This window comes from Vigna unguiculata, chromosome 4 (assembly GCF_037176805.1).
Source record: "Vigna unguiculata cultivar grain cowpea cultivar isolate G323 ecotype 2 chromosome 4, ASM3717680v1, whole genome shotgun sequence".
In the NCBI taxonomy this organism is placed as follows: domain Eukaryota; kingdom Viridiplantae; phylum Streptophyta; class Magnoliopsida; order Fabales; family Fabaceae; genus Vigna; species Vigna unguiculata.
In genome coordinates, this window is record NC_140795.1 from 2226974 (window position 1) to 2284926 (window position 57953).

Consider the following 57953-nt stretch of genomic DNA (forward strand, 5'->3'; position numbering starts at 1 on the left):
TAAACGATGAGATTTATGGTATGGATTCAGCACCGTCGCAAACTCCAACGCCAATGCCAACACCAATACCAACACCATCACCACCTTCAACGCCAATGTCAACACCATCACCACCACCACCTTCAACGCCAATGCCAACACCAACACCATCACCACCTCCTGCTTCTTCTCCGTCAAACACCCCAGGTAAATCTTATGATGCTACTAGTATGTGCTCATCTCTCATGTGATTTAAATTAGTTTAACTAAAGTATTACTCTTTTCATTGCATTTTCATTGAGAATAACATTTTTCAATAAGATTATTAACAATGTTCTTATGCCCTCCTCTCCTTGGTTACAGGCAATAAGTGGAACAAAGAAAGGAAACTCATTATAGGTAATAAACACAATATCTTTTTATTTCCCCTTTCACTAGTTCTTTAATATTCAAAACATGTTTTATTCCACATGCTTAATGTTTAATAGTCAAGTTGATGCCTTTCTCTCTTTCTTTTATGAGTCTGAAATGAATACTTAGGGTTTAGGGTTTTCTCTAATTTTGAAATGAATACTTTTAATTTGCCACATTATAGGACACTATAATTTAGAAGTAGAAAAAAAAATGTAGGTGCTTTGTGGGTGTTCTCCAATCAAAATTAGAACTTAACCTTAAGAAATGCAAAACATGATCATTAATTAAGACATCAAAATTTTCATTCTAACTAATTTTTCTCTAACTTAATGTTGTTGGTATCTATGCCTAGGAGTTGGCAAATTAAGAAATGATTTTAATGTTTCAAAGATTATCAGTGTTGGTGATGTTTGTTTACAAACCAACATGAAAGTGCACTTATGACTTAGAGGAGTCAAACATTTCTAGATGTTCGCTTTAATATGATATTAATGCATTTGCTTAATGATAGTTGTTATGATAATCACTTTGATCCTAAAAATTGGAAACTCGTTAAAGGTAACTTGGTTATGGATAAAGGGGAGAAAAACTCTAAATTGTAACTAATGCTTTGGTTGCTAAAGACAATGTGACTGCTATACGTATATGGATGTATCTTTGTGGCACCGAAAGCTTGGCCATATAAGTGAGAAATGACTTAATTGCTTAGCTAAAAAATGTATAGTTGGAGAAATGTTCTCATTATATTGTGATTTACTATTTCTATTTATTGTTGTTGCTCCTTATAAATTCTCAATTTAAGGGAAATTATATCCGTTCCATTATTTGATATGTTGGTGTTGTTGTTCTCAAAGAAACGTTCAAAGTGGTATACCTTTGTCCCATAAATAACTATGAGCAATATACATCACTAAAACATGTATAATTGTCTAATATAGTAGCTACCCAATAAAATAGTTACATCCATACATAAAAAATACATATATATGAAAAAATAATTGTCTCTAACTTAATATATTTTTTTCTTATTTCGAGGCTTAGTTTCATTGTACTGGCCTATCAGAAATAATATATCAAATGTTCATTTATGCTCATACTGCATGAATCTGCCAACAGGTGCTACAGGTGCAGCGATTGTTGGATTGTTGATATGTTTAGCCATTTTGTGCTTAATATACAAGCTATCATTGTGGCAAGGACATTTTGGGTTGACTACAAAAAGTAACCAAAACATTGAAGCATTCCTTAAAAACCATGCCGCTCTAACTATACAAAGGTATAGGTTATCAGAAGTCAAGAAAATGACAACCAACTTCAAAGTTAAACTAGGACAAGGTGGTTTTGGTACCGTGTATCAAGGCAAGCTATCCAATGGTATTCTTGTAGCTATAAAGATGTTGAACGAAACAAAAAAGAATGATGAAGAATTTATCAACGAGGTTGCCAGCATAAGTAGAACTTCTCATGTTAATATTGTCACTCTTCTTGGATTCTGTTTGGAAGGCCGCAAGAGAGTCCTCATTTACGAATTCATGTCCAATGGCTCCCTTGAGAAGTTCATTTTTAGAAAAGGCCCCGAAAGCATTGCACCCTTGAGTTGGGATATTGTTTATCAAATTTCAATGGGTGTAGCTCAAGGGTTAGAATACTTGCACAAAGGATGCAAAACTCGAATTTTACATTTTGACATAAAACCTCATAACATCCTTTTGGATGAAAAGTTTTGTCCTAAGATATCTGATTTTGGGTTAGCAAAACTTTGTCCTAGAAATGAAAGCATCATTTCTATGTCCGAAGCTAGAGGAACAATGGGGTATGCAGCTCCAGAAGTGTTGAACACACATTTTGCAGGAGTTTCACACAAGTCTGATGTTTATAGTTATGGAATGATGTTGTTAGAAATGGTAGGAGGAAGGAAGAACACTAATGGTGAAGCCAGCCACACTAGTGAGATATATTTTCCGAATTGGATACATAAGAGACTTCAGATGTGCACTGATTTAAGACAATATGAAGGGATAGTCCCTGAAGAGAATGAAATAGCAAAGAGATTGACCATAGTTGGTCTATGGTGCATTCAAACCTTTCCATATGACAGACCTACAATGAGAAGAGTAATTGACATGTTGGAAAGCAGCATAAATTCCCTGGAAATGCCACCAAAACCTTTGTTTTCATCTCCTACCAGATCAGTATCAGGATCTTCTTGCTCTTAATGAAATTAACTTCATTCGATATCTGATAAATCTTATGATTATTTTCATACTGTTGAACGGATCAGCCTTTACTTTTGTACTTTCGAAAATCTTGAGAATCATGTTGATTTCATGAGACAAATGTTAATAATTGAATGCAAAATAAAAGCAAGACACCGGAACCAGTTAATTTAGTGTACTTTATATTATGCATACTGTGTACAATGATGGTGGAAGTATGATTAAGTTTGATTAAATATTTCCAACTCGGAACAAGTAGAGCATGTGGGTTAAAACAATGAAAAGGGGTGCTAAATAAATGATGCTTCTATGGCTTCACAGATGAAATAGTATATCATGAATATATGAATCAAAGATAAAATAGTACAAAGAACACAAGTAATAAAAAAAGTTAAAATAGAAAATAATTTAACGTTAGTTGCTCCTTTTCTTATTTCATATATGAAGACGAGATATTATTTTTTGAACAATGATATTATAATTTTTGTTTTCACATTCTTTAATTTTCGAGGTGATTGAGTGTAGATCGTTGATTAATGTATTATTATCTTTCTATTTAAAAGAATCAATGACTCACACTAAGCCATATCATCAGGAAATAAAGGATGAGAGTAAAAAAATTGAATCATAGTAAAATTTTTCTTATTTTTTTAAATAATCTTCAAAAAATGATTTTATGAAACAATTTCTTTTATTCAAAACAGAGAAAATAATTTTCAAAAAATAAGAGTACTGTTAGTCAACAGATTCTCTTTCTTGAGATATAAATTTAATGAAATAAACACGTAATGAAGGAAGGATGAGAAAATAATGAAAGAAGATATAATCCATATTGACATAAGAAAAATAATAAATGACAAATTAATATATTAAAATGTCAATGAATACTTATGCATAAAACCTGTGGATTTGACCTAGTGGATGAAGATTATGTAAATAACAATTGTTGTGGTTTATATAAATACTTACCTCACTTTTAAGTTATGTCGCATATTTAAACTTTGTAGATGAAGAAAAATCGTGGCCAAAATTGATACTTGCATCATTTTCCACAGACAATATTGTCTTCTTCACTGAGAAATTCAATCCCGCTATACAAATTCTTTCTATTGGTTTATTTAATATGCATGAAAAACATTGAGAAAAAATGATGCATTTTCTTTTTTACTTACTTATAGAAAAAAAAATGTAAAAGAAGGAGATTAAAGTCTACAAAAATAAACAAATAAAATCACTTTTTTTAAGTTAAAATTTTAGTAGTAAATAATATAAATTCATAGTCTAGTATAATAATCATTATTATAATTATACAAGTATTTTTTTAAGTTAAAAATTTACTGTTTTTATGTCATTTATTTAAGACAAAAAATATTATTTTTATTAAAAAAATTAATTTAGCATAAATTAGCAATCCTAAAAAATCTGACTGAATTAATTGGGCTAATTCAAAAAATTAAAATGTCAAATATAAATTTTAAAATATTGGATTATACTGTTAAAATTGGATTTGAATTGGATCAGACCTACCAATGTTCACCCCATAAAATGCATCTGAATTCATGCAGCTGGTTAAAAATTTACAAGCTTTACCCTACGAAAGAGAGCACTATTTTCATGTCAGATCAAAAGAGAGAACAGTAGGTATCTTTAAATTTTAAGTTGTTAAAATAATATTACTAGGTTAATGATCGCATAGGAAGCATTATCTATTTAGTTTAGATTAAATATATTTTTAATATTCTCACATACATTTAAAATTAAAAATAGTTCCATGGCCAATTTAATATTTTACTTTATGTGAATTTAATTTTTTTAACCAAATTTTATTAAATTAATTTAACATTTTAATTATATTTTATGATAATATTAAATTTGTTTACCTTTTAATATATTTTCGTTTTAACATTAATTTAAATATTATTATGAAATACATTTAAGACTTTAAATAAATTTAATAAAATTTGATTAAAAAAATTAATTTCATCTTATTTAAATTGAATTAAAATTTCAGACTAATTCCGACTTTTATAAAAATCGATAAATAAACATATTTAATCCTCTTAAATTTAATAAGAATTATCGGATATATGCTATAAAACTCCAAAATGTGTGAAATAAACCTCCAAAACCTTATCATTCTTCTCGCAACAGTTCAAGTAATTTTCTTTACATTTTGGGTTGATGTTCTATAACTTCAGTGCAATGAATCCTTCAACATGGTTGTACGCAATGATAGTTTTTAGGGGTGATCATGGATTGAATTTTTAGTGATTAAATTCACATATATTTTGGATCCAAATAATTGGATCAAATTTTTGATCCAAATTTTTTTTTAAAAAAAAGTAGATTGAATTTTTTAAAAATCCAGATCCAAATATTTAGATCAAGTTTAAAATCAGATATAAATATTTGGATCAAGTTCAAAATCCAAAATTAATTTTTCATAAAATAAATTCAAATTAAATTTAATTTTTTAAAACTTGTGTCATATGGCTGACACCATAGAATTTGGCAGATTTTTTGTCGGGGCCAACGAGGCCAAATTTCAGCATGGGATGAACTTGGATGACTTACGAACGAATTTCGATCGAGGACGACATGACCAAATTTGGACCAAGGTCGACTTGACAAAATTTTAGTCGAGATCGACTTGAATGGATTCGACTGAATTTCGGCCAGAGCCGATTTTGCCTAATACGACCAAATTTTGGCCAGAGCCGACTTGGCCAAATATGACCACATTTAGGCCAGGGCCTGATTAGTCAAATTTCGGTCAGGTTTGACTCCATTAAATTCGTCGACCGGGACCGACTTGACTGAACATGGCCAATTTTCAATCACAGCCGACTAAGTTGAATATAGTCAAATTTCGTTCAGGACTTAGTCGACCGAATACGGCTAAATTTGGGCTAGTGCTGACTCGACCAAATTTTGGTCATGACCAACTCGACTGAATTTGGCCAAATTTAGGTCAGGACCGACTCGCCTAAATATGACCAAATTTCGGTCACGATCGACTCTACCGAATACGACCAAATTCAGGTCAGGACCAACTCGGTTAAATTTTGGTCGAGGCCAACACTACCGAATTTTGACCGGAGCCGACTCGACTGAATTCGGCCGAATTTCGGTCGTGGTCGACTCAGTTGAATATGGCCAAATTTCGATCGTGACTGACTCATTTGAATACGGCTAAATTTCATCATAGGCCGTCTCAGCCGAATACGACCAAATTTGGGCCAGGGCCGACTTGGCCAAATCTCAATCGGAGCCAACTCGATTGAATTCAACCGAATTTTGACTGGAGCCAACTAAGCTAAATACAACCAAATTTTGGTCACGGTTGTCTCGGCCGAATATGGTCAAATTTTTTCTAGGTCGACTCAGCCCAATGCAGTCAAATTTGGGTCGAGGTGAACTCAATCGAAAACTTCCAAATTTTGTCCAGGATTAGCTTGGCCAAATTTTAATCGGGACCGACTTGACAGAATTTGGCCTAATTCAGCCAAATTTTGTATAGGGTCACGCCAACTCATTCAAATACGACTAAATTTGGGCTCCTAACCTAACCAAAATTATAAACTGAAAATTTGGATTGGATATTTTGGATTATCCATTTTGAAAATCTAGATTTAGAGTATGAATATACAATCCATAAAATATATAAAATGTAAATCAGATTGATATCTAGATCCAATAAAATGGATTGGATTTATAATAAAATGAATATTAAATGGATTAGATCATAGCAAAAATGGATTGGATCATGAAAATTAGATTTTTTGCCCATCCTTAGTTTAACTTTTCAGATCATCCTCTGCTTCCTTCCGCTCATTTAAGAGTTCAATAAATATAAATTATTGTTGTTATCCTCATAATTTTTATTTTTATGTGTTAAATAAATATTAATTATTACTTTTACTCTCATATTTTTATTCTTTCAATTTTATATATATTTAATATCTTATTATTAATACATTTTTTTACAAGAGTGTAATTTAAATTTGTTAGTACAAATTTATGCATACATTAACAATCCTTTTATTAAACTTCTAAAATTTTCAATTAAATTGTAAGCTTTAAAGTTTATGAATATAAATGTCAAGGTTTAGTGTTTACGGACATCACACGTCACACGTCTCTCACGTCTCACGTCTCTCACGTCTCTCACGTTTCACGTCTCACGTCTCTCACGTTTCACGTCTCACGTCTCTCACGTTTCACGTCCCACGTCTCACGTCCCGCGTCCCACGTCCCATGTCTCACGTCTCACGTTTCACGTAGCAAGTCCCACGTCCCTCGTCCCTCGTCCCACGTCCCATGTCCCACGTCTTACTTCTCACGTCACACGTCCAATGTCCACGTCACACGTCCAATGTCCACGGCCCACGTCCCACGTCTCACGTCACACGTCCCACGTCCTACGTCCTACGTCCCACGTCCCACGTCTCACGTCCCACGTTCCACGTCCCACGTCCCACGTCCCACGTCCCACGTCCCACGTCCCACGTCCCACGTCCCTCGTCCCACATCCCATGTCTCACGTCTCACATCTTATTTCTCACGTCTCACGTCTCACATCTCACGTCTCATGTTGTCTCACGTCTCACGTCCCACCTCCCACGTCGTCTTACGTCCCACGTGTCACGTGTCACGTCTCATGTTCCACGTCCCACGTTTCACGTCTCATGTTCCACATCCCACGTCCCATGTCCACATCCCACGTCTCACGTCTCACATCTCACGTCTCACATCTCACGTCTCACGTACCATGTCCAACGTTCCACGTCCCACGTCCCAAGTTCAACGTTCCACGTCTCACGTCACACGTTACACGTCCCACGTCTCACGTCTCATGTTTCACATTTCATTTCTCACGTCCCACGTCGTCCCACGTCTTACATCTAACGTCCTACGTCTCACGTCCTACCTCCTATGTCACTCGTCTCACGTCTCATGTCTCATGTCCCACATCCCACGTATCATGCCTACGTCTCACCTTCCACGTAGCACGTCCCACATCCCACGTAGCACGTCCCACATCCCACGTCGCACGTCTTACATTATTGCACTGAAATACTTGATTCTTTCATAAAATAATGGTGCTTTGGTTTACTGGTTGCAATATAGCTAAGGTTTTTTTTTTGTTGTTTATCCTTCTTCAAGATTCTTATTGATCGAAAGAAGAGAAAAGACATTATTTTACCGGAAATAGGAAAGCTAACCTTATGCAACAACAATAATTTGAAGCTTTTGTAGATGTTTGTTATCATTACATGGATGATTTTAGAAAAGTGTTTAGATGTTGGCGGACAATATTTTTTTATTGATTTTCTGTTTTGACATTCAATATGCAAAGAGATGTGTCACAAAATTCTAATCAAAGGTGGGCAAAAAATCCATTTTTTATAATCCAATCTATTTTATCCATTTAATATCTATTTTATTAAAAATTCAATCCATTTAAAATCCATTTTATTGGATATGGATATCAATCTGATATATATTTTAGGCTTAGATAGTCATTTGGTCCTAGTTTTGGTCGACTTTTTTCACTTTGGTCCTACTTTTTAAATTGTTTTCAATTTGGTCCTATTTTTCGTTATATTTTTTCAATCAACTCCTTTCCGTTAACTTCGTCTAAATCATTAATGGATGTGAACAGTAACTGCCACGTGTCATTTTGTGATTTTTTTTAATTTTTTTAATTTTTTAAATTTTTTTTTAAATTTTTTTAAAATTTTTTAAATTTTTTTTAAATTTTTTATTTAAAAAAAATGTACACGTGTCAAGCTCATATTATGCCACGTGTCATTTTTTTTTATTTTTTTATTTTTTAATTAAAAAAATCCACATGTCAAGCTAATATCATACCACGTGTCAGAATTATATTTTTATATTCAATTTGGTCATATTATTCGTTATCTGTTTTCATTTTGGTCCTAGTTTTTTTTTTTAATTTAGTATTTTTGTTCCTCTCCAAAGACAAAATACAATTTGTATATAAATGTTATATGAATATTCTTATTAAAATACATATTTTTATTAAATATTTTTAATTTAAAATTAGAGTTGGTTTAAAATTAAATATTTTTAACCTCTTAAAATTTTAAATTAATGGTGTTATTACTTTTTTTCGTTTTAATTTTAAACTAAATTTAATTCTAAATTAAAATATTTAACAAAAATATGCATTTTAATATATACAAATAAATTTTGTCTCAATTTGGAGAGGAACAAAAATGTTAAATTTTTTTAAAAAAAATAGGACCAAATTGAAAACAGATAACGAATAATAGGACCAAATTGAATATAAAAATCTAATTCTGACATGTGGTATGATATTAGCTTGACACGTATATTTTTTTTAATTAAAAAAAAAATTAAAAAATCAAAATAAAAAAAATGACACGTGGCATAATATGAGCTTGACACGTGTACATTTTTTTTAAATAAAATAATTTAAAAAAATTAAAAAAAAAATTAAAAAAAAATTAAAAAAAATTAAAAAAAATTAAAAAAATTAAAAAAAAATTAAAAAAATTAAAAAAAAATCACAAAATGACACGTGGCAGTTACTGTTCACATCCGTTAATGATTTAGACGGAGTTAACGGAACGGAGTTGATTGAAAAAATATAACGAAAAATAGGACCAAATTGAAAACAATTTAAAAAGTAGGACCAAAGTGAAAAAAGTCGACCAAAACTAGGACCAAATGACTATTTAAGCCTATATTTTATGAATTGGATATCCATTCTCTAAATCTAGATTTTCAAAATGGATAATCCAAGATATCCAATCCAAATTTTCAATTTATATTTTTAGTTAGGTTAGGTTAAAAGTTGAGACCGACTAGTCCAAATTTAGTCTTATTTGATTGAGTTGGCGTGACCCTATACAAAATTTGGCCGAATTCTGTAAAGTCGGTCTCGATCAAAATTTGGCCCAGCTGGTCCTGGACAAAATTTGGAAGTATTCAGTTGAGTTCACCCTTACCCAAATTTGACTGCATTTGGCTGAGTCGACCTAGACAAAATTTGACCGTATTCGGACGAGACAATCGCGACCAAAATTTGGTTCTATTCAGCCTAGTTGGCTCCAGTCAAAATTTGGTCTAATTCAATCGAGTTGGCCCCGATTGAGATTTGATCGAGTCGGCTCTGACCCAAATTTGGTCGTATTTGGCTGAGACGGCCTATGATGAAATTTGGCCTTATTCAAATGAGTCAGTCACGATCGAAATTTGGTCGTATTCAACTGGGTCGACCACGATCAAAATTTGGCCGAATTCAGTCGAGTTGGCTCCGGTCAAAATTCGGTCGTGTTGGCCTCAACCAAAATTTGACCGAGTTGGTCTTGGCCTGAATTTGGTCGTATTCGGCAGAGTCGATCGCGACCGAAATTTAGTCATATTTAGGCGAGTCGGTCCTAACCTAAGTTTGGCCAAATTTAGTCGAGTTGGTCATGACCAAAATTTGGTCAAGTTGGCACTTGCCCAAATTTAGTCGTATTCGGTCGACTAAGTTCCGAACAAAAATTGACTATATTCAACTTAGTCGGCTGTGATCGAAAATTGGCCATATTTAGTCAAGTCGGTCCCGGCCGATGAATTTAGTGGAGTCAACCCTAACCAAAATTTGACTGATCAGGACCTGACCCAAATGTGGCCATATTTGGCCAAGTCGGCTCTAGCCAAAATTTGGTCGTATTAGACAAAATTGGCCATGACCGAAATTCAGTCGAATCCAATCAAGTCGATCTCGATTGAAATTTTGTCAAGTCGACCTTAGCCCAAATTTGGTCATGTCGTTCCCGACCGAAATTCATTCGAAAGTCATCCAAGTTCATTCCATGCTGAAATTTGGCCTCGTTGGCCTCGACAAAAAATCTACCAAATTCTATGGTATCAGTCCTATCGAAAATCTAGTCCACATCCATTTTGGATCCAAATAATGGATGTGGATCCAAATTTGTGTCCATAGGGCTGACACCAAAGAATTTGACAGATTTGGCCGAATACTTCCAAATTTTGTCAAGGACCAACTGGGTCAAATCTTGATCGGAACCGACTTGACAGAATTTGGCCTAATTTGGCCAAATTTTGTACAGGGTCATGCCAACTCAATCAGATACGACTAAATTTGGGCTAATCCGTCTCAACCTTTAGCCTAACCTAATAAAAAATATAAAGTGAAAATTTGGATTGAATATTTTAGATTATCCATTTTGAAAATCTAGATTTCGAGAATGGATATCCAATCCATAAAATATATAAAATGTAGATTAGATTGATATCCAGATCCAATAAAATTGATTTTAAATGGATTGGATTTTTATTAGAATGGATATTAAATGGATTGGATTTTTAATAAAATGGATATTAAATGGATTGGATCATAGAAAAAATGAATTGGATCATAAAAATTAAATTTTTTGCCAGGTTTTATTTAGTATTTCAATTTGCTTTAGTTTTTAAGAAAATTGTTAGTATTTGGTTCATTGATAATGAATAACAAAATAATTTTTTTTCAAAGTTAAAACAACAATTATAATACAAATGTAAGAAATATAAAACTGTTTTGAATTATCAGTGTATGTTTCTTTATTTGTAACCCAAATTGATTTACACAACACAACTCTTCGATGTTTAAGTGACTATTACACAGTTGTTGATCATAGCTTGCATACTTTCAGAGTATTTGTGTAGTTTTCTAGTATCAAGAGAGCTTCCTTCCTCGTTGCTTCACTTTGATTATAATGTACATCAGTTTACTTATTTATTTATTTCAATTGATGATTGAACGAATAAAAGAGTTTATTGTTCCAATTTTTATACAATTTAGTTAATTTTAAATAGAAATAACGGTTGATATTAATCTATTTTATAAATTCAAATAATTGATATATGAATGTATAAAAGTAAAATATGTTGTCAAAATGTCACAATTGATTATGTGTAAATTGCAACAACAACTTATTGGTTAAATTATTAAAAGAAATGGATTTATTTCTTTGAAAAGAATATAAGAAAATAAGAAAAGGAAAAGTAAATGTTAAATTTAAAAATACAGAAGAAGAATATAAATCCAGAAGAAATAAGAGACAAACTACAGGGGTTTTCTATTTCGTATTTTGGGGTTCTTTCTCGCGTGAATCGCCATGGCTGCTCTGCAATACTTGGAATCGTTGCGCAATTCGCAACCTGAGCTCGCCGATTGGTACAATTCGCTCGCGGATCTGTATCAGAAGAAGCTTTGGCATCAGCTCACCCTCAAACTCGAGCAGTTTGTCGCCCTCGCTGTTTTTCAGGTTCCACTCCTCTTCTTTGCACTCAAGATGGACTGTTTTAGGTTTGTTTTGTTTCGGAAATTGTTGGTTTAGGGTTTTAATTTGTTTATTTTTTGTGTCATTGTTGGTGTGAGTTCGATTTGGGAGTTAGGGGGGATGTGGTCTCGAGAGAGTGATTGTGCTTCTGTTAGGGTTTTGTTTTGGGGAGTTTGTTTATGTTTTGGAACGGTGGGAAAGATGGGGACTTTTTTTCACTATGATAGCGTTTGGTTTTCGTTTGGGATCCGAAGACTTTGGGTGGGAAATGCGGATGGGGTTGTTAATAGATTGTATTTAGGCTTTTGCTTGAAAGTACATATTTGGGCTCCTGATTTGGAGTTGGGTTTTACAGTTTGAATTGTTTGGATTTGGAGGGGAGTGATGAGTGAAGATTTTTAGCGACCTGGTATATTATTATATAACGTTTGGAACATGTGTGATACGGTTACTAATAGATGCCAAGATACTATGAACTAAAGAGCTCAAAGAATCTCAAATTGAAGGAAGTTCTATAATAGAAAGAACCTCGAGACTTTCTTGATATAGAGAAAAACAGAGAAGAAGAATTACAGTTTTCTATCAAAAGCAAGAGAGCTTTCACTTATGTTCACACTAACTATATATAGAGTTACTTAACTAGTAGTTAGCTGTCATCAACTAACTAATTTGGCTATAACTACTCAACTAACTACTAAAAATACAGACTCTAACAATGTACCCCCCTTAAGAAAATCCTTCTCAAGGATTACAAAAATGTGGAAATTTTCTTGGAAGATCAGAGTAATATTTCCAAGTTGCGTCTTCAGGACACTGATTTTTCCTCTGCACCAGTACTTTTGTCACTGCCTGTCCTCTCTTTTTGACAAAGGTTCCGTCAAGTATGGCTTCTGGTTCCTTTGCATACGAAATATCAGTAATATGGCTAGACAAAACTGAGGAATTTGTAGCATCACCAATGTATTTCTTTGACTGATAAGCATGGTATACACTGTGCATTTGGAAAGTGCTTGGTAATTGTAACTTGTAAGCACTGCCCTGACGTTATCAATCACAGGAAAAGGACCATAGTACTTAGGAGCCAATTTTTCATCAATTCTAGTTGCTGCTGAGCCTTGCCTACAGGAATGAAGTTTCTAATAAATTTAATCTCCTACTTGAAACTGTCTGTCAACATTATGTGTATTGGCCAATTGCTTCATTCTGTCTTGAGGTCCTGAAATGAAACTTATGAACTCTTAGCATCTCTTCCCTTTTTGTAAGATTTCCGTCTAATTGCGTGGGGGGTTTTGTGACAAATCTTTGGGTCATTAATCTGTCCAACTTTGAGCGGGGATTCTTGCCTTTTATTCATAGTACGGAGGTTGCTAACTGATTGATGTTGATATTGGTGGGGGGATAGTGAACAATCTGCCTTACAAACATGGTAGATGTCTTCGCGGGGTATGGTGGAAGCATGGATATGGTTGAAGAAAAATATAGTATATTCATATTGGTAAAGATAAGAAATAAAAAAAATGTAGAAATTAAACAGAGGTTGTAGGGTAGTCACCAGAGATGGCAGTCAGTCTCTGGTTGGTAGTTGGAGATGGCTGTGAGAGTTGCTGGGGTGGTTCCGTATTGTACAACTCTGGTGCTGTGGTGGTCCATCTCTGGTGTGGTCGTGGTTGCCATAAATGGATGTAATTAGTTGCTGGGTGCAAGGGTATTGTGGTGCTGATCCATCTCAGGTGCAGTGGTTGCTGGAGATGCATGTGAGTGGCTTGGATGGTTGTCAAGCTTCGTGCAATTTTGCAACATAGTCCAGACGCCTTTCTTTTCTTTTGGTTTAAGGTTTTCGAACTAGTGGGCTGTTTCACTAATTGTTTGGGCGGTGGCTTGGGTTAGGTTGTGGGCCTTATCTTTTAAAAAATAGTTTTTGGGTGGGTCATGCAGTCCACCTGTATTCTATACATTTACAAGGTTTTCAATCTCTTTTAGGAATGGTTTGGGTTGGGTTGCACGGACCAGGCCATTCTTTTATTGTTTTAGAGTTTCAGATTGTTTTTGGGCTGGGTGTCATGACCCAACTCATTCATCTCTTTATTCTTGACAGGCATTTTGCCATGCCATTTCAGATGCCATGTCTGCCTTGCGTTTTGTGGCTGCCACAACTCACCATAAAAACCATCCACCCCATTGCCATTTCCTGGTGCCTGAGTGATTTCCGCATAGCGCTTCCATGGCCACTATTTAACAACATTGGTTGTTGGATATCCCAAAGTAGAACTTCCCTGACCACTTTATTGTCCAGTAATGCCTCTACTTAACTATTGCATATGATATTATGTTTGATTCCATTATGTTAGTCATGTCACTCATTCTTCTATTCAACTATTAACTATTATGTTTGATTTCGTTTTATTATTTATTATGTTGTACAGTTTGTGGATATTGCTATTTCCTTTTTGCTTCTAATATAATTTTTCTCTACCTTTATTGAATAAAATTCACTTTCTGGTGTGTATTCTTATCATTATTCATGTTTTTTTTTATTATAATTAGTTATTGCAAAAATTTTCAGGCTGGTGATGCTTTGATTCAATTATATCACAATTTCATCACAGACTTCGAGACTAAAATCAACCTTCTGAAGCTTGCACATTTTGCTGTTATAGTTTCTCGGCAGTATTCTGAAAAAGAAGCAGCGATTGGTTATCTTGAAGCAGTCATTGAGAAACTGCAAGCCACTAGAGAGCAGCGCATAGAAGAACCTATTCTTTACATTAAGATGCAAATAGCAATATTCAAGCTTGAGCAAGGTGACCAGAAGGAAAGCAAGAGACTCCTGGAAGATGGGAAGACGACACTTGACAGCATGACAGATATTGATCCATCTGTATATGCTAACTATTACTGGGTATCATCTCAATATCACAAGACCCGCCAGGAATTTGCAGAGTTCTACAAAAGTGCCCTTCTCTATTTGGCATACACATCAGTGGAGTCTCTATCAGAATCATTCAAGCTGGTGTGTCATCACAATTGTTGCAAATTTCCTTTTATGTTGTCTAAAATTATGGCTATTTACTTACACTGGTTACTTTTGAATCAATTTATGATTTGTATTGCAAGGGGAGATAGAAAGCCAAAAAAATCCACCATATAAATAGAGCGGCTTATGGCAGAAGCCATGGCTGACAATGTGTTTACACACACACACACACGCATGTACAGATTAAAAAAAAAACTGTAAAAGTGACAAATATATTAAAAAAACATAAAACTAAAACTCACAACAGTTATCTAAGTCTCAATCTCATGATTGTCATCACATAACAATAGGGCAATACTAAAGACACAATTGACTCATTGCAAAATAAATTCTCATCCCCTCTTCTAATCAATTTAATTGTTCTCCTTGTCATAAAAAGAGGCATCTCCTTCAGCTTCCACTCCTAACATTTCCAAGTTAATATTTGGCAATCTTCTAATTCTTCCTGCTCACTACTATTTTCTCCAATTGTTCGAGTAGAACCGCTTTGTAGTTTCTGAAGCTCCTCCTTTTCTTTTTATAGAAACTCTTTCTGATGATGTTCCATCTTGACCCTCTCCATTTGCAAATTGCATCCTTTTGTTTATTCATCAAACTCCTTATCTACTAATAGTGGATGGCGATGGCTGCCCAAACTTTTTGAATTAGGCAACACTGGTTGTGACTGTTGCATCTATGACAATTCTTTCTGAATTATGGAAATAGTATTTTCACTCAAACAAAATCCGTAGGGGAGGGGAAGAAGGAAGATGACAATGGTAAGGAGCTTGATAATCGGTGATGCTTTCCAAAAGCATATGGCTAGTAGGACTGTTTATTAATTTACAGGGGGTGAGAATGACAATGAGTGTAGTTTTCTGCACATCCAACTGTGGGTATTATGGAGTGATATTCTCTTGAATCACATTTTGCTCCTATAGTTACTTATGTATATGTGTGTATGTGGCTATATATGTATATATGACACGGGAGCACAAAGCTCATGGCAGCTGAAGTCCAGTTTTATGTTGCCCTGTGGTAATTGAAGCTAGTTGATGTGTCTAACCGTTCTTTATTTATGTAATATTTATCTATTATCTATTAAAATTTTAGCTTATTTTACTTTTATTTTGCAAATGTCATTGTGTCATCTTTAGAAAGAATAATGTGGAGGAGTTTGAAGATAAATCGATGCATTTTTTTTTTGTTATAAAATTGAATCTTCATCTGAGGTTTATGAATACATATAGGTGAACTGTGTTCTCTATAAGGTATAAGGAGAGGTTAAGGCAGAGTTCATTGTGTTCTATCTCATTTATGGGTTTGTTTCTATTTGTTTGCAGATTTTATATGAATTAATGTTCTCTTTTTTATTTTATAGGATTTAGCATTCGATTTGTCCCTCTCTGCGCTTCTTGGGGACAACATCTACAACTTCGGAGAGCTACTTGCCCATCCTATAGTGAGTAATTACGTAAAAAATTTTGGAGCACCTTTTTCTGAAAATTCTGTTTCATCTATCTTTTTACTATGTTGGTTCACACAGCCTGTAATATGTTAAACAGATCAAGAGTCTTCTAGGGACAAAAGTGGAATGGCTTTACTATATTCTGCAGGCATTCAATTCCGGTGATTTAGTACAATATCAAGAATTGTGTCGGGTGCATAATGCTGCTTTAAGAGCCCAACCAGCGCTGGTTCAAAATGAACAGAAGTTGTTGGAAAAGATCAACATTCTCTGTCTGATGGAGATTATATTCAGGTGTATAGTTAATTACATTACATTGTTGTTACCTGTTGAGGTGTATTTAATAACCCTTTTTGTTTTCATTCCCAATTCAAATTGATTGCCATTGCTTGCAGTCGGCCTTCAGAAGATCGAACTATTCCCTTGAGTGTAATTGCTGAGCGTACAAAACTTTCCATAGAGAATGTGGAACATCTCCTAATGAAGAGCTTATCTGTAAGTTGTATAGGAAGTTCTTAGGAAAACATTGTAGAAAATGTTTGGTTTTCTTTGCAACCATTTAAAGTAGTACACTTTCAAGTCATGCATTTTTGCAGATGTGAAATAGCTTATGGTGTTCTCTTCTTATCCTTTTTATTGGTGTATATTATTTTCTATTATGACTTGACCTATAATGACAACTAATCATCGTGTTTTAAGTTTATATTCTGTATGGGAGTGGAGATATAAACTATAATCTATAGTTGTGGTTGTTGACATGTCCCTACGCAGTTGAAGAATTGTGTTGTGTTCATTATTACTTATAAAATGTATAGTTGATTATTTTGAGTTTTAGTTATTACGGTGTGATACATAAGCAACCCCTAGTGATGTATTTTTTCTATGCTGAAATTACCTCTTATCTTGAGGTAGTTTTGTTAAAGTGAGTGGTATGACCTCCCTGTTCAAACATGTTCAGAAGAGCTTTTGATGCTTGATTTCATTTAAGGAATACGTAACTTCTTGCCATATTGTTGGTTGTAGGTTGCGAAGTAAATATTCTGTTGACTTTTATTGTCTATTGGACAACTCATTGTAGTTATCATTTGCAATTAACTCTATTTTTGTCACCTGAAAATTAACCACACCCATTGCTAAGAAGTAGGTTAAAATGGGACAATTGGTTGGTTTGGAGAGTTTAATTGACTTAAAGTGACGAAATATATTTGGTTAAAATTTTGTTGAGCATTTTCATCTTTTACTACGGTTTATAAATCTTGGGAAGTTTGCACGGAATACGTTATTTATCTGATGTTAGAAGTTTGAGAGATTATTTGCCACATATTAAAGTCCAAAGGGTTTGTCCCAGGTTGAAAGTTGAAATACTTTTTTGGCTGTCTGGAATTGGTGTTCCGTTAAAGCCAAAGCCACCTTTAGTCTTGCTTTCATCTTGTCCTTTTATTACCCCCTGAAGCTGCTTTAGACGTGGGATCTTTTTCCACATTCAAATAAATTTGTTGTTTTTACTTGTATATCTACACCTTTTCAGTGATTAAGCAGAAGGTCTTGTTTAATATTGTGGCTGTGGTTTAGAAATACTTATATTGCTCCATAACTGAATGTTTATTACGAGTACCCTAAGACATCATTCTGAATGTATTTACAGCATTATGTAATTTGTTTCAAAGAATTTTTGGTTGTCCATGAACTGTTCCAAGCAAAGCAATCGGAAGTTTCTTTACTGTAATGTCTGCATTTGAGAACTTCATTATTATCATATAGAGCTTCGGCAAATAACGTTTTAAAACCTAAAGCTTGAAAGTGAATTTCTTTATTTGCAGGTTCATCTAATTGAGGGTATAATTGATCAAGTTGAGGGCACAGTGCACGTTTCCTGGGTGCAACCAAGAGTTCTGGGTATTCAACAGATCAAATCCTTACGGGATAGACTTGACAGTTGGACAGGGAAAGTACACACTGCATTGTTGTCCATCGAGGCAGAAACACCCGATCTAATCGGATCGTGAATTTTCTTCTATTTATTTTCTGCCCTTTGTAACAATTTCATAGGTTAAAGAGAACACATCCTTGGGCGACACAAGATGAGGAGACTTCCAAGTGACATGGTGCCTGGGTTTGTCTGCTGCTTTCTGAGTGATTGTACTTGGCTTAGAAATTGTTGGTTCTATGCTTACAAACTTACAGACATGGTAACTCGTCTCCACCCAGGCCGTTTTTACGCATTAGTGTGATGACAAACTGTATCTGGAATTTTCTTTGATACGTCCATTTTTATTGACTTTTTAGAATTATTTTTCATTGAACAGTCCCAAGCATTCACCTTCGTTCTTTTGCCCAATTTTATTGCTATTAGCTAATCTTTTCTCTATTATTCTAACTTCCGTTATTTGTGCGAGGCTGTTTTTTTATAACAGCAATAAAATGATGAATTGACACGATTGGTGATGAAGATGCTAAATAACACTTTGATGAACATACCTTTTTTCTTGTAGTATGAACCATATGTTACTAGAAATTCTCATGGAAACATTTGGTTGAACTGCTTTGCGGTATGAAAAACAATATTCGTCAAAGAAAGATTGAATTCGTAGAGGTTTTACGATTTCATTTCAAATGTGATAATTACGTTGATAAGTTAAATATGAAGTATTAACCTTAAGAAATATCAATTAAATCTATAATAGAGAACACAAATAGAAGAAATGAAAATTGAAGCATTGAATAAAAGATTATTAAAAGTCGGTGGAAATATGTTTAGATTTGGATGGAGTGAAAGAGGAAGCCATGGAAAGGATCTTGAAGAAAATCTATGGAGAAGACGAGAGAATTGCGCAGAAAACGGTGACTAAATAAAATGGTAAATTCTTAATGTAACGCCCTTTTAGATTTTTTTTTAAAGGAGGTTGGGAATAAATTCTGGTTTTTCTAAGTCATTTGAAATCTAGAACGTAAAAACGTAATATTTTGTTGTTAGATGAACTCCCTAAAAAGAGAATTGATGTCAGTCAATGGTGGTGGGAATAAAAAGAAATGTGCAAGAGAGTTTATTTGAAAGAATGGTTCTTAAATTCATAATATTTTCCGTTTAAGAAGCCTCTCTCGAGGTATAATAGTGAGTAAAAATTATGAGAATGGACAAATGTTAAAATTGCTTGAGATTACAAAGTGTTGAAAAAAGAAAGAAAAGCTCAAGATAGATCAAAATGTTAAGTATGGCTGGAAAAGAATATATGAATCTCAAAATGTTTAAAAAGAAGACAATTTCAAAGAATTTTGATTTCGAGAAACAGTTATCAAATGAAACAGATCGAGATTTGTTTTGAAATCACTTTTCTAAACATTTGTAATACAAAACACTTTTGTAAACACGCTCTGAAGCAAATGAGAATGAAGGAAATAATTTTGTCTTTTTATGTATTTCTTGATCTTTATTTCTTTAAAGTTTTTTCTTGCCTACCAGACTTTTTAGTTATACTAGCCAAAATACACACGCATTCTCACATTCACATTTTTATTATATTGAAAAATATATATAATTTTATAATTTTTACAGTTTTATTCTTTTCATGAATAATTAATTATAAAATAGAAAAGTAATATATATATATATATATATATATATATAATTCTGTAAAAGTAGTATTAAAAAATTCTGTAAACATTATTTAGAACAACTTAAAGATATAAAACTAATTATCTTAATGTCGCCCTGTTTTATTTTAACAAGTGAAAAAGAGATATTATTTTTCAAAACAAATTTTAAAAATGAATCTTAAAGAATTTTAAAAATAAAAACAGAAATAGATTTAAAAAAGAATGCTCTTTGTCTGCATTTTTTTTCTTTAGCTGCCACAGGAATATTATGAAAGTAAATACGAACAGTGCTATTTTGTAAAATCCCCTTAGCCTATCTTTGTAAAAGGCTAAAAGTAGAAGCAGCTTCATTTCCTTATATCTTAAGAGTAGTACATTATGGGTTCTTTCTAATAAAACAGGAAAAAGATTAAAATATAGTGTTTAGTCTTAGTGATTATTCAATCCGTTCACTAGGTTTGTTTGTCTTCAGGAGTCTTACATCTAATTATTACCAGTATAATTTTATCTTAATATCTCAAATAAACCTTTAATACTGACTTTTATAATCTAGACTAATCAGGTGGAATTTTAAATTTTAAATTCTGCATGTACAGTGACTTTACTTATTTTATATCTTTTATATCAAAATTTCAGACTTTTCAAAGTTTGGTTCCATATCCTCAACACCATCATTTATTTTAATAGCCATCAACGTGGTTAGGAACTTCAATTAGTTTGGCTTATGAAGAGATTGTTGTTGTTTTGTGCTCCATCTTTCTCATCACTAACAAACTAGGCCTCTCACAAGTTCTATCATGCCTCTTCCCCTGGTTTCACCTCCTTCTACCATCATCATCAACACCCTTTTCTTCTTCTCACTCTTATTCCCAATTTATGCATCTAGTGATGCTGAAGGGTACACAGCATGTGAGCCTTTTAGCTGTGGCAAAATCAACAATATTAGCTACCCATTTTGGGGTAAGGACCAGCCAGGGTACTGTGGGCATCCAAAGTTCAAGCTTGATTGCCAACAAGACAACGTGACAATTGACATCATGTCACAGACATTCCAAGTCATTGACATGAATCAAACATCTAAGGTTTTGAAGATTGCAAGGTTGGATTTATTGGCTGACCCTTGTACTAATGATTATGTACATGTGAAGTTGGATCCTGATTTCTTTAACTACACTTCTAATGATGATGCGTACACTTTGGAAGATCTATTACTTACATCCATATATTTATCCGATCAACATGGTGATTCTTTGTCAAAATAAGAGACATTCGAACAACAATACCAATGACAACAAATTTATTTGTCATTCCTAAATAACACAAACTTTTTATGCATAACCTCTTCTCTCGATGTTCAACATTAATGTAGTTCTATACCTACATCTATACCCTCTTGCCTACATTCATAATAATTTTCATCTTTTTAACTTTGCCACAGTGACGCTTTCTATACTCTATGTGTAACCTCATACAACTATGGAATCAAAGACGTGAATTATGAATCACGGCAATCAAAAGTACTTTATAATCATCCCATTCAATTTTGGTTGCAAAATTTCACATGATATTAATCCTGTTAGGATTTCAAGTATTTAACATCTCACGTTTAATAGAAATGAATAACATGAATTATATATGAAAAAAGTTCACAGGTTAGAGTTAGAAGTGTGAGAAGAAAAAACTCATATATTGAGAATAAATCATTAAATTCTTATTTTTAATGTGATAAATTATTGAAATAACCATTGACTTTAAAAGGGAAAAAAAAAAAAAAAAGCAGAAGTAACCAAGAGAGTTTCTTCCCTAATTCTTTGAATTAGGAAGAGGTGGGGAGTAAAGAAAGTAAGAGGAAAGAAGGAGGTAGTTACGTGGGAGGAGTGTGTGTGTGTGTGCGTGTCAATAGGTTTGATTTATGAGAGAGGGTTGGGAGGGAAGTGAGAAGAAGTGTGTGTGAGAATGGACGATAAGCATAGTCACCTTCTTGCCTTCGCACTCACCGTCTCTTGCTTCTTCTCCATCGCTTTGCCACACTCCCATTCTCAACCATCGCCTTGTGCTGAGCAGTCATACCGCTGCAACATAAGCGTGTCCGCCATCTTCGATCCTCCCTGGAAACAGATTCCAGCCTCTCAATGTAACGGCGCCGACACATCATCCCTGCTCAGCTGCCATGTTTTTTATGATAATGTTCCTATTAAATCTCAAAATTTCACAGTGAAGGATATCAACAACACCGCTCACACCATGAAAGTCATGCTAACACCCCCTGTAACCGATGTCTGTTCTCCTCACTTTTTGAACTTCGATTACCAGACCTTCAACAACACTCTGCTCCAGTATAACGCGTCCGTGCATAAAATCATCATATTCCGTAATTGTCCTATAATCCCAAAGTTCCCTTCAAAACGCAAATTTACGTGCGGGGATGTTCTGTATTACTTTGAGGAAGAGGAGATGCTCCACAGATACCCACCGCTTCAGAATTGCACGGGACGTTGGGTGGTGCCTGCTGCCACTCCTCTGGATGGTTATGATGATAGTAATGACGGAGCTGGAGTTCTTGAACAAGCTCTGAATGATGCGTTTGAGGTGAACTATAGTATTATTCCTGATGGTTGCTGCAGAGAAAGTGAGGGAACTTGCTGGAGAGATAATTATGGTGAACATGTAGTTTCATGCAAGTACTATTGCCCAAATCAAAACTGTTCTCCCAAAGGAGGTAAGTCTTCTATCCTCTTTTTTCCGCTTTCCCTCTGTTTTATCCAACCATTAGGACCAAATTAGCACAACAAATTGAGTGCAGTCTGGGAACATATGCAACTGGACCAACCCCATCCTCTCATCTTCCATCTCCACCACCCACTTACCAATCATAACTTCCTTTCTCTTTTTTTTTTTTTTTTTTTTTTATAAAAAAACTCCCCTTTTTTTTTTCTTGACAAATCATCAAATTTCTTTTACAATGACTTATATCCTTCCGCCATGGTTTCTTTCCCCCCAACTCCCATAAAGCTTCGGCTTCGCCATTGTTGGTACATCATCAATTATTCTGAACCCAAAAACAAAAACAGAGTGCAATAACACCAATTTCAATTTGATTTTTGTTTATCATTATTCTCGGACACTTATGGAAAGAATTTGAAACAGGTTTTTTAATTAAACATTATAAGAAAGAGTATTTTTTCTACATAAATATTATTTTTTAATTCTTCTGTCATATTAATATTGTAAAATTATGTTGTTAAACTTGCATGTATGCGTAACTTTATTAGGTAAATGAAGAGGCAGCTTTAATATTTTGGAACAAATTAACTATACTTTAACACATGTTATATTCATTTTGACATATATATTTTAGAGATAAAATAGTTAATAAAATAAACTTATATTAATAAAGAAAGAAAAAGTGAATGGTAGGGAGGGAAGAGTAGATTCTTAGTCGTTGACCTGAACGATGAGTGTGAGAAAAACAAGAGTGGCTGACTGCACATTTTTCCAAGTCATGCCTATATAATTCCTTTACTCACTTCAATTCTCCAGCTTTGACTGTCTTCTGAAACAAGGTAACAACAGTGAGATGGAGTAAAAGTATTTTAATCTTTTTACTCTGTAGAATGAGATGTGGTTATGAGAATGAGAGTGCAACAAGAAAAACCCCAATTAATTCAACATCACCTGCCCAGGGTCCAATCAACCATGATGCTTTCTTCTTGATATTTTTAAACAATTAATATTGCGAAACTATTTCTCCACTTATTCTTGTTTTACTTTCAAAATTGGTGCTCATCTCACAAAAGATTAATCCATGATCATCTAAGGCAATTATATGTCTTAGACTAGGACCTCCTGCTACTCTTATCACATAAATCATTCTACTCTATTTGAGTCTGAATGATCGCTAGAGTTTCAAGATGTCATTTTACTTGAATCCATAGTCCAATGCACACACTAAAATAACACCACCATAAAATCTCCCCATACGAGACCGTGAAATTACGTCAATCACATATAATGCTCGTGTGTGTGCATATATATATATATATATATATATATATATATATATATATATATATATATATATATATATATATATATATATATATATATATATGGAAAAATGCATAATCAATTGAGAAGATTACTGTTTTTATCCCCAAGAATCATCCTATTAATAGAGAAATAAAAATAAACACAAGGAAACACATAAATAACTCTCTCATGCCCTTCGACCCCGAGTACTCATACTCTCCAAAGTAATAATTTAACTCAAATCTCACAACGCTCTTATTACAAAAGTACTAGAAATAAGAATAAGAAGAGTCAAATATAAGCTTGAAGTGTCTTTGACTCGGGACAAGGAACATCATGGACTTATAGCCCATTATATAGTAATTAACACCCACCCCATTAGTTATCCTATGTGATATGGGGCTTTTCAAGATATGTTATTTTCATCAACCTAACATTCTGCACCCTGATTAAAATAAACATATCTTCATTGCCTATACCAACAATCATACTTCACCATAAGGAGTCGCTTGGAATCAAGTCATCACGATAATTTTCACTTGGAATCAAACTATCCCAAGAATTTTCACTTGAAATCAAACCAACCCAAAAATTTTCACTTGGAATCAAACCATTCCAAGAATCTCCACTTTGAATTAAGTCATCCCAAGAATTTCCATGTACCTTGCATTAATGCTAACCCATGCCCGTGTATAATCACCACACACATTGCATAAATGTTAGCCAAGGCACGCACATAAACATCATACACCCTTCATCGGAACAATGCTGTAACCCATGATGCAAAACCACTGAACCTTGCGAAAAACTACAGATTGAACATCTACACTTTGCAGTCACCGTGCCATTTGACTCCCTCGTCGGATACGCAACACCCGTCGACATAACGCCTGATGACGTAACACCAGCATTAACTCTCGGTCGAAGTAGATTTGTAAACCGCAGAGCACTTCCTCCATGCACATGCATCAAACTGTGACTCATACAAGTCAGATCTCCATCGTACATCACTCATCGGGCCATGCGAACAACAACTACGGTGTCCTCCGTAGATCCAGGAGCATCTCGCCACTGCGAACTCCACTGCAAATCCAGCACGACTCACAATCCTTGTAGCTCCACGAACCTAGCTGTAGATTTACCGCCTCAACACAACACTAACAATGATCCTTCCATCAAATTTTTCATTGCTACTTCAACAACCAAGGATGATTTTTCAACCATAAGAAATTAATCTTTTAGGATGTGGAAGATCAAACTACGCTGCAACCATAAAGCATACTATGAAAAAAAATCCTACTGAACCATAATTCTTGATGCCACTATTGGGAAAAACACCTCATCAATTAAGAACATTACCGTTTTTATCCCTAAGAATTACCCTATTAATAGAGAAATAAAAATAAACACAAGGAAACACATAAACAACTCTCTCATGCCCTTTGACCCCGAGTACCCACACTCTTCAAAGCAATAATTTAACCAAAACTTCACAACGCTCTTATTACAAGAGTATAAGAAATAAGAAGAGTCAAATACAAGCTTAAAGTGTCTTTGACTCGGGGCAAGGAATATCATGGACTTAGAGCCCATTATATAGTCACTAACACCCACCCCATTGGTTATCCTAGGTGATATGAGATTTTTCAAGACATGTTATTTTCATCAGCCCAACAATATATATATATATATATATATATATATATATATATATATATATATATATATATATATTTTCACAAACCCATTATCACTTCAGTTTCACAACAATACTTTCACAATCATATACATCCTTAATCATATTTTCATATTCACATATCAATAATTTCATCTCAAATTTCAAATATCAAATAATCACATATTTTGCAACAACATACCAAGTCAAGTCTAAAAAATACCACATTATTCATGCATAACTTCATAAATCATATTTTTAAAATTAATTTAGTGAATCACATGTTAAAACTAAAGAACTTAACATGCTCCAATAATTCTCTCTTGTCCATAAGGAACTTAGTCGATCACAAATAAAGCATCTTAAATGTATTTATTACCTAAAGGACTTTTAACCGTAACCACTCCTTTGTCTTTGATATCAACACTTTCTCCATTGTCAAATGTGAATTTAGAAAAGTAGGACCAATCAAGTTCCTTGAATAAACTTGCATCATGAGTCATATGATTGGTACACCCATTCTCTATGAGCCAAGCTTCTTTGTTGTGATTGGCAGAATAAAAAGAAAAAATAAAGAAGTGCTCCTCAATCTGTTCTTCATGCTCAACAAGTTGGTTGCATGCCCGACATCTGACTCTAGGTCTGAACAAACAATTTTTTGTATGGTTCGTCTTTTTATAATGAGAACAAGTTGGCTTTAGTTGAGATCAATTTAGTTAAAATCTCATATCAACTAGAGATAAAATAAATTTATAGTATATAAATGAATGTAAATCTCATGTTACAAGTTAGTTTTATAAGGTTGAGTTAGACTTAAAATTCATTTTTTAAAAAATTTGAACATAAGTTTATAATCTAGACTAAGCAAATGATAGTAAATTTTAGTGTTGAAATCCAACGTATAATATAAGATTTAAAACGTATTGTAACAATGAAAAAATTAAACACTAAGGTAGAAAATTCGTTTAGATTGGAGCCAAATGCTTCTTTCCTCTGTCATAAATTTTAAGATTGCATTATAAAGTGAGGTAGAAAGATATTGTAACTTATTCCAAAGGAAAGTGACTGTAAAAGTAGATCGAATGTTTTATTTTGATCTAAACAATATTTTAACAAAATTTTCACCAATATTAGGAGTCTTATGAATTCCTCTTTTCTCATCTACTTTTGCAGGAAATGGGAACCAAAAGAGGAGACTCATTATTTTAGGTAATAAATATAAATTTCCTTTTATACTTTCCCATTCACTAGTTCCTTGAATATTATGACATACACTATTTTCTCGTGTTTCTCTCTTATCTCTTCACAATTGTATAGTCGTAATCATGGAAAAAAAAATTTATGTGCATTCTCTCTGATCAATTTAAATTATCGCTTAATAGTTTCCACTACATATTAGTTATCGATCTTTAATAAATTTTCATAGAGTTGGAATTATTGAAGTTTGTTTATATTTAAATTCACTAACTATAACTATATTTTTTATTTAAGTAAATGTTCATTAATCTCTATATAATGTATTTGCTAACAGGTGTTACATGTTCAGCAATTGCAGCAATGTTGATATTAATTTCAATTTTTTGTGTAAGATACAAGTCACCAACCTGGCAAGCAAAATTTGGCTTGACTTCAAAAAGTAATCAAAATATTGAAACATTCCTTAAAAGTCATGGCCCTTTAGCTCTGGAAAGATATAAACTATCAGATGTCAAGAAAATGACCAATAACTTCAAAGAGAAGTTGGGACAAGGTGGTTTCGGTGCGGTGTACAAAGGAAAGTTATCCAATGGTAGACTTGTGGCGGTAAAGATGTTGAGTGTTTCCAAAACAAATGGTGAAGAATTTATGAATGAGGTTGCTAGCATTAGTAGAACTTCTCATGTTAACGTCGTCTCTCTTCTTGGATTCTGTTTGAGAGGTCGCAAGAGAGTTCTCATATATGAATTTATGTCCAATGGTTCCCTTGACAAATTCATTTACAAAACAAGAGATGAAACACTTTCAGCCTTGAGTTGGGATGTCATATATAAAATTGCAAGGGACATAGCTCGAGGGTTAGAATACTTGCATAAGAGATGCAACACTCGAATTTTTCACTTTGACATAAAACCACATAACATTCTTCTGGATGAGAACTTTTGTGCAAAGATAGCTGATTTTGGGTTGGCAAAACTGTGTCCTAGGAATGAAAGTATTGTTTCCTTATCAGATGCTAGAGGAACAATGGGGTATGTAGCTCCAGAAATGTGGAGTAAAAGTTTTGGAAGAGTTTCATATAAGTCTGATGTTTATAGTTATGGAATGATGCTGCTGGAGATGGTAGGAGGAAGGAAGAACATCAATGGTGAAGCAAGTAATACAAGTGAGATATATTTCCCACACTGGGCTTACACTAAGCTTGAGTTGGATGATGATTTGAGACCAGATATGGAGATGTCAACAGAAGAAAATGAGATTGCAAAGAGGTTGGCGATGGTGGGTTTATGGTGCACTCAAACGTTTCCTAATGATAGACCTACAATGAGCAGCGTGATTGATATGTTGGAAGGCAGCATGGATTCCATACAAATCCCACCCAAACCTTTGCTTTCTTCTCCCACTAGATCACCACCAGAATATTCCATCTAATGAAATTAAGCACACTGCATATTTGGTAAATTTCCCTACTTATACTGTAAAATAAATCGCTCTTCATAGTTTTGAGTTGTTTTCTATCATCTAGAAAATCAGACACAACCTCATGTGACAGTTTTTAGGTTATATACTTTGTTACTTTAGTTTCATTTGTTTCTATTATGTCTTTTCCTGTTCTTTTTGGGTTTGTATACTCTTGGATTCTACCTTTTTTGTAATGCATGGGAACATTATTGTTTCCTTAGTTTGTGTCTTCTTTATATTCTTTTTCTCTTTTTCTCTCTGTTCTTTTTCCTGTTTTGTTAATGTCACATTCAATTATACTCATAAATTAGAGTTTATCAACAAAGTTTTATTTTGTCCAATTAATATATAATTTCACGAAAAAATATACTATCACTTCCATTTTTTGACTCTTATCTTTTATTTCTTGACGTGGTTTAATATAGGTCATTGATTCTTTTAAAGGAGAAAACAATGATACATTAATCAATGATCCACACTAAACTACGTCAAGAAATAAAGAATGAGAATCAATATCATTTCCTATAATTTCACATTCAAAAAGTTTAGAATACAACAAAATGTATACAAAAAGAGCATGGAATAACTTTCCTCCTTCCATAGCTTACACAAGATGTACAATACAAACCTAAGCTAACTATAGAGTTCCTATCACTAGAATGATTTACAAAATCAACATGAAAATAATTGATAGGGGACTATCTTCTAAACTTCAAGTGATACGAGTTTGAGGATAAATTCTCTTCAAGAAGGAGGATATGATAGATAATTATCTCATGAACATATATAAGAATAACTTGAGGAAGAAATTTGTAATTCAAAGAATATATGACAAAGTCAAAGATCAAAACAGTCTCCTTGAAACTTGCTTATAATTTTCCATGAAGGAGAGAACATGAAGATCATGAGCACATTTGTAAAACAGTTATTAAAAAGATTAGTTTATGTTTCTATATTTTTGGACTTTAGACTTTCTTCTAAAAATTAGTTTATGTTTTTAGATCTTGGACTTTCTTTTAAAAATTAATATATATTTTCATATTTTTGGACTTATGCTTTCTTTTAGAGTTGTAAGGTTTTCTTAAACTTTTATATATATATATATAGGTACCAAAAATTAATGCAGAAAATTTTAGTTATATATGAAATTTTATTTCATTAAAGAGATGATTTTCTTTGTTCATGGCTTAAGTCTTAAATTATTATCAAAGATTGACATCTTTGTAACGAATATTTACTTGTTTTATAAATTTATTAGATTGTGATGTTTTCCATTTCTGTCTTATTTTGTGTTTATAAAAATTATAAAATGAATCGTAAGTAAATGTAATTTGTAAGTGAGAGTTTTATATCAGAAAATATTAGCATGATATGATATTGTAGATATTTATATAGTGGAATCTAATAATAAAAAATGAGCTAGATATTAATAACCTTTGACTTTAAAAGGGAGAAAAACAAAAATACGGAAGTAACCAAGAGAGTTTCTTCCCAAATTCTTTGAATTAGGAAGAGGTGGGGAGTAAAGAAATAAAGAGGAAAGAAGGAGGTAGTTTTGTGGAAGGAGTGTGTGTGTCTGTGCGAATAATTGGTAAGAGAGGGTTGGGAGGGAAGTGAAAAGAAGTGTGAGAATGGACGATAAGCATAGTCACGTTCTTGCCTTCGCACTCACCGTCTCTTGCTTCTTCTCCATCGCTTTGCCACACTCCCATTCTCAACCATCGCCACCTCTTTGTGGTGATGAGCAGTCATACCGGTGCAGAAAAGACATTTCCGCCATCTTCGATCCTCCCTGGGAACAGATTCCAGCCTCTCAATGTAACGGCGCCGACACATCATCCCTGCTCAGCTGCCATGTTTTTTATGATAATATTCCAATTGAATCTCAAAATTTCACAGTGAAGGATATCAACAACACCGCTCACACCATGAAAGTCATGCTAACACCCCCTGTAACCGATGTCTGTTCTCCTCACTTTTTGAACTTCGATTACCAGACCTTCAACAACGCTCTGCTCCAGTATAACGCGTCAGTGCATGACATCACCATATTTGTTAATTGTCATGGAATCTCAAATTTCCCTTCAAAGCGCAACTTTACGTGCGATGATTTTCTGTATTATTTTGAGGAGGGGACGGAAGAGGAGATGCTCAACAGGTACCCACAGCTTGAGGTTTGCAAGGGACGTTTGTTCGTGGCTGCTGCTGCTCCTCTGGATCGTTATGATGATAGTGATGACGGAGCTAGAGTTCTGGAACAAGCTCTCAATCATGCGTTTCAGGTCAACTATGGTATTATTCCTGATGGTTGCACAAGATGCAGCCAAAGTGAGGGAACTTGCTGGGCATATGATCATGATGAACATGTAGTTTCATGCAAGTATTGCCCAAATGAATACTGTTCTCCCAAAAGAAGTAAGTCTTCTATCCTCGCTCTTTAATCTACTGTTATCATTTAACAACCACACATTTTTTATTCAACAATGAAGTTTGTTTTTCAAGTGTTTTAACCTCACCAACTCCGGAAGAAATTTCTGTGCTATATTGCAACTTAATATTAAAATTTATAAGTGTTTGTTTATGAAATTATAGATATATAATTTTCTGTCTTAGGATAAATCATATATCTTTTTGCAAGTCACTTTAGTTATAACCTTTGTTTTTCTAATGCATCTGCCTCTACCAGTAATCATTAAGAAGATGATTTTATTTATTTATTATTAGTAAGAGGCTTAATTACGATTTACTCTCGATGAATTTAGAAACTTTCTCTCTGATAAATTTGTATTATTTATTGAGTCTTTAAATATTTTTATTTTTTAATTCTTTTATGGAATTCCCACGATTATCTTGCACTCTCGTCTTCTCAAATATCGTGATATAATATTTTGTAATAAAAAATCGTGATGACAAGATTCTTCTTAAATATTCAATGTATTCGACTGAAATTGTTTTTAAATTTAATTAAAATAACAAAATTATAAAATACAAAATACAAAATACAAAAATAAAAAATATGTAACTATAAAATTATGAAATAAAAATTATAAAAATAAAAACAATTTCATAATTAAGAAATTATAAAATATTCAAATATAAATGTTTACAATTATAAAACTATAAAATTATAAAATTTTGAAGTTATAAAATTCTCGAATTGTAAATTTTTATTTTTTTTAAGTTTATAATTTTATATTTCATAATTTTGTAGCTATATATTCAATATTTTTATAATTTAATTTATAATTTTAATTAAATTTAAAAATAATTTTTTGTTAAATACAGTAAATATTTGAAAAGAATATAAACATCACAGTCTCTTAATAAAATACAATGTTGCAACACATTCAAGAAAGGTGACGATGCAAGATAACACTCACATCATAGACGTAAGGAAAATATTTAACTGTCAAGGACTCAATTAAAAAATTTTAAAATATTAAGGACTCAGTAAATTACAAACAATTATTAATGACTTAATTAAAAAATTTCTAAATTTATCGAGAGGATTCAAAATATAATTAAGTCAAAATATAATTAAGTCTATTATTAATATATTTTAAAATAAAAGTTGAAATTTATCTAAATAGGAAAATATATGACTTGTAAACTAAATATTATCACACAAGTCATTATGATTATATTTGTGATTTTAATTTTCGAGTAGGGAAAGGAAAATTTAATCCCCTAAATTTTAACATTTTCTATAAATTCAGACCTCAAAATCCGTTTATTATTATTAATACTATTATTATTATTATTACAACAATTATTACTTTTTAACTCAATTTTCAAAATATTATTAACAAAAAAATTTACTTAGTCTTAAAAGATAATTACAACACAATTAAAAATGTAGGTGTTTGTTAAAAAAAATTAAGAATTAATTGAAACAAAATTAAAATTCAGAATATATACATTTATATACGGGATAAAGTTTTAGATTATATTTTATGATATTTTTATCTACAAAGAAACTAAATTTCAAAAACTTAAATGTTTTTTTTCCTTCTCTGAATAAGCTCTGGTTTCTCGGCTTATTTATTTATTTTTCTACAAAATCAGTGCTGAAACGACATCATCCACTTATTCTGGTTTTCTCCCTCAGCCATAAAAACATTACTTGATTTTAATATATTTCTCTTTACAATTTACATATTCTTCGTATATTTTTAGCATACACATATTTACTCAAAAGTAACTGGGAGGTTTTGGGTACTTGCTCTTGTTGACCAGTCTTTCAAGTTGACTGCACATTATTCCAAGTCTTTGCTGTGTTTTTCTGTCTTGGTCCCTACAATTACTATTAGGTGGTTGTTGTGTCTTCTTTCACTTGACCGAGTCAACAAGAAAATGTTCAATTACTAAGTGCAGTGAAAACATATAAAAGATAATCAATTACGTTAAAAGTTATATAATCTGAATGATTTGATAAAAATAATTTAAGAATCGGGTTGAATATATTTTGGTGTTATAATTTTCGGTAAAAGTTAGAATTAATTTTTTTTTTCAAAATTTTTTGTCTAATTTAATCTTAAATTTTAAAAATGCATGAATTTAATATTTTTAACTATTTTTTTTAAATTTATTTAATATTTCAAACACATTTCATTTTTTATCAATAAATAAATAAATATATTAATAATAAACTTGGAGTGCTTTAACTCTTTTGACAAAAAAAAACTAGTTCATGAAGAACAAATCCAAAGAATTTAGTATATAGCTTTAGCTACCAAGATCATGTTCATCTTCTTATAAATTTTAACAAAGAGCTTTATATAGATTTATGTATTATCCTATACATACAGATAAAGTCAATAGATGAAGGTATTCCTTTACTCATTCATGTTCTATTTAACCTTCTAGCACAACATATCAACCTATCACGAGTTACATACACTCCTCTTGCATATTAAACATGCATGTAGAGGTAGTAGGTCCAATGAATTCCCTGGTAAACTTGTCCCTACCCCTACTCATGATAGTTTGTTAGTTAACATTGAAGTGAAAATGTGTCAAATGATATAAACAATTTAAATATTATGATGAAACGCGTTTGAAACATCAAATAAATTTAACAAAATTTGATTAAAATGAGTAAATTCACGCATTTCTAAAATAGGAAACTAAATTTGGCCAAAATTTTGAAAAAGACTAATTTCAATTTTCACTTAAAGTTAAGAGAGCAAAAACATATTTAATCCAAAAAAAATGACAAAGAAGTATGTCTCATCGTTAAAACACACACACATATACATATATTACTCCACCTTCTTTCTCCTCCTCTGGAAAATAATTCATCAATTATCACTTTTCGATTTTTTGGTCCTCAATTTTATTTGAACTTTTTTTAAAAAAAAATAGTTATTGGTTTTCCCAATTTTGTCCTTTAGATTTTTAAAGACATCCAATTTGGTCCTTTAGTTCTTTAAAAACATTCAATTTGGTCATTTTGGCTACTCATTGGTCTTTTAATTTTCAACCAACCATATGCTATTTCTCTTCTCCATCCACCAAGATCTTAGGTTCTTTCTTCTTAGACCACCATTCATGGTCAAGCAAAAGCCAACAAGTAGTCAAATTGAAAAAAAAAATACTAGTGCAATTTTGGCTTTCTAACTCGGTTTTTATGCCTCAATTACAGAGGAAACGAAACATATAGGAAACAAAACATATAAACATGCAGTGACAATTTTGAAATTTACACAACTCGGTTATCCTAATAACTAAAACAGAAACCTCCATTCTGTCTCGATTGACAAAGATCCGAAGCCTAATACCGGTCAAAATTTTCAAAATTCCTCCTATTTTGAAGTTTTCAATTTGAATGAAAAAGGTTATGCCTTGGTTCTCGAGGACCTGAGGCATAAATTGGTTATTTGCTTCGATTTTATGTGAACTCGAGGCAGATAAGTTGGTTTAATCACAAAAAAATTATCTTTTTTTAATTTTTTTCTGCACTAAATGGCCTCAATTAGAGATGTCAACGGGGCATGTAGGGTGTAGGTAATAGCTTCACCATACCCTACCCGCTGGATAAATATACGCCCCGTACCCATACCTATATTCGTCGAGTATTTGTTATGCGGGTACCCGCATAATTTTTTAATATTCACGGATATACACGGGTACCCGCGAGTATTTACAAAAAAATAAAAATAAATATTTAACAACATATTTTAATCATAAATTCAAATAAATACAGTACATAACATTCATAAATTTTAAACAAAGTCCAAATAACTCATTTAAATAGTGTTGAATGACAGTTTACAAAGAAATGATTTTTTTTAAAACTAATAGATAAAAAAATAATTCATTCAAAATCAATATGTTAATATTTTAATTACTTTTTTAATTTAAATTAGAGTATAGCGGGTACGGGTATCCCCGGATACAGATTCTATGATACCCACCCCGTTAACATGCATGTATTAAAAATACTCATACCCGTTACCTGCGGGTATCCCTTTCCTACCCGTTATAGGTTTTATCTGTAGATACCCGCTGATATGGATGTTTTTGACATCCCTAACCTCAATCGTGTTTCAACCAAGGCAAAATTGGGGTTTATGCCCCGGTTTTACTTTTAACCGAGGCTAAATGGGGATTTATGCCCCAATTTTCAATTTAACCAAGGCAGAATGAGGTTTATGCATCGATTTTGAATTTAACCGAGGCAGAAGGGTTAGGTTAAAAAACTCCAAATCAGAAACATATTGCATTGTTCGTCTGCGAGACACTTCTTCGTTTTCTCTACACGTAACGACGAGACCACCACCACCACACCACGTTTTCCTTTCCGCCTCCACATCCACCCGTTGCGCCTCCACTGCCATTGCGCGATGATGAGAACCGCAGTTGTGCCACCACATTTGTCCGTGCATTGTGTGGTATATTTTGCATTTTTGTTTTTCTATTTGAATCCTTTTTTTTGCATATTTTTGTCCATTTTTTGTTACATTTTTGTTGCAGTGTACTAAGGTGATGATTGGTTTGTACATGTTCTTGTATGTTGTCGAATTGTCCTACAAGGTATGATATTATTCTTCTTATTCTTGTTGGGATATGCTATGTCTTCAAGATTGGAATGTCCTTACCAAATTTATAATTCACCACGGGGAGCGGGTACTTGCAATTACTCTGACACTCAAGTCAGTGATAGAGAAGTGTGACACTTTTAGTCATAACAAAGAGATCAAGATGTCTTTTGCCTAAGACTTAACTACCTTTTTATACTGACCTTTCATTAATTACCTTTAAAAGCGTTAGTGTTTATATTCCTTTATAAATGACAATAAATAGTATCTTGTAACAACTGCAATGTTAAGTGAGTTAATTGTCAATTAATGCATTGTTTGCCAAGTCCTTCCTCCAACCAATCTGGTTGGGACACACTCAACCTCGCAAGTAACGTCCCATATGACCGAGAACTACTCGGCCCTATAAGCCCCCTAGGCCTTAAATGAGCAGTTCAGCTTTACAAAGCATGCTAAAGACATGGTTGAACACTACTCAACCCTATAAACATTCCAGGCCTCTAGTAATCAACATGGTCAAGCACTACTCGGCCTTATGAGCACTACTTGCCCTTGTAAGCCTTCCAAGCTTCCAATAAATAACATGATCGAGTATTATTTGGCCTTATAAGCCTTCTAAGCTTCCAATAAGTAACATGGTTGAGTACTATTCAGCCTTATAAGTCTTTTGGGCTTCCAATAAGCAACATGACCAAGCATTATTCGGCCTTATACTATATCATACATATTCTTTAATTTTCAACTTAAATTTAAGATTATGATGATTTGTGAGTTGTTAGTGTTGTTAATTAGTTTTGGGATTGGTGTTTTATTCTCTTATGTATGTAATTGGTTTGAATTTGCTTTGCTTTAGTTCGTAAAGATTTGGCCGATGGAGATTATATTTTGATAGAAATTGGGTTTGTAATTTTTTACATATATTTTCATTCTTGAACTTTGCTTGCTTTTCCAAATTATGCATGAAAGGTCATCCTTTTTTATCTCGCTTGGATATGACTCAAGCCTTAAATCAAAGCCAAATGATCAAAATAATTGCAGTCAAAACTCTTTCCTGCACAGATGAAAGGACCAAATTTAATATTTTTAAAAATTTAAAAAACTAAATTGAAAAAATCAATAATTAGATTTTTTTTAAATTCAAATGAAATTAGAGAACCAAATTAAGAATTAAACAAAAGATTTAAGATGTAGTATAACAATGAGAAAATTAAATACTACGGTAGAAAAATAGTTTAGATTGGAGCCCAAATGCTTCTTTCCTCTGTCATAAATTTTAAGATCGTACAAGTGAAGTAGAAAGATATTATAACCTCTTCTAGAAGGTAAGTGGTTGTAAAAGTAGATCAAATGTTTTCTTTTTATCTAAATAATATTTCAACAAAATTTTTACCAACATTAGAAATCTGATGAATTCTTCTCTTCTCATCTACTTTTGCAGGAAATTGGGATCAAAAGAGGAAACTCATTATTTTAGGTAATATATCTAAATTTCTTATTATGATTTCCCATTCACTAGTTCCTTGAAGATTAGAGAATGAAAAAATTCCTCATAAGTAAATGTTCATTAATGTCTCTATAATGTATCTGCTAGCAGGTGTTACAGGTTCAGCATTTGCAGCAATGTTGATATTAATTTCAATTTTGTGTGTAAGATACAAGTCACCAACCTGGCAAGCAAAATTTGGCTTGACTTCAAAAAGTAATCAAAATATTGAAACATTCCTTAAAAGTCATGGCCCTTTAGCTCTGGAAAGGTATAAACTATCAGATGTCAAGAAAATGACCAACAACTTCAAAGAGAAGTTGGGACAAGGTGGTTTCGGTGCGGTGTACAAAGGAAAGTTATCCAATGGTAGAATTGTGGCTGTAAAGATGCTGAGTGTATCCAAAACAAATGGTGAAGAATTTATGAATGAGGTTGCTAGCATTAGTAGAACTTCTCATGTTAACGTCGTCTCTCTTCTTGGATTCTGTTTGAGAGGTCGCAAGAGAGTTCTTGTATATGAATTTATGTCCAATGGTTCCCTTGACAAATTCATTTACCAAACAAGAGATGAAACACTTTCAGCCTTGAGTTGGGATGTCATATATAAAATTGCAAGGGACATAGCTCGAGGGTTAGAATACTTGCATAAGGGATGCAACACTCGAATTTTTCACTTTGACATAAAACCACATAACATTCTTTTGGATGAGAACTTCTGCGCAAAGATATCTGATTTTGGGTTGGCAAAACTGTGTCCTAGGAATGAAAGTATTGTTTCCTTGTCTGATGTTAGAGGAACAATTGGGTATGTAGCTCCGGAGATGTGGAGTAGAAATCTTGGAAGAGTTTCGCATAAGTCTGATGTTTATAGTTATGGAATGGTGCTGCTAGAAATGGTGGGAGGAAGGAAGAACATCAATGGTGAAGCAAGTAATACAAGTGAGATATACTTCCCACACTGGGCTTACAATAAGCTTGAGATGGACAATGATTTGAGACCAGATATGGAGATGTCAACAGAAGAAAATGAGATTGCAAAGAGGTTGGCAATGGTGGGTTTATGGTGCACTCAAAGGTTTCCTAATGATAGACCTACAATGAGTAGAGTGATTGATATGTTGGAAGGCAACATGGATTCGATTCAAATCCCACCCAAACCTGTGCTTTCTTCTCCTACTAGATCGCTGCCACAATATTCTATTTCCTGAAATTAAGTACACTATAATTGCTATATTTTCCCACTTATACTTTAAAATGAATCACTTTGTATATTTGTTGGCTCTTTTCCATCATCTAGAAAAACAAGCAGAATCTCATGTGACTGTTACAACAGGGTGTGAAAACTAGCCACCGATTGATTGAATAAACTCTTCCGTGTGTATCATTTACCTTTCATGATGTGTCATATTATTGAAATTGAAACAGTCATTGTTGACATAGATTTAAGTATTTATTTTCAGAAATTATGATTTATGATATAGAATTGTAGTTAATATAATTATGATGGCCTGAAACAAAGTCAATTGTTGCTGACTTTTGTAACCCATTAAATTTTTCCATTCAACAAATTCATACATTTTCATTTTTATTGAGGACATGTATATGTGTATTTTAACTTTTGCTGGTATCTGATACTATGTGCAGACACATAAAGGATTATATCATGTCTTTTAGAAAAGAAGATTCTATCACAGTAATTGACCAACCAAACATCAATACAACATTATCTACCCTATAACATGTTTACCAATGCTTCTACTGCATCTGCTAACAAGTTTTACAGGTGCAACAGTTGCAGGATTGTTTGGAAAGGAGATTTAAGGTTGACTACAAAGAGTAACAAAGGAAAACTATCTGAAAATAGTCATCTGGTTGTTAAGACATTGAATATATCCATAAAAACGGTGAAGAGTTTATGAATGAGGCTGGGAAGAACTTACAGAACTTGTCATATTCGGGTTCTGTTTGTCATTTATGAATTCATGCCAATGATTCCTTTACTCTAAACCAGAAACTTACAAACAATAACTTTGTAAATTTTTTTCCTTATATCCTCACCTCATATTTATTCGATATGAAACTCTTGATTTTATACTTGAATTTCTCATGAAAACTAGATAATATTTTTTCTTGGATGATAATCTTTGTACCAAAATATCAGATTTTGGAGTAGTCAAACTATGTCCAAGAAATGAAAACCTTTTTTCTGTCAGATGGTAGAGAAATAATGGCTCCACAAGTGTTGAATAGACTTTTATTTACTTATTTCAGTGGCTATTCTCTGATTACCACTGTAGGTTTTATCTTAATATCTCGAATAAACATTTTTAATATTGACTTTTATAAACTAGATTAATGAAGTGAAACTTTCATTTTATGATTTTGCTTCTACATTTACACTATTTAATATCTTTTATTTCAAAATTGAAGAGTGAGAGTTTTCAAAGTTTGGTTCCATATCCTCAACACAATCATTTATTTTAATAGCCATCAACGTAGTTAGGAACTTCAATTAGTTTGACTTATAAAGAGATTGTTGTTGTTTTGTGCTTCATCTTTTTCATCACTAACAAACTAGGCCTCTCACAAGTTCTATCATGCCTCTTCCCCTGGTTTCACCTCCTACCCTCATCATCAACACCCTTTTCTTCTTCTCACTCTTATTACCAATTTATGCATCTAGTGATGCTGCAAGGTCTCCAGCACCAACACCTACACTGATACCCTTTTTCCCTCACTATTATTTAAAACTGTCTCCACCAGACTCTCCACATGCTCCCAGTATGTTTTCTTCCTTCTCTTCTTTTCATTAAGTACTCCTACTATAATCTTATTCTTTAGGATGCTGAAAAATCATATCTTCATAAATACCACAAACAAACAAGTGAAAAATCATTTTCTAGTTAGCAGCATTCCTTCCTCCCAAATCCACCATAACCTCATCATCTTCATAGCAGTAGCTAGTTGGTTAATGCACTATATTTCTAGTTCCTCTTAAATAACGTTTTAGAACCCAAATAAATACAGGTCTAGTGTTTAAACGAAGATAAAGCAGGTGTTGCTTTAAAGATTTGATCAATAGTGAACAGTACAAATTCAAGGTGGCAATTATAATTATAAATTTATAATGAAAATAACTATTTTTGTAATTCAAATTTGTTATACAAATTTACTGAATAATCTCTGCGAGGTTTGGATGAGAAAAACGTTGTTGACCTGATAAGTTTGAGAAAAGCAAGAGTTGCTGACTGCATAATTTTCCAAGTCATTCTGAGATGGTTCCTTTTTCACACCTTCACTTCCTTTCTCCAGCTTTGACCATGTCAATAACCAAACTATTATCATCCCTCAACTTTTCTCTGCAACTCTTTATTGCTTTCTTTTTGTGCTAACAGATTAAAAAAATCACGTCACATTAATCATTCTACTTTCAATATATGTCATTATTCTTTGTATAATATATCTCTTTAACTACTCCCCTTCTACTTTTCCTCAATGTTGTAGGTAAATCAAGTTATTTGAGGAAACTCATCATAGGTAATAATCAAATTTCCTTTCATACCTATTGTTCGTTATGCTTCATACGCACACACTCTCACACACATATACTGTTATGACAAAATGAAAAGAAACAGATTAAGAGAAAAAGAAGACACACAAATTTACGTGGTTCAGTCAATGTGACCTACGTCCACGGGGCAGTTCAAGAGTTTCTTATTTCTGAATAATGATAGAGAGATACATGATACAGATGCCTTTTAGCCTTATAAAAGAGTAAAAATAACAGCCCCTTTAAACCTCATTACAACCCATAACTATATCATAAATATATGAAGTAAGGAAGATGAAGGGACAACATAACATTCAAGGCATCTTAACAATTCTCCACCTTGACTTGAATTTTCCCAAGTCACCAGTAACCAAGAACAACTCTTCTGCCTCTTCACCCCGAAGGGTCTCAAGCTATGCGAACATTCACCAAGTCCAAGCTATGCTTAAACTTGGCAGAAGACAAAGGCTTAGTCAACATATCTGCGGGATTGTCTACGGTGGATATCTTCTCTATCGAGAACGATTTGTTTTCAATTACATCACGTATGAAATTCAACCTGACATCAATATGCTTTGATCTTTCGTCATCAGAATGAACATATTGTAATTTTTCAGTTGAAGTGTGCTTACCGTGACAAAATTTCAGCCTGCGTTTTTTACCCATAACACAAGATTCACAAAATTTCAATTTCCCTGTCACCGCTCCACCCAACAATCCTTGTTTACTTAACACAGCAAGACCACGTTCACTCATATGACCCAATCTACGATGCCATAATTCTGTATTATCAACATGTTGCTCTAAGGAATGGGATACAGACACCGCGTTCCCTGAAAGGAATGGCCAAGCATAACATAAATTCCATGTTGTAGCTTTCCTTTCATGACAACCAGAGCACCTTTGGAAACTGTAATTTGTCCATCTTTTCCTGAAAAAATGTACCCTTGTTTGTCTAAGGTACCAACAGAGATCAGGTTCTTTCGCAAGCCAGGAACATACCAAGCATCAAATGTTCTAACAATGCCATCATACATTTTTATCTGCACAGTGCCACTTCCTTTCACACCAAGCTCCTCATCATCACCCAACTTTACACTGCCATTCCATTCTTTAAATGAACTGAACAACTCCTTATTAAAAGTCATGTGATAAGAAGCAACGGTATCCATGACCCATGTATCAGTAGAACCAATAGTGCTGACCGTCAAAACATCTCCGCCATCTCCTTCATCTGAGCTCTCACCTGAGACAACTGCACTAGAACGAGCAACAGTTGCTCTGGCATTATTATTTCTTTCTTTCTTCAGTTGTGGACAATTCTTCCTTATGTGCCCCACCTCTTTGCACTTGTAACATCTCACTTTCTTTGACTTTGAAAGTGAATTACTGCGCGTATGACCCTTGCTACTATTTCCTCTTTCCATGCTTCTGCCTCTGCTAACTATCAAGCCTGCATCATCCCCATTGGAACTAGAGACTCTTCTCTTCAGTTCTTTAGATTGCAAACTTTCTTTCACGTTGTTGACAGTAATACTATCCCTGCCATACAACATAGTATCAATAAAATTTTCATATGATTTCGGCAGAGAACATAACAAAATAATAGCTTGATCCTCATCATCAATTTTAACTCCAATACTCTGTAGATCCAAGATAACTCGATTAAAGTTATCAAGATGATCTCTCACAGATATATTCTCAGACATCTGCAACGTATAGAGACGTTGTTTCTGATATAACCGATTGGTTAGAGATTTTTTCTGGAATTTATCTTCCAACATCGTCCACATCCCTGCAACTGTTTTCTCTTCACCCATCTCTCTCAGAACTTCATCAGTCAAACTCAAGAGAATCAAACTGTGTGCTTTTTCCAACATCAAGTTCTTCGCATCATCTGTCATAGTCGCTGGTAATTGATCTGCACCCTCTAGTGCTGCAGCGCACCCCTGATGCACCAGAACCGCCTTCATCTTCAATTTCCACAAAGTGAAATCATTCGATCCATTGAATTTATCAATATCGAATTTGTACGAAGACATTGCGTTTCTCCAGAGTAGGTCCCTAGTGTAACCTAGAGCTCTGATACCACTTGTTATGACAGAATGAAAAGAAACAGATTAAGAGAAAAAGAAGACACACAAATTTACGTGGTTCAGTCAATGTGACCTACGTCCACGGGGCAGTTCAAGAGTTTCTTATTTCTGAATAATGATAGAGAGATACATGATACAGATGCCTTTTAGCCTTATAAAAGAGTAAAAATAACAGCCCCTTTAAACCTCATTACAACCCATAACTATATCATAAATATATGAAGTAAGGAAGATGAAGGGACAACATAACATTCAAGGCATCTTAACATATACCAATCTTAAAAATCTAGGGGTTTTGACTTTTGTTTTCAAAAAAGCTTTTGTGAAAGCTTTGGAAAGAATAAATATGTTTTCCATTTTCCCAGTTAAAGTTGATGAAATATGCTACTTTAGATAAGATTTTGATAATGAATTAAGCCCTACATCTTGTTTGGAAAATAACGTTTGAAATTAACACATACAAAATTAACTATTGTTTTTTTTTCTTCTCATCATATCTAAATAGTTGAGTTTCCCGATATTGGAAATTAGCTTCAGTTTTCTAATTCTTATTTCTTTGGGTTTTGTTTTTTATACTCGTCTTAAACTAATAAATATTAATTTCTGAAAGGGAGTTCAAATGTTTCCTAATTTTCCTAAGTCTTCTATCTATTAACAGCTCTTACCGGAGCAACAATGGGGGTATTCGTGGTATGCCTCATAATAGGCTGTAGAAAATATATGTCATCAACAGGAAAGTTAAAATTTCAAATGACTAATGAGCAAGATATTGAAGTATTTTTAGAAGATCATGGAACTCTAGCACAAAAGAAATACAGATTTTCAGAAGTCAAGAAGATGACCAACAACTTCACAGTTAAATTGGGTGAAGGTGGGTTTGGTGTTGTATACAAAGGAGAGTTACGCAATGGTTACCATGTGGCTGTAAAAATATTAAGTGCATCGAAAGGAAATGGCAAAGACTTTATCAATGAGGTTGCCAGCATCAGTAGAACTTCACATGTTAATGTTGTCCAACTTCTTGGATTCTGTTTGGAAGGAAAGAAGAAAGCTCTTATTTATGAATTCATGCCTAATGGTTCCCTTGACAAGTTTATCGGTTGTAAGGAACTAGAAAGCACTGCATCTTTGAGTTGGGATAATCTGTTGCAAATTGCAAAAGGGATAGCCAGAGGATTAGAGTACTTGCATAAGGGATGCAACACTCGTATTCTACATTTTGACATAAAACCACACAACATTCTTTTAGACGAGAACTTTTGTCCCAAGATATCAGATTTTGGGCTTGCAAAACTTTGTCCTGGTAAAGGGAGCATTATTTCCGTTTCAGATGCTAGAGGAACAATAGGATATGTAGCTCCAGAAGTGTGCAACAAGCATTTTGGTGGAGTTTCACAGAAATCTGATGTGTATAGCTATGGAATGATGCTACTAGAAATAGTGGGAGTGAGAAACAATGTTAATGGAGAAGCCACTCAAACAAGTGAATACTTCCCAGATTGGATATACCGGAAGCTGGAGCAAGAGAAAGAATTGAGAAGTGATGGTGTGATAGGCACAGAAGAAAAAGAGATAGAAAGGAGAATGATTGCGGTTAGTTTGTGGTGCATTCAAACGTTTCCGAAGGATAGACCTACTATGAGTAAAGTAATAGATATGTTAGAAGGCAATACGGATTCTGAAGAAATACCCCCAAAACCTGTTCTTTCTTCTCCCATACCTGCATTGGTGGCAGAATGGACCACTAGTTCCTTGCAGTCTGGGTAATTTACCTGTTATTCTTTTAAGAAAATCAGTGAACATAATTATGTTGTAGTTGTAATGTCTCAAATGAATGTTTAATATTACCGCTGCAGCATAAACGTGTTCGCCATTTCTGAGAACAGATTCCACCGTCTCAGTTAGGCAACCCATCATACCTGCTCAGGTGACATGCTCCTTATAATAGTAATGTTGCAGTTGAATCTCACCCAAAAACTAAAACAGAGTGGAATAACATTATGTAAAGAATTTAAAAGAGGTTTCCTTATTAAAAATTATGAGCATGAGAGTATTTTATATATATAATTGTTTCTTTTTAATTCTTTTGTTAGTATCTTTAACATTTTGTCATTTTAATATTATAATAATATGTGGTTCGACTTCTGTTTTCCGTCTTCTCCTTCCAAATATTGAATGTCAGGTGAAATTATAAAGTTTGTCATTCTAATTTATTTTCTCCACCAATTCCGCCAGAAGTTTCTGTGAATGTAATATTCAATGTAGTAGTGTTTGTTTACGAAATTAGTGATATATAATTTTGAATCTGAGGATAAATGATATATAATATTTAGTAAAATTGAGTTGAAAAAGAGTGGAGTGTGAAATGGGGAAGGGAAAGAGGGAGACTGGGTCTTGTTTTGGGATTACCAAAATGTATTTTGTCTGGGAGTGGATAAAATGAGAGGAATGGTATGGTGGTGAGAAGAAGAGGTTCTATAGGTTTGATTTATGGGAGAGAGAGGGTTGGGAGGGAAGTGAGAAGAAGTGTGAGAATGGAAGAAAAGCATAATCACATCCACACCACGCCCCTTGCCTTCGCACTCACCGTCTCTTGGTTGTTCTTAATCGCTTTGCCACACTCTCACTCTCAACCGCCACCGCCACCGCCACCGACACCGCCACCGCCACCGACACCGCCACCGCCACCGCCACCGCCACCGCCACCGCCACCGCCACCGCCACTGCCATCGCCACCACCACTGCCACCGCTTTGTGCTCAGCAGTCATACTTGTGCAGCATGAGTGTGTCCGCCATCTTGGATCCTTTCTGGGGACAGAATCCAGCCTCTCAATGTAACGGCGGCGATGCGTCATCCCAGCTCATATGCAATACCCGTGATGATGAATATCAAAATTTGACGGTGAAGGATATCGACTACACTTCTCACACCATGAAAGTCATGCTGAAACCCCCTGTCAACGACGTCTGTTCTCCTTACTTTTTTCACAGTTACGAGAACTTCAACAACACTCTGGTCCAGTATAACGCGTCAGTGCATAACATCATCGTATTCGAACATTGTCCTAGAATCCCAAATTTCCCTTCAAAACGCAACTTTACGTGCGTGGATGATGTGTATTATTTTGAGGGATACACGAAAAAGGAGATGGTCCACAGATACCCACAGCTTAAGGATTGCAAGGGAAGTTTCTATGTGGCTGCTGCCGCTCCTCTGGATGGTTATGATGATAGTGATGACGGAGCCGCAGTTCTGGAACAAGCTCTCAATGATGCGTTTCAGGTGAACTATAGTATTATTCCTGATAGTTGCACAAGATGCAGAGAAAGTGACGAAAATTGCTGGAGATATGGTTATGATAAACATGTAGTTTCATGCAACTACTATTGCCCAAATCAAAACTGTTCTACCAAAGGTAGTAAGTCTTCTATCCTCTTTTTTCAGTTTTCCTTCCCCTCCTCTCATATCTTACTTAACATTCCCACAATATCCTCTTTTTACCTACTCACTTCCCATCCTCAGCTACATGTCAGCACATTTTTTATTCGACAAATTGAGTGCAGTCTGGGAACATATGCAACTGGACCCACCCACTGTTACTCCCATTCACTCATTTTCCATGTCCACCCACCCCAACTTACCAATCTACACTTCATTTTTCTTTATAAGGATTTTGTCAGTGTTCTGTTTAGATAAATGAAATCTGAAGGTTCATAGAAGTAAGTAGTTGGATAATTTTGTATGCTTCTAACTCAAATTAAATAAAGTTTTGGACAAGTACTTTCATTGTGTTGTAGACTTTTGGACTCAAATAAGTACATGTCTTGTGTTTAAACAAAGATAAAAACAGGTGTTGCTTTAAGATACGGATCAATAGTAAACACTGCAGATTGAAAGTAGACTTTTAATTCAATCCTCCCATATAACGCTATCGTGATAGCAGCAGCTATAATATAAGCAACGCGGTGATTTCTTCTTCATATTTTTAAAGAATTAATATTACGAAACGGTTTCTACACTTTTTTTTTTTGTTTTACTTTTAAAATTGGTGCTCAAACCATCATCCACTTATTCTGGATTTACTTGCTGGTCATATTTGTATATATTTCTTTTAACCATTTGCGTTTTGCTTTCGCTCAATGTTGTAGGTAACCTTAGTTTACGAAGGAAACTCATCATAGGTAATAATAAAATTTCCTTTCATACATATTGTTTTGTTTTGTTATGTTTCATATGTATACCTGTTGTTGAATTTCGTAAAACTCACTATTTATTAGTAATCTGAAAATGAGTACGCGTGTTATTAAATTCATAAAATTAGAGTAATTTTTGTATGCAGTTATTATGTGTAACAAGAAGTCAAAATTTAAATATTTGAAAACAAAAAAAAGATATAAAAAATCTTGAGAGACCTAGACAAAAACCCATAAAAATTATAGAAAAGTTCATCCACGATGGTTAAGTTATTAGTTGGTCAATATATTAACCTAGTGTTAGAAATCCAAATGTGAGTTTAAGTTTCACATTGGCTAGAAATGAAAAAATAGAGCACTATATAAGAATAAAGACCCATAAACCTATAAAGTTTTGGGTTGAGAGTGAAGTCAATACCTTATGTGATTGAGTTCTTGTCTCATTGATGTTTATATCTTCTCAATAAAACTCCCTCTGTAAATCTAACACTTAGGTATAGCCTCCCAAAAATTTTTGAGAGCCAAAAAGGTAAAGATAAAGATGAACTCATTGCCATGCACTTTATTAGATGTATAAGAAGGGTGTAAATATTTATAAGGGTCAAAATATCATGGTCCAAAAATTAAATAAAAAAATAAAATGGTATTTAAAGAAAACAAAGATATAATAAATTAAGCCCATAGAGCATTTATGAAAGAATTGGAAAATATAAATTTGTTTTCTATTTTCTAAAATAAAGGTCATGAAACATACTAACTTACATAAGATCATCTGGATGATGATTTTAAGCCTTACATATTTTGCGTCTCTTTAACATTTGTTTGGAAAAAAACCTTTTAAAATTAACTACCGTGTCATTTTTTTTTATCATATTTAAATAGTTGAATTTTCCAAGCATTGGAAATTAGCCTAAGTGATCTAATTCCTATTTCTTTGGGTTTCGTTTTTCATGCTCATTAAACTAATAAACATTAATTTCTAGAAGGTCAAATGTTTCTTTACTCCTAACTCCTCTAATATATCTGTTTATTAACAGGTGTTGCAAGTGCAGCAATGGCAACGGGAATATTCATCATATGCCTCATAATAGGCTGTAGAAAATGTATGTCACCGACAAAAAAGGTAAAATTTCGAATGATTAATGAGCAAGATATTGAAATATTCTTAAGAGATCATGGAACTCTGGCACAAAAGAAATACAACTTTTCAGAAATCAAGAAAATGACCAACAACTTCACAGTTAAACTGGGTGAAGGTGGGTTTGGTGTTGTATACAAAGGAGAGTTACGCAATGGTTATCATGTGGCTGTAAAGATATTAAGGGCATCCAAAGGAAATGGAAAAGACTTTATCAATGAGGTTGCTAGCATCAGTAGAACCTCTCATGTTAATGTTGTCCAACTTCTTGGATTCTGTTTGGAAGGAAAGAAGAAAGCTCTTATTTATGAATTCATGCCTAATGGTTCCCTTGACAAGTTTATCAGTTCTAAGGGACTCGAAAGCACTCCATCTTTGAGTTGGGATAATCTGTTGCAAATTGCAAAAGGGATAGCCAGAGGATTAGAGTACTTGCACAAGGGATGCAACACTCGTATTTTACATTTTGACATAAAACCACACAACATTCTTTTAGACGAGAACTTTTGTCCCAAGATATCAGATTTTGGGCTTGCAAAACTTTGTCCTGGTAAAGAGAGCACTATTTCCGTTTCAGATGCCAGAGGAACAATAGGATATGTAGCTCCAGAAGTGTGCAACAAGCATTTTGGTGGAGTTTCACAAAAATCTGATGTGTATAGCTATGGAATGATGCTGCTAGAAATAGTGGGAGTGAGAAACAATGTTAATGGAGAATCCACTCAAACGAGTGAATACTTCCCAGATTGGATATACCGGAAGCTTGAGCAAGACCAAGAATTGAGGAGTGATGGTGTGATAGGCACAGAAGAAAAAGAGAATGAAAGGAGAATGATTGCAGTTAGTTTGTGGTGCATTCAAACGTTTCCAAAGGATAGACCAACTATGAGTAAAGTAATAGATATGTTAGAAGGCAACATAAATTCTGAAGAAATACCCCCAAAACCTGTTCTTTCTTCTCCCACAACTAGATTGGTGGCAGAATGGACCACTAGTTCTTTGCAGTCTGGGTAGTTTACCTCTTATTTTTTTTTAAAAAATCAGTGAACATAGTTATGTTGTAGTTGTAATGTCTCAAATGAATGTTTAATATTAATGGTGCAGCATAAGCGTGTGTGCCATTTCTGTGAACAGATTGTACCGTCAATGTAACTGTGGCAATCCATCATACCTGCTCAGCTGACATGCTCCTTATGATAGTAATGTTCCAGTTGAATCTCACCCAAAAACTAAAACAGAGTGGAATGACATTTTGTAAAGAATTTAAAAGAGGTTTCCTTATTAAAAATTATAAGCATAAGAGTATTTTATATGCATAGCTCTTCCTTCTCTTGTTTTCATTAATTACTCCTACTATAATCTTATTTTTTGTGGACGGTAAGAATCATATCTTTATAAATACCAGAATTGAAAAATCACATAAAGGATGCGAAAGGCCGCAGAGTTATAAACACCAGCTTCTTAATAAGTGTAAATAAAATCATATCTGAAAGGTGGAATCAAACAAGTTATTCATCCACTCTGGTTAGAATTTCACATTCTAGATATGGAATGGAATTGATAATTTGGTTTGCTTGTTAGGAAGAGTTGTTTGGTCAGAATAGTTCCGTTTCATTTTTTTCCTTCATTCTGTTCACAATTTTTATAGTATATAGGTCGAACTATTGAAGTCTGCGTTATTGAGACGCAGACCAATATATTCGTGCTAATACACACATACTACTTTAAAAAGAAATTAAAAAGAAAATATTAACATGATACGATATTATAGATATTTATACAGTGGAATCTTATAATAAAAGATGAGCTACATATTATTGAAATAACCATTGACTTTAAAAGAAAAAAAAAATAAAAAAGTAATTTTGCCTTGATTGTTTGAATTAGGGAGTAAAGAAGGGAGTAAGAGGAAAGAAGGAGGTAGTTTTGTGGAAGGAGTGTGTGTGTGTGTGCGCACATAATTGGTAAGAGAGGGTTGGGAGGGAAGTGAGAACAAGTGTGAGAATGGATGATAAGCATAGTCACGTTCTTGCCTTCGCACTCACCGTCTCTTGGTTGTTGTCCATCGGTTTGCCACCGTCCCACTCTCAACCACCGCCACCACAGCTTTGTGGTGAGCAGTCATACCTGTGCAGTAAAAGCATTTCCGCCGTCTTCGATCCTCCCTGGGAACAGATTCCAGCCTCTCAATGTAGCAGCGCCCACCCATCATCCCTGCTCAGCTGCCATGCTCCTTATGATAGTATTAAGGTTCCAACTGAATCTCAAAATTTCACAGTGAAATATATGGACAGCACCACTCGCACCATGAAACTCACCCCTGTCAATCATGTCTGTTCTCCAAACTTTTTTCACAGCTACCAGTACTTCAACAACACTCTGCTCCTGTATAACGCGCCTGTGCATCAAATCACCATATTTGAACATTGTCCTACAATCACAAATTTCCCTTCAAGACGCAAATTTAAGTGCGGGGATGTTCTCTATTATTTTGTGGAGGGATACAAGGACTATGTTATGCTCTACACATACCCAGAGCTTGAAGATTATTGCAAGGGACGTTTGCACGTGCCTGCTGTGGCTCCTCTGGATCGTTATAATGATACTGATGACGGAGCTTCAGTTCTGGAACAAGCTCTCAATCATGCGTTTCAGGTCAACTATAGTATTATTCCTGATGGTTGCACAAAATGCAGAGAAAGTGAGGGAACTTGCTGGAGAGATAATTATGGTGAACATGTAAGTCTTCTATCCTCTTTTTTCCGCTTTCCCTCTGTTTTATCCAACAATTAGGACCAAATTAGCACAACAAATTGAGTGCAGTCTGGGAACATATGCAACTGGACCAACCCCATCCTCTCATCTTCCATCTCCACCACCCACTTATCATATTTCTTTTACAATGACTTATATCCTTCCTCCATGGTTTCTTTCCCACCAACTCCCATAAAGCTTGCCCTTTGCCTTTGTTTGTACATCATCGATTGTTCTGAACCCAAAAACAAAAACAGAGTGCAATAACACCAATTTCAATTTTATTTTTGTTTATCATTATTCTCGGACACTAATAAAAACAATTTAAAAGAGGGTTTTGTACACTTTTATGTTCGTAAATTCTTTTTGATTTTTTTAATTATTATTTTAAAAATTATTTATTTTATAAATAGATTCTCTTTAATCATTATTTAAAAACTTTATTTTATCTTTAACATTTATTTAAAAAAACTATTTTATGTATATATTTTATTTTTTTAATTTTACTTATTGTTTTAAAAATTATTTTTTTTATAAATAATTTATTATAAGTTTAATTGGATTTTTATCATTAATTTTGTCACTAATATTTATTGATGGCCATTTTAAACCCTAATTTTTTGGTAATCAAAAATTTAAAATGACCGAAGTGTAATATATAAATTAATTATAATTTTTTATTTATAATACCATTATTTTAAGTATCTAAAGTATCTAAATCAATTATTATAATGATGAATTATCTTTTGTTTTTAGAATTGATGGTTATTTAAAGGTTTTTTCTAATGTGTGGTGAAAATACAAAAATACCCTTAACTTGAAAAATTGGTCAAGATTCTCTTGTGAATTTTTAGTGTCGTTGAACATTAAATTCGTTGTTCACAAAAATATTTCAAAATATCAAAATCATTGTCCACAAACATATTTCGAAGACAGAGCAGAATATCAACTCAACAAAACCGAGTAGAAAATTCATATTCATCTTTTGTTTTCATCTATTTTTTCAAGCTTCAATCATAAACCCCGTTATAAAATGCTAGCACGTTTTCGTGTGAGAATTTCCATGGTACACACCTTCCAACGACTTTGAACTTTCCCCTGTGCCTTAGATTCCACACTATTACTCTTCTCTTCTCCCCCTCTTCATTCTGTTCAAATCCCCAGAACCAAATGATCCTTCCAATCTCCTTCCATTACATTAAGCCTCAACTATGTGTTATTACCACAATATTCTTCTTTGCTACCACTGTTCTATCTTCTAATCCAAAATTTAAGGCCTGCACACCAAAAAGCTGTGGAAATGGCCCATCCATTAAGTATCCTTTCTGGATTTCTTATGAACAAGAATCATTTTGTGGCTATCCCAACTTTGAGATCACTTGCATGGACAAAAGTCCAATTCTCAGAACTCCTAGTTATGATTTTCTAGTGAAAGATATATCTTATTCTAACTCCTCTTTTACTGTGGCCAACATGGCTGCCTATGAGGACAATTGTCCTGTTCCCTTATATAATTACACCTTTCATCATACTCCCTTTACCTACAGTTCAGAAAACTGGAATCTCTCTTTCTTCTATAACTGTACCACAGAACCCTTAGATCACCCCACTTACAAAGTAGATTGCGCTAAAAATGCTTCACATTATTCTTTTGCGGTTTTTCATAAGGAGGCACTAGAGCACAAAAACTATTCCTTGAATGAGTGTCAGTTTATGGTTAATGCGCCATTTAGCATGAATGCTTCTGTTAATTTCACTGACTTATTGAGAATGAATTACATTGAGATTTTGAAGATGGGGTTTCTTTTGAATTGGACTGCACATTGCGAGTACTGAGAAAAGTGGTGGATTTGATGACAATCAGTTTCTCTGTTTCAGCAAGGATAAGTCCTACTTAAAAAGTTGTGGTAGTGTACTTAAGGATAATTAATTTGCATTGTTACTTTATTTTTACATTAAAAGTAAATAATTAAATATATTTTAAAATTGAAGAGTGAGAGTTTTCAAAGTTTGGTCCCATATCCTCAACACAATCATTTATTTTAATAGCCATCAATGTAGTTAGGAACTTCAGAGTTAGTTTGACTTATAAAGAGTCGATTGTTGTTTCGTGCTTCATCTTTTTCATCACTAACAAACTAAGCCTCTCACAAGTTCTATTATGCCTCTTCCTCTCGTTTCACCTCTTTCTACCATCATCATCACCACCCTTTTCTTCTTATCACTCCTCTTCCCAAAATATGCAGCTAGTGATGCTGCAAGGTCTCCAGCACCAACACTTACACTGATACCCTTTTTCCCTCAATATTATGTAAAACTGTCTCCACCAGACTCTCCACATGCTCCCAGTATGTTTTCTTCCTTCTCTTCTTTTCATTAAGTGCTTCTACAGTAATCTTATTCTTTAGGATGCTGAAAAATCATATCTTCATAAATACCACAAACAAGTGAAAAATCATTTTCTAGTTAGCAGCATTCCTTCCTCCCAAATCCACCATAACCTTATCATCTTCATAGCAGTAGCTAGTTGTTTAATGCAGTATATTTGTAGTTCCACTTAAATAACGTTTTAACCCAAATAAATACAGGTCTAGTGTTTAAACGAAGATAAAGCTGGTGTTGCTTTAAAGATTTGATCAATAGTGAACAGTACAGATTCAAGGTGGCAATTATAATTATAAATTTATAATGAAAATAACTGTTTTTGTAATTCAAATTTGTTATACAAATTTACTGAATAATCTCTGCGAGGTTTGGATGAGAAAAACGTGGTTGACCTGATAAGTTTGAGAAAAGCAAGAGTTGCTGACTGCATAATTTTCCAAGTCATTCGGAGATGGTTCCTTTTTCACACCTTCACTTCCTTTCTCCAGCTTTGACCATGTCAATAACCAAACTAACATCATCCCTCAACTTTTCTCTGCAACTCTTTATTGCTTTCTTTTTGTGCTAACAGATTAAAAGAAATCACGTCACATTAATCATTCTACTTTCAATATATGTCATTATTCTTTGTATAATATATCCCTTTAACTACTCCCCTTCTACTTTTCCTCGATGTTGTAGGTAAATCAAGTTATTTGAGGAAACTCATCATAGGTAATAATCAAATTTCCTTTCATACCTATTGTTCGTTATGCTTCATATACGCACACACTCTCACACACATATACCAATCTTAAAAATCTAGGGGTTTGGATTTTTGTTTTCAAAAAAGCTTTTGTGAAAGCTTTGGAAAGAATAAATATGTTTTCCATTTTCCCAGTTAAAGTTGATGAAATATGCTACTTTAGATAAGATTTTGATAATGAATTAAGCCTTACATCTTGTTTGGAAAATAACGTTTGAAATTAACAAATACAAAATTAACTATTGTTTTTTCTTCTTCTCATCATATCTAAATAGTTGAGTTTCCCAATATTGGAAATTAGTTTCATTCTTCTAATTCTTATTTCCTTGGGTTTTGCTTTTTATACTCGTTTTAAACTAATAAGTATTAATTTCTGAAAGGGAGTTCAAATGTTTCCTAATTTTCCTAAGTCTTCTAATATATATATATCTATTAACAGCTCTTACCGGAGTAACAATGGGAGTATTCGTGGTATGCCTCATAATAGGCTGTAGAAAATATATGTCATCAACAGGAAAGTTAAAATTTCAAATGACTAATGAGCAAGATATTGAAGTATTTTTAGAAGATCATGGAACTCTAGCACAAAAGAAATACAGATTTTCAGAAGTCAAGAAGATGACCAACAACTTCACAGTTAAACTGGGTGAAGGTGGGTTTGGTGTTGTATACAAAGGAGAGTTACGCAATGGTTACCATGTGGCTGTAAAAATATTAAGGGCATCGAAAGGAAATGGCAAAGACTTTATCAATGAGGTTGCCAGCATCAGTAGAACTTCTCATGTTAATATTGTCCAACTTATTGGATTCTGTTTGGAAGGAAAGAAGAAAGCCCTTATTTATGAATTCATGCCTAATGGTTCCCTTGACAAGTTTATCAGTTGTAAGGGACTAGAAAGCACTCCATCTTTGCGTTGGGATAATCTGTTGCAAATTGCAAAAGGGATAGCCAGAGGATTAGAGTACTTGCATAAGGGATGCAACACTCGTATTCTACATTTTGACATAAAACCACACAACATTCTTTTAGACGAGAACTTTTGTCCCAAGATATCAGATTTTGGGCTTGCAAAACTTTGTCCTGGTAAAGGGAGCATTATTTCCGTTTCAGATGCTAGAGGAACAATAGGATATGTAGCTCCAGAAGTGTGCAACAAGCATTTTGGTGGAGTTTCACAAAAATCTGATGTGTATAGCTATGGAATGATGCTGCTAGAGATAGTGGGAGTGAGGAACAATGTTAATGGAGAAGCCACTCAAACAAGTGAATACTTCCCAGATTGGATATACCGAAAGCTGGAGCAAGAGCAAGAATTGAGAAGTGATGGTGTGATAGGCACAGAAGAAAAAGAGATAGAAAGGAGAATGATTGCGGTTAGTTTGTGGTGCATTCAAACGTTTCCGAAGGATAGACCTACTATGAGTACAGTAATAGATATGTTAGAAGGCAATACGGATTCTCAAGAAATTCCCCCAAAACCTGTTCTTTCTTCTCCCATACCTGCATTGGTGGCAGAATGGACCACTAGTTCCTTGCAGTCTGAGTAATTTACCTGTTATTCTTTTAAGAAAATCAGTGAACATAATTATGTTGTAGTTGTAATGTCTCAAATGAATGTTTAATATTACCGCTGCAGCATAAACGTGTTCGCCATTTCTGAGAACAGATTCTACCGTCAATGTAACTGTGGCAACCCATCATACCTGCTCAACTGACATGCTCCTTATGATAGTAATGTTGGAGTTGAATCTCACCCAAAAACTAAAACAGAGTGGAATAAAATTATGTAAAGACTTTAAAAGAGGTTTCCTTATTAAAAATTGTGAGCATAAGAGTATTTTATATATATAATTGTTTCTTTTTAATTCTTTTGTTAGTATCTTTAACATTTTGTCATTTTAATATTATAATAATATGTGGTTCGACTTCTGTTTTTCTTCTTTTCCTTCCAAAATATTGAATGTCACGTGAAATTATAAAGTTTGTCATTCTAATTTATTTTCTCCACCAATTCTGCCTGAAGTTTCTGTGCTATATTGCATGCAATGCAATGTAATATTCAATATAGTATTGTTTATTTATGAAATTAGTGATATATAATTTTTAATCTGAGGATAATTGATATATCTTTGTGGTTTTTACTGCATATAACACTTGCAAGTGACATTAGCTATAGTTTTTTGTCAGATATTTCGTTCTTTTTTCTTGTTGTGTATCTACTTCTATCACTAAACATTAAAGGAAAAAATTTCATTATTAATATATTTTCTAATTTAATATTTGTTTAAATAAAGTTTGAAGCTTACCCCATATAAAGTCATTATATATATATATATATATATATATATATATATATATATATATATATATATATATATATATATATATATATATATATATATATATATATATATGTGTGTGTGTGTGTGTGTGTGTGTGTGATTATTTTAATTTTCAAGTGGGGAAATGGAAATTGAATCCCCTAAATTTCATAGAATTTAATTGTTTTAATTGATTTTTAAATTTTATCCACTAAAAAAAGTTGTTTATTATTGGCGACCATTTTTCATGGGTAACTATGAAAATATGTTGGTAATTAGGGGTGGGCATGGATTGGATTTTTAATGATCCAATCTACATCTATTTTAGATCCAAATAATTGGATTAGATTTTTGACCTAAATCCATAATTTTAGCAAAAGTAGTTTGGATTTTTTTAAAATCCAGATCCAAATATTTGGATCAAGATTTAAATCCAATCCAAATATTTGGATCTAGTTCAAAATCCAGAATCCATTTTTTATAAAAGAAATTTAAATTGAATTTTTTAAAACTTGTGTCATTAAGGCCCGGATGACCCGAGGACCCGGACGACCCAGATGGGCTCGACGACCCGAACGGGCTCGACGACCTGGGCGGGCTAGACAACCCGGACGGGCCCGACAACACGAACAGGCTCAACGACACGAACGGGCCGAACAACCCGAATGGGTCCGACAACCCGGATGGGCCAGACAAGCCAGACGACCTAGATAGACCCGTCCAAACAGTCCGGCCCAATCAGGTAGTCGGGCACGTTCGAGTCGTGGGCCCGTCTGGGTCGTCGGGTACGTCAAGGTTGTCATGCCTGTCCGGGTCATCGGACCGATCTGGGTCATCGGGCATGTCTGGGTCGTCAGGCCCGTTTGGGTCGTCGAGCCCGTCCGGGTCGTAGGGAGTGTCTAGGTCGTAATGCCCGTCCAAGTCTTTGTTTCGTCGTGTCATCCAGATCGTAAGGCCCGTGTAGGTTGTCAGGCTCGTTCGGATCGTCGGGCCCATCTAGGTCGTCCGCCCCATTCGGGTCTTTGGGCCCGTTCAGTTCGTCGGGCCCGTCCGGGTCGTCGGGTCCGTTCGGGTCTCTGGGCCTGCCTAACCCGTTCGGGTCTTTGGGCTGCCTGACCTGTTTTCGTCAGTGGTCCCGCCTGGTTCGTTCGGGTCTTCGGGTCCGCGTGACCCTTTCAGGTCTTTGGGTCCGCCTGACCCGTTCGGTTCTTCAAGCCCGCTTGACCCGTTCAGGTCATCGGGCCTGCTTGGCCTATTCGGATCTTCGAACGTGTTTGGCCCGTTCGAGTCTTCGGGCCCACCTGACTCATCTGGTCATTGGGCCTGCCTGCCCCGTTCATGTCATCGGGCTCACTCGAATTTTTCGGATCGTTGGGCCCATTCGGGTCATTGGGCCCGCCTAGCCCGTTCATATCTTTAGGCTCGCCTAACCTCTTATGGTCGTCGGGCCTGCCCGATCCGTATAGGTCGTCGAGCAAGGCCCGTCCAAGTCTGAATTTAGCATAATCCATCTCAACCTTTAATCTAACCCAACTTAAAATTTAAATTGAAAATTTGGATTGGATTTTTTGGATTATCCACATTTAAAAATCTTGATTTATAAAATGGATATCCAATCCATAAGATATATAAAATGTAAATTAGATTGAAATCCAGATCCATTAAATGGATTTTAAATGGATTGGATTTTTAATAAAATGGATTATAAATGAATTGGATTGGAGCAAAAGTGGATTGAATTAAGAAAATTAGATTTTTTGCCCACCCCTACTGGTAATAACAATTTTTTTGACGAATTTTTATAGACAAAAATCTGTCAATAATTGGTTTGTCCGTCAAATTTATTGATAAATTAGAGGTCTATCGAAAA

The 57953-nt window shown here is 33.9% G+C and overlaps 8 protein-coding genes and 2 pseudogenes across 10 annotated transcripts in view; all 10 read left to right on the top strand.

Moving 5' to 3' along the window:
• LOC114182010 (LEAF RUST 10 DISEASE-RESISTANCE LOCUS RECEPTOR-LIKE PROTEIN KINASE-like 2.8) overlaps positions 1–995 on the top strand; it is a 6112-nt gene extending 5117 nt beyond the window's left edge. Inside the window, exons 2-3 of the mRNA XM_085672592.1 lie at positions 31–186; positions 905–995. Of these exons, the coding sequence (XP_085528718.1) occupies positions 31–186; positions 905–995 (247 nt within the window). The remainder of the gene's footprint in view (positions 1–30; positions 187–904) is intronic.
• A 528-nt stretch (positions 996–1523) lies between these two features.
• LOC114180346 (LEAF RUST 10 DISEASE-RESISTANCE LOCUS RECEPTOR-LIKE PROTEIN KINASE-like 2.5 pseudogene) lies at positions 1524–2609 on the top strand (annotated as a pseudogene).
• A 9056-nt stretch (positions 2610–11665) lies between these two features.
• On the top strand, positions 11666–18721 carry LOC114182243 (26S proteasome non-ATPase regulatory subunit 13 homolog A-like). The gene is made up of 6 exons (XM_028069063.2): positions 11666–11920; positions 14499–14945; positions 16330–16410; positions 16514–16710; positions 16812–16911; positions 18237–18721. The coding sequence occupies exons 1-6, from the start codon at positions 11771–11773 to the stop codon at positions 18420–18422; spliced, it is 1161 nt and encodes a 386-aa protein (XP_027924864.1). The 5' UTR covers positions 11666–11770; the 3' UTR covers positions 18423–18721.
• A 2086-nt stretch (positions 18722–20807) lies between these two features.
• LOC146886623 (LEAF RUST 10 DISEASE-RESISTANCE LOCUS RECEPTOR-LIKE PROTEIN KINASE-like 2.4) lies at positions 20808–21272 on the top strand. Its single transcript, XM_085672593.1, has one exon. The coding sequence runs from the start codon at positions 20808–20810 to the stop codon at positions 21270–21272; it is 465 nt and encodes a 154-aa protein (XP_085528719.1).
• Positions 21273–21842: 570 nt separating this feature from the next.
• Positions 21843–28540, top strand: LOC146886624 (LEAF RUST 10 DISEASE-RESISTANCE LOCUS RECEPTOR-LIKE PROTEIN KINASE-like 2.4). Its single transcript, XM_085672768.1, has 3 exons — positions 21843–22729; positions 26888–26923; positions 27246–28540. The coding sequence occupies exons 1-3, from the start codon at positions 21967–21969 to the stop codon at positions 28340–28342; spliced, it is 1896 nt and encodes a 631-aa protein (XP_085528894.1). The 5' UTR covers positions 21843–21966; the 3' UTR covers positions 28343–28540.
• Positions 28541–29899: 1359 nt separating this feature from the next.
• LOC114181923 (LEAF RUST 10 DISEASE-RESISTANCE LOCUS RECEPTOR-LIKE PROTEIN KINASE-like 2.4) lies at positions 29900–38337 on the top strand. 2 transcript variants are annotated; one of them, XM_028068599.2, is made up of 3 exons: positions 29900–30787; positions 36851–36886; positions 37007–38337. In XM_028068599.2, the coding sequence occupies exons 1-3, from the start codon at positions 30004–30006 to the stop codon at positions 38104–38106; spliced, it is 1920 nt and encodes a 639-aa protein (XP_027924400.2). In that variant the 5' UTR covers positions 29900–30003; the 3' UTR covers positions 38107–38337. The 2 variants fall into 2 exon arrangements, with proteins under 2 accessions (XP_027924400.2, XP_085528893.1); XM_085672767.1 differs by lacking the exon at positions 29900–30787 and adding an exon at positions 34868–35265.
• Positions 38338–43198: 4861 nt separating this feature from the next.
• On the top strand, positions 43199–44531 carry LOC146886625 (LEAF RUST 10 DISEASE-RESISTANCE LOCUS RECEPTOR-LIKE PROTEIN KINASE-like 2.5 pseudogene; annotated as a pseudogene).
• Positions 44532–44901: 370 nt separating this feature from the next.
• Positions 44902–48905, top strand: LOC146886626 (LEAF RUST 10 DISEASE-RESISTANCE LOCUS RECEPTOR-LIKE PROTEIN KINASE-like 2.3). The gene is made up of 3 exons (XM_085672573.1): positions 44902–45961; positions 46695–46727; positions 47777–48905. The coding sequence occupies exons 1-3, from the start codon at positions 44998–45000 to the stop codon at positions 48889–48891; spliced, it is 2112 nt and encodes a 703-aa protein (XP_085528699.1). The 5' UTR covers positions 44902–44997; the 3' UTR covers positions 48892–48905.
• A 946-nt stretch (positions 48906–49851) lies between these two features.
• LOC146886627 (uncharacterized) lies at positions 49852–50757 on the top strand. Its single transcript, XM_085672580.1, has one exon. The coding sequence runs from the start codon at positions 49882–49884 to the stop codon at positions 50668–50670; it is 789 nt and encodes a 262-aa protein (XP_085528706.1). The 5' UTR covers positions 49852–49881; the 3' UTR covers positions 50671–50757.
• Positions 50511–55577, top strand: LOC114181927 (LEAF RUST 10 DISEASE-RESISTANCE LOCUS RECEPTOR-LIKE PROTEIN KINASE-like 2.5). 2 transcript variants are annotated; one of them, XM_085672579.1, is made up of 3 exons: positions 50511–50616; positions 53698–53730; positions 54201–55577. In XM_085672579.1, exon 3 carries the CDS (start codon positions 54218–54220, stop codon positions 55307–55309), a length of 1092 nt encoding a protein of 363 aa, XP_085528705.1. In that variant the 5' UTR covers positions 50511–50616; positions 53698–53730; positions 54201–54217; the 3' UTR covers positions 55310–55577. The 2 variants fall into 2 exon arrangements, with proteins under 2 accessions (XP_085528705.1, XP_027924405.2); XM_028068604.2 differs by lacking the exon at positions 50511–50616 and adding an exon at positions 51512–52979.
• The last annotated feature ends 2376 nt before the right edge of the window (positions 55578–57953 follow it).

Bases quoted from the DNA above. Each gene is read 5' to 3' on its own strand.
- LOC114182243 (XM_028069063.2), top strand. From the start codon at position 11,771: ATGGCTGCTCTGCAATACTTGGAATCGTTGCGCAATTCGCAACCTGAG. The intron at 14,946-16,329 runs GTGTGTCATCAC...TTTATTTTATAG, and splicing joins TATCAGAATCATTCAAGCTG to GATTTAGCATTCGATTTGTC. The intron at 16,711-16,811 runs GTGTATAGTTAA...CATTGCTTGCAG, and splicing joins CTGATGGAGATTATATTCAG to TCGGCCTTCAGAAGATCGAA.
- LOC146886623 (XM_085672593.1), top strand. From the start codon at position 20,808: ATGCCTCTTCCCCTGGTTTCACCTCCTTCTACCATCATCATCAACACC.
- LOC146886624 (XM_085672768.1), top strand. From the start codon at position 21,967: ATGGACGATAAGCATAGTCACCTTCTTGCCTTCGCACTCACCGTCTCT. The intron at 22,730-26,887 runs GTAAGTCTTCTA...CTACTTTTGCAG, and splicing joins AAACTGTTCTCCCAAAGGAG to GAAATGGGAACCAAAAGAGG. The intron at 26,924-27,245 runs GTAATAAATATA...ATTTGCTAACAG, and splicing joins GAGGAGACTCATTATTTTAG to GTGTTACATGTTCAGCAATT.
- LOC114181923 (XM_028068599.2), top strand. From the start codon at position 30,004: ATGGACGATAAGCATAGTCACGTTCTTGCCTTCGCACTCACCGTCTCT. The intron at 30,788-36,850 runs GTAAGTCTTCTA...CTACTTTTGCAG, and splicing joins ATACTGTTCTCCCAAAAGAA to GAAATTGGGATCAAAAGAGG. The intron at 36,887-37,006 runs GTAATATATCTA...ATCTGCTAGCAG, and splicing joins GAGGAAACTCATTATTTTAG to GTGTTACAGGTTCAGCATTT.
- LOC146886626 (XM_085672573.1), top strand. From the start codon at position 44,998: ATGGTGGTGAGAAGAAGAGGTTCTATAGGTTTGATTTATGGGAGAGAG. The intron at 45,962-46,694 runs GTAGTAAGTCTT...TCAATGTTGTAG, and splicing joins TCAAAACTGTTCTACCAAAG to GTAACCTTAGTTTACGAAGG. The intron at 46,728-47,776 runs GTAATAATAAAA...GTTTATTAACAG, and splicing joins ACGAAGGAAACTCATCATAG to GTGTTGCAAGTGCAGCAATG.
- LOC146886627 (XM_085672580.1), top strand. From the start codon at position 49,882: ATGGATGATAAGCATAGTCACGTTCTTGCCTTCGCACTCACCGTCTCT.
- LOC114181927 (XM_028068604.2), top strand. From the start codon at position 52,793: ATGCCTCTTCCTCTCGTTTCACCTCTTTCTACCATCATCATCACCACC. The intron at 52,980-53,697 runs GTATGTTTTCTT...TCGATGTTGTAG, and splicing joins AGACTCTCCACATGCTCCCA to GTAAATCAAGTTATTTGAGG. The intron at 53,731-54,200 runs GTAATAATCAAA...ATCTATTAACAG, and splicing joins TTTGAGGAAACTCATCATAG to CTCTTACCGGAGTAACAATG.